At 35.5% G+C, this 72,089-nt stretch overlaps 4 protein-coding genes, 1 non-coding gene and 1 pseudogene across 5 annotated transcripts; 3 read left to right on the top strand and 3 right to left on the bottom strand.

The window, feature by feature from the left end:
- Positions 1–2,287: 2,287 nt before the first annotated feature.
- On the bottom strand, positions 2,288–3,685 carry LOC113780600. The gene has a single exon (XM_027326385.1). It carries the CDS (start codon positions 3,683–3,685, stop codon positions 2,288–2,290), a length of 1,398 nt encoding a protein of 465 aa, XP_027182186.1.
- A 9,811-nt stretch (positions 3,686–13,496) lies between these two features.
- LOC113781139 lies at positions 13,497–16,892 on the bottom strand (annotated as a pseudogene).
- Positions 16,893–23,659: 6,767 nt separating this feature from the next.
- LOC113780599 (viridiflorene synthase-like) lies at positions 23,660–28,477 on the bottom strand. Its single transcript, XM_027326384.1, has 7 exons — positions 28,358–28,477; positions 26,733–27,003; positions 26,258–26,630; positions 25,655–25,873; positions 24,969–25,112; positions 24,374–24,536; positions 23,660–23,950 (listed from the first exon to the last, which is right to left on the bottom strand). The coding sequence occupies exons 1-7, from the start codon at positions 28,475–28,477 to the stop codon at positions 23,660–23,662; spliced, it is 1,581 nt and encodes a 526-aa protein (XP_027182185.1).
- A 13,816-nt stretch (positions 28,478–42,293) lies between these two features.
- LOC113781865 lies at positions 42,294–42,400 on the top strand. The gene has a single exon (XR_003469764.1). It is a non-coding gene; the product is annotated as a small nucleolar RNA R71 (small nucleolar RNA).
- Positions 42,401–57,744: 15,344 nt separating this feature from the next.
- On the top strand, positions 57,745–59,165 carry LOC113780598. The gene is made up of 3 exons (XM_027326383.1): positions 57,745–57,899; positions 58,218–58,761; positions 58,878–59,165. Exons 1-3 carry the CDS (start codon positions 57,745–57,747, stop codon positions 59,163–59,165), a joined length of 987 nt encoding a protein of 328 aa, XP_027182184.1.
- A 309-nt stretch (positions 59,166–59,474) lies between these two features.
- LOC113780597 lies at positions 59,475–61,039 on the top strand. The gene is made up of 3 exons (XM_027326382.1): positions 59,475–59,606; positions 59,703–59,966; positions 60,146–61,039. The coding sequence occupies exons 1-3, from the start codon at positions 59,475–59,477 to the stop codon at positions 61,037–61,039; spliced, it is 1,290 nt and encodes a 429-aa protein (XP_027182183.1).
- The last annotated feature ends 11,050 nt before the right edge of the window (positions 61,040–72,089 follow it).

Raw genomic sequence — 72,089 nt, 5'->3', positions numbered from 1 at the left:
CTGGACCATGGGAGTATCAATGAAAGAAAGGCCTTAAAGAGGCAAATTAATACACTAGTTTTAACTAATAACACCAAGTCTTTTATCACATCTGTCAGAAGGCTTAACATGACAAAAAACTAAGAATGTCGGTCATATTAGTAAAATACAAAAAAAAAATGCAAAACCCATCGACAAAAGGAAATAAAGCCTAGGCCTAGCAATTGAAACAGAGAAGAATAGGGCCAGTAAGCTTCAAAGCTATAAAAGATTCTAAATCAAATTATATTGGGACAAATCAACTTCAATCCCAAGTCCATTCTTACGAACCCAACTAATTTCCTCATTTTCATTCTCAACAACAGGATTGCCAACATCACTTTGCAAATATGTCTCAACATCCATAGTTGTGCCCATGTTATATCCAGCTCTTGCAGTGGTAGAGATAACCACTTGCCAATCCTTATCAGTTGGATCTTCCACATAAAAAATCTGTGATGCATGTGAAGCGAGTATAAATGGCTCAACATGAGGCCTCACGTTTGCAAAATTGACTAAAGTAAACCCATCAGCATCTTGTTTAATTCTCGAACCATTTGATATCCAATCACATTCGAATAACACCACCCGACGACCTCCGTAAATTAATTCAATCATTTTTTTCAAGACGCCGAAGTAAACTAGTTCACTCAAAACTGGATTTTGATCCCTTATACTTGCAAAATTGGATGTTGTTGCATTGACTGTAACACCACTATTCTGCGTTTTTCTTTTCTTCTCAACTTCTTTGGTGTGAAACCGAAATCCATTAACAACAAACCTGTCATGTTGGATTCCAACAACATCTGGACCTTTAGCAAGGAACCTCAACTCTCTCAACACCGAAACATTTTGAGGAAGTTCTAACTTGTCAATCTGTAAAAAAAAAAAGAGTAAATAAATAAATAAAAAAAAGATGAAACTATATTTGAAGTCCTACAATTCAAATTGTACTTAATATTCAGAATTTTACTTACATGTTCAGCAAACCAACATGCAAAATTTTCGCTGTGCAAGCGCTCTTTTAGATGCTGTGGAATTTGAGGATGTCATTCTTCTATCAATATACGATGCTGCCTAGAAGTACATGAGTCAAAATTGTAATCATGCATTGAATTCTACAATAAAATTTTAATGCATCAAGTTGTAGTTGAACTTACTCTATGTAAGGTGTGACAGCATCACAATTAAATAAAATATACTGATGTGCTTTACTCAAGATATGAGCATCAAAGACTGTTGGCTTGCCCCTCCCCAAAGGATGTCCTGATTCAGAGAATATATCTAAACCATCTTCAATTTCCTTATGTACTTCTTCATTTCTGCTTGGACGATTGAATTTTGTCTCAACATAGTCCGCAAGATACAATGAGCAAAAGTTAATGCATTCTTCTGCCAAGTACCCTTGAGCAATCGAACCTTCAGGCCTACTTTTATTTCGAACATAAGATTTTAATGTTCCTAAGTACCTAAAGTATCATCATTCCAACCTCTCTAATTAGTTCCACAAATCAAAGAAAGCAAAAAAGGAATAAACATTTAAGGCATAATGAGAATTACAAGCAGTACCTCTCTATAGGATACATCCAACGATAATACACCGGCCCACCTAATTTCACTTCAGTTGCCAAATGAACAACTAAATGCACCATGACATCGAAGAAGGTTGGTGGGAAGCATTTCTCAAGATCGCAGAGTATGACGGCAATTTCACTTTCCAAACGAACCACATCTTGAGGACAAATAACTTTAGAACAAAGCTGCCTGAAGTATCTACTCAATCGAATCAAAGGATAGCGCACTGATTTTGGCAAAGTCTTTCTCAAAGCTATAGGCATCAATTGCTGCATTAGGATATGATTATCATGACTTTTAAGCCCTGAAATTCTTGGTGGTTTTACTCGAACGCATCTTGAGACATTAGCTGCATAACCATCTGGAACTTTCACTTTTTTTAGCACATTGCAAAACATAGTTTTCTGTTTTTTATCCATTGCAAAGGAAGATGGAGGTAAGTACACCTTTCCAGGTTCTGTCTCAATGGGATGCAGCTCTTTTCTTATTCCCATTTCTCTCAAATCACGGCGGGAATTATAATGGTCCTTTGCTTTATCCTCAATATCCAGCAATATCCCCCAAATATTTTCACAAACATTCTTCTCAATGTGCATGAAGTCAAGATTGTGTCTTAAGACATTATCTTTCCAATATGGCAATTCAAAGAAAATACTCCTCTTTTTCCAATTGAAAGGCAGCTTCGGATTACCTTTCACAAGTTTTCCAAATTAATTTGCAAGTCTCCCAATTCACTCACAATCATATCCCCGGTTTGCAAAGGTGGTCGCTTTCCATGTTCTTCGGTGCCATCAAAGAATTGGGCTTGCTTTCTAAATTTATGCTTACTATCTAAGAATCTCCGATGACCCATATAGCAATATTTGAAACTATGAGTCAACCGTCGTGCATGAGTGAACTTGTGACAAACAGGACAAGCATATTCACCTTTAGTGCTCCAGCCAGATAACATTGCATATCCAGGGAAATCACTAATGGTCCACAACAGAGCTACATGCAATTGAAAATTTTCTTTTTGGGATGCATCATAAGTTTGAATGCCAAAATCCCACAATTCGGTCAATTCTTTAACTAGAGGCTGTAGATAAACATCAATATTATTCCCAGGAGAGAATGGTCCGGGTATTAACAAGGACAACATGAAGTACGGTTGCTTCATACACATCCACGGAGGTAAGTTATATGGTATTAAAACTACAAGCCAAGTACTGTGTGTAGAACTCATGTTGTTGAATGGATTAAACCCGTCAGATGCCAACCCCAATCTAACATTTCGACAATCCTTAGCAAATTCTGGATGTAGATGGTCAAAAGTTTGCCAAGCTGGAGAATCAGCTGGATGTCTCATACAACCATCTTTTGTACGTTTTTCCTCATGCCATCTCATTTGAGATGCAATTTTAGAAGACATAAATAGTCTTTGTAATCTAGGTTTTAAGGGAAAATGCCACAACACTTTTTGAGGAATTTTCCTTTTTTCCCCAGTTGGATCATTTTCTGAAGCAACCCACCTAAGCTCGTTACATGTTTCGCATGAAGTCCTTTTCTCAGCACTACCCCAATAAAGAGAACAATCATTAGGACATGCATCGATCTTTTCATAACCCAACCCCAATGTATTCATCAATTTCTCAGCCTCATAGTAAGAAGACGGCAAATTAGTCATGGCCTCTGGAAATGCTTCTCTCAACAGCTCAACAAGCATATTAAAAATCTTGTTACTCATCTTACCCAGGCATTTTAGGTGAAGCAAACGAATAATGAAAGACAATTTCGAGAAATTTTTGCAACCCCTGTACAAATCCTGTTGAGAATCATCAATCAATTTGTAAAATTTTTCAGCCTCTGAAACAGGAATGTCCCCTTCTCTATTCAATTCATTTGTTCCATGTGGTATCTCAAATACATCATGGACCAAGTCTTGCATGTCATTAGTCCCATTTGAAACCCCAGTTGATGTATTTTCAGAATTAGATGTGGCTTCATTGTAGTTTGAAAGTTCTCTATGTGCTATCCAATTATTATAACCCTTGATAAATCCTACCACTTTCAAATGATCATATGCTTCCATTTTTGTCACACAAACACCCATGTCGCAATCTTTGCAAGGACACAAAATCTTTCCGTCACAACTTGATCTAGAAAATGCAAAGTTTAGAAACATTTGAAGTCCTGTCTCGTACTTTTCACTTGTTCTTGGAAAATCCATCCATCTTTTATCCATACTTTTAATATAAATAAATGTCCTCCAACGAGCTTCCAATAGCCTACTTTTTAAACTCAAGTCGTGGCTTACAAGTCCCTAATTTCAAGTTCAAGAATTTACAGTCTACTAAATCAAGCAGCCAGCAAATAAAGGAAATCAACAAAATGCAAAATTTCTCAACAATCTATAGAAACAGAATTTGCAAGTAAGCGGATAGAAATTTTATTTACCTAATAACAGAAAAAAAACCCTTCGTACCAACTCCTGCGCTCACGTCTTCGCAAAATTCCTAAGTTCAATCTGAAATGTCAATGGTTAAACAAAAACATGAGCATGAAAACTAAAGATGAAATTCAAGAATTTTACTAAATTTCCATCAAAGTATACATACATCTTTGGTGTGTAGTGATTAATTTTATAAGTCATCTCTTAGAAAGGCATGCAATTGACGGCATAGGTAATTGGAAAAAAGAATGACAGAAAAGTCCCCTAGCTTCTAATCATGCCTATGAAGATCCTTATGAACATGTCAAAAAACTTTGACCCAACTGCATGAATGTCTCTGTCTTATTAATCTAAAAGTCCCTTTTTTGGGCTCAAAATTTGCACTATAATAGACTGATCAAGTGCAGAAGACACTTAGTACAAGCGTTATACTATATATTTCAAGCAACTCACGTACTGATTAGACATACAATTTAAAACAGAAAAAAGCTGTAAAGATGCAAGTACTACATAGAATTTAACATAGAAAAAAGCAATAGTGATATAAGTGATACCATTGGGTGAAATATGCACTTAGCCGGAGGACCACCTTTGTGGCAAAAGCCAAAAGGCAGCAAAGGTCACCTCTATAACACTAATATCTTTTTTGTCACTTCTGTATCTATTGACTGATCATTACTGGCAAATTAGCAAATGTATAATGATCAAGATTTTGTACATGTTATTAACCTACCTTGGATTCATTGTGCTAATAATTCCAGATTAGTTCATAGTTTTCTGTTAAACTTCTTAAAATGCTAAAGGCACGAGTCAGATTTTGCTCTGAAATTACTCTTCGCATGAGGAAATGCCAAGTTATCTAATCATCTAACCAAAAACCTAAGCCAGCAATCTTCTGAAATGAAAGTGCAGTGCAGTCATAGAGGTACCATCATTTTTTAATAGAATGCCAGGCCACCCTTAAAAAGATGAAAACTTCGGGGACCAGGGCAAGTGGAAGCAATGGGAGGGCATGCATTCAGCAGTTGATGAGGATATGTTAATAGATTTTATACGACAATGATTACTTTCTGATAAACCAACAAATGCAGCGCACACCCTTTTTTTCTTCTTTAGAATCCACCAATGCACTCTCCACACATCCTCACCGGAAATACCATTCTCTAAATGGAATTGGTCGGTTTTGCTAAGATTAAAAAAATGAGAGGTGCATAGCTGCATATACCGACCTTGAAAAAAGGTAGCTTCCACTAATAGTTTGTTACAGTTGCAATGTAGTATAAATCTGATTTCATTCAACTGATGGATTCTGCAACATTCTTAGCTAACATTAAAGGAGATTCACAGAAAAAAAAAAACAGGGGGGAATTGACATTTCATCGAACAGGATTTGGGCAACAGAGCTTCAATGTGTTTACCACTTCGATTTTGGAACAACATATGCGCGCCTGAGGTATTTTCCAGCTTTCCCAATGTACAGCTCCGATCTTCTAATTTTACTCCCTGCCTGCCCTTCCAGATGTCTTAGCCGAGGGATTTAAAGTTGAGGCCCGTAAAGATGAAGATGGTTATTTGCGGAGATAGCTTGGATTCCTACCAGCATTTTGGATTGGCCGAGATAGACTGTATGCGGAGAGGTGAGAGAGATGAGAGGAAGAAAATTTTCACCAAGTCCTTTTGCCGGCAAAATGAAACTTCAGAGTACTTCACCAAGTGTTTTGGAGCCAAAATAAAACGATGTCGTTTTCTGTGTTTTTTCGATTTTTTTTTTTGGTTCATCTCACATTTTCCCGAGTGTCATGATAGGTAGCGTAAAGGCACATTATTATTTGTATATCATGATAAAATAAAAAAATTATAGTACATATTATTGAGTTTATTAATAAGTGTCATGATATGTTCACTATAATGACACAAACCAGCAAGTGTCCTTATAGGCATGTCAGGAAAAGTCATTTTTGTTGTAGTGCCCGTTAAATGAGTATATATGAGCTGATTAATTTATACTCTTCACCTAATTATTATTTATTCAAACCTACTTAGTCACTCATTTTGACAACTCTAGTCACGTTTATGTGTCTCTTGTCTCTTAACTTGAGCAAAGTTGAATTTGAGAAGCACCTCTACAAACCAAAACAAAATGGATGGCGAAACATCTATATCAGGATAACATGCCAAAGTCTGTGTCAGCCTCTCTAATTAATTCATTATCTGCTAATTATCAAGCTGAAAAGTTCACAAAACCCAACTAGCAAGTCTAAAGCCAATTCTCAGTTGTGTTTTGTCATAGCCGATTTATCTCAAGTCAAGGCAATATTCTGTACTTCATCTACTATATTTGCGAGCACGCCAGATCTTATAGACAGTTATTGCAAACATCAGTCCTCTTAAAACGATTGGGAAAGGAATGAGTTTTCCAACAATAAGCCATCCCTTCCAATTCCTCATCCAACGTATAATCCTCACTCAAAGTTAACCACATAGCTTGCACCTTATGCCAAACTCTGTAAGTGACTCGCTTCTAAAAAACAAGTGATCCATGGTTTCCCCAGCTTCAGAAAAGAAGATACAATTATGTCTAACTAAATCCACTTGTTCTAGGGATAGATGGAATTATTTGTGCTTTCATTATGGTTGAATGTAGTTGATTATTGTTATATCTTGTGTTTGCTAGTTTAGATCTTTTTGTTTTAACTCTTGTGAATGTTTGATCACAATTTGCAAGCCATGATAGTTGTTGTTAATCTATGAAAATAATTGATGATAAAGAAAATGGAATATGTGAAACCTAAGTAGTAGGCATAATAAATTAGTGGTGCACTTACATAGATGTTATTGATATTTCTTGTGCTTGATTAGGTCTTCATTTGTGATTTCACCATGAAAACATGAAAACTATATTGTTTGCTATATTTGATTCATTGGTGAAAGCAATTCCAATTGTTTGAGTGAAATGCATTCTTATCAAGACAAGTGTATAGTGATAACTGATCATTTTATCCAAAATTAGGTTCCATACCATGGAACATTTGTGTTTAGTTAAGTTTCTTCTATTTAGTTCTTCTTTACATAGTTATACTTTCCTATTGCTTTAGTTTAGAGTGAGTGAAAAACCTTGGTAGTTGGCAGTGACTCTCGTGAGATCAATCCTAATTCCTCTTATATTACAGGAGCAACCTGTGTACCTATGGATAACGAGGATTTAGGTATGAAATTTAGAGTGCAGGTTTGAATCTTGTCAAAAACCCTAATACCCAATGCAATTTTGCAAAGTTTTGGGGAGCGACTACTCCTGCCCAACCCCCATATTGAAAATTTTCAAAATTTGTATCTAGTGATTCTAGGATGTACATATATATATATTGTATTATGAATCAAATGATTCTAAAATCTACATACATTATGATAAATGTATATTCATTCATAAATATATTCATGTATGTAGGGATCCTTGAATGTAAGGATAGATTTATATCTTCGATCATAGAATTATGTGATGCATGAATCAAAGTACATGAATTTGTACACAATATCTTGAATCTATTCATACAAGTATTTATTAAATTTATTTATTTATTAAACAATCTCTCCTATAGAAAGAGGTCAAATAAAAAGTGCTTTACTGCAGAAAATCACTTTCCTACTACTTTGAATTCTCTCAAAAAGCACTCCTTAGTTCAAGAGGATTTGTCTTACTTTGTACAAGAGTTTAAGACAAACAACTTCATCTTATCCTAAAGGATATTTGTCCAAGGTTATTGCACGTTATACCGGACAAATAAAGCCTAAAGGAAAGTGATATACAATCACAATTTGAAGCCAATTCTTGTTACTTTGTTTGCCAGTTCATTGTAATACTCCTAACAATCTTTAGGCTTTATTTGTACTCTACAATGGCTAGTACCTTGAAAGAGTTGGCATCGAATATTGTCAAGCTTGAGAGGTTTGATGGAGGATATTTCATTCATTGGCAAAAATGTGTTCATTTCCTTCTCACGACACTCCAAGTGGTCTATGTTTTGACCACCCCAAAGCCATTGATCATCAATCCCGATGAAGAAACTCTTGAAGAAATCTGAAAATGTCAGAAATGGGAGAACGGCGATGAAATATGCCGTGATCACATCCTTAATACTCTGATTGACAGCCTATTTGATGTCTACTATTTAATTACTACCATCAAGGAACTTTGGGATCATTTGGAGTCCAAGTACATGCAAGAAGATGCTACAAGTAAGAAGTTTCTTGTCTCAGCTTTTAATAATTATAAAATAGTAGATAATAGGTCTGTTATGGAGCAATTTAGTGAAATTGAAATGCTTCTTAATCATTTCACACAATACAATTTGCACATGGATGAACCTATTATTATTTGCTTTATAGTAGACAAATCACCACCTTCTTGGAAAGATTTCAAGAGAGATCTCAAATATAAAAAGGATGATATCTCTCTTGAGATTCTTGATAAGTCTCTTTGAGTAGAAGAGAAAATTTGCATGTAAGAAAAAAGGGATACACAAATCCTTGAAGAGAATAAAGATTCTACTTCAAAAGTGCATGTGGTTGAAGAGGGACAAACTAAGAAGTCTCAAGGAAGTAAGAAGGGCCAACAACCCAAGAACCAATCCAAGAAAAGGAAGAAGGGACAATGCTTCTATTGCAAGAAAGAAGGACATTTCAAGTGCGAATGCAAGATTCTTAAAAATAAGAAGGAGATACAAGAGTCTTCCTACAACACAAGCAAAAATCTTGTAGCTATGATCTCTAAGATCAATATGATTGAACATGATTTTACTTGGTGGGTTGATTCTGGTGTTACGCGACACGTATGCAACAATAAAATGTTCTTCAAGTTCATGAAACCAGTGGATGAAAGCACTGTTGTTTACATGAAAAATTCTGCTACAATTCCAGTTCAAGGTATTGGAGAAGTATAATTAAAATTTACTTCCGACAATTTTGTAACATTGACAAATGTGTTTTATGTACCGAAAGTTTGGAAGAACTTGGTGTTGGCTAGTTTATTGAATAAATTTGACTTTAGACTTGTATTTGAGGTTGACAAGTTTATTTTGTCTAAGGGTGGTATGTTTGTAGGTAAGAGTTATCCTTGCAATAGGATGTTTAAATTGAATGTACTTGCTACTAGAAATAATAAGAATGATATGGTTTCTGCATATTTGATTGGGTCTTCTTTTGGATTGTGGCATAATAAATTTGGTCATGTTAACTACAATAGAATGCATGAACTGATGAGACTTGATTTGCTACCATATTGTGACAAAACTAAAGGAAAATGCAAAACATGCATGCTGACAAAAATCACAGGAAATTCATTTTCTAAAGTTGAAAGATCTTCAAAAATCTTAGATCTCATTCAAAGCGATATGTATGATTTGCATGGCACTCCTACTTTGGGTTATAAAAAGTATTTTGTGGCTTTTATTGATGATTATACTAGATATCGTCATGTTTTCTTGTTACACTCAAAAGATGAAACAATGCAAAAATTCAAGACATACAAATCAGAAGTTAAATTTCATTGTGAAACCTTTATCAAATGTCTAAGAACAGATAGAGGTAGAGAGTATTATGATATTACCTGTTTTGAATCTATTAGGATAAAATATGAGGTGATTGCTCCTTATACACCACAACCAAATGGTGTAGTCGAAAGGAAAAATCGTATATTGATAGAAATGATTAATGCACTTTTATCAAATTCTGGACTAAGTGAAGGATTTTAGGATGAAGCCTTGTTAACGGTTTGTCATATCCTAAACAGAGTTCCTAACAAAAGGATTTCTATAACCCCTTATGAACTTTGGAATAAAAAAAAGCCTAATCTAACCTATTTGAGAGTTTGGGACTATAGGGCTATTGTAAAACTCCTAGAATCTAAGAAAAGGAAATTGGGAGAAAGAGGTGTAGAGTGTATATTCTTAGGATATGCACAAAATAGCAAAACATATAGGTTTATGGTAATTGAACATAATGATTCAATTTCGATTCATACTATAATTGAATCTAGGGATGCTATTTTTTAAGAAAATAAATTCACCTCCATAAAAAATGTTAGTCCAAAATCAAGTGAATTGACAAAAATTGGTGAAAATGAAACCATTGAATTGAAAATGGTTTGGACTTCTATATGTATCTAGTCGAAAGAACTAAAGATACATTGAGCAATCAAGTCCTTTATTGCTTCAATATTGAGGCTGATCCCAAAACCTATGAAGAAGCAATGAAATCTCAAGATGCTCCTTTTTGGAAGGATACTATAAATTATGAGATGGACTTAATTATGGATAATAAAACCTAAAAATTAGTAAACTTGCCACCTGGTTCAAAACCAATTAGTTGTAAGTAGATCTTTAAGAAGAAAATGAAGATTGATAGAACTATTGATAAGTTCAAGGGCAGGTTGGTTGCCAAAGGATTAACACAGAACTATGGTACGGATTATTTTGACACAGGATTAACACAGAACTATGGTACGGATTATTTTGACACATACTCTCCAGTAGTCAGAATTGCTACAATTAGAGTATTACTTACTATAGTTTCTATCCAAAATCTAGTCATTCACCAAATGGGTGTTAAAACAACATTCTTGAATGGTGATTTGAATGAAAAATATATATGGAACAACACGAAGGGTTTGTAGTACCTGGTCAAGAGCATAAGGCGTGTAAACTTGTAAAGTCTTTATATGAACTAAAACAAGCACCTAAGTAATGGCATCAGAAATTTGACCAAATTATTCTTGCTAGTGTATTTAAGATAAATGAATCTAATAAATGCATTTATAACAAGTTTAATGATGGCAAAGGTGTCATAATTTGTTTATATGTGGATGACATGTTAATTTTTGGGACTGATTTGGAGCAAGTTGAAGTCACCAAAGCTTTGCTTTCATGCAAATTTGATGTGAAAAACATGGGTGAGGCGGATGTCATTCTTGGCATAAAAATCTTAAGAAACAAGAACAATATAATGTTATCTTAATTGCATTATATTGAAAAGATTCTTAACAAATTCAATCAAAGTTATTGTATTTTAGTCTTAACACCATTGGATTCCAAAATAAATTTTGTAAAAAATGAAGGGAATCCAAAATCTAAATTGGAATATATCAAGGTTATAAGGTGTTTAATGTATGCAATGACTTGTACTAGACCTAATATTGTACATGCTGTTGGTATATTGAGCAAATATACAAGCAACCCTAGTAGGTTACATTTGCAAGGTGTAACCAGAATATTGAAGTATTTAAAAGTCACTAAGGACTATGGTATATGTTATACCTGTTATCTTTCAATTTTAGAAGGATCTTTAAATGCTAGTTGGATCACTAATAAAGATGATCACTCGTCGACAAGTGGTTGAATCTTTATGTTGGTGGAGATGCAGTTTCTTGGGGTTTTAAGAAACAAGCTTATATCACTGATTCAACAATGGCAGCAGAGTTTGTAGCACTTGCTTCGACTTGCAAAGAAGCTGAATGGCTACGAAATTTACTCTGTGATATACCATTGTGGCCAACACCTTTGTCACCTATCTCAGCATTTTGATAGTGCTGCTACACTTGCTAAAGCATATAGTCAAATGTATAATGGTAAGTCAAGGCATAATGGTTTAAAACATAGTTATGTCAAAGATTTGATCATAAATGGAATCATATCAATTGACATTGTGAGATCTAATGAAAATTTAAGTGATCCTTTGACAAAAAGGTTATTAAGGAACTTGGTGTTAAGAACATCAAGGGGGATGGGTTTAAAGTCCCAAATTCTTGATCACTAATGGTGGAACCTCAATTCAACGCTAGATACAATGTCTAGTTTTGAATTCAATGAGTGAAAGTACATTATTCTAGTGGTTGGTGTACTATGTAAATTTACACATCTCAAGGTAGAATAGTGCATATTATTCTCACCAGTGCAAATGCAAGGGTGAGTTATTGAACTCTTAACGAATCTTAAAAGTGCCATCAATGGTAGGGGTTACTAACATGTCGCCTATATAAATGTTGGTTTTCGACAAACCACAAAATTAATGACTTTGCTTTGTAACATTCATGAAAGGATAGTGATACAATACCGTAAAATGTATCATTGAAGAACTTATGGCTGTGCATTGCTCAATGTGTGATGTGTTTATGAGGTTAGTCCAATGAACAAGTGGTTCAAAGCTTGTCTACCATCTTCTAGGATTGATTTTAAAGAACCTTCACTAAGATAGTTGTTCAATCAAAAAACACCATTATTTATGCATATGCGTATGAGATTAATTGGTGACCTTCAGGAAGTCCATTTTCTAAATTTTGGAAATGGCGGCGGATTGTTGAAAATTTTTAAAATTGTATCTAGTGATTCTAGAATGTACATACATGTATTGTATTATGAATCAAATGATTCTAAGATGTACATACATTATGATAACTATATATTCATGTATGTGGGGATCCCTAAATGTAAGAATAGATTCATGTCTTTGATCATAAAATTATGTAATTCATGAATTAAAGTACATGAATTTGTATACAATACCTTGAATCTATTTATACAAGTATTTATTAAGTTCATTTGTTTCTTAAACAATCTCTCACTACAAGAAATTTGGCCTTTTGTGACAATAAAAAGTCATCACTAAAAATCAAAAAGTCGTCATTATATGAATATAGTGACGACTTTTTCCATTGTCACTTGGTTGTCACTAATTCTATGTCACAAATAGGTACGTGTGACAACCCTTTTAAAGTTGTCACTAAATCTTATTATTTAATGACGAGGACTAAGTCGTCACTAACGGTTATCATTCTGTGACGAATTTTCTTGTCACTGTTTCACTTATTTTTTTGTCATAAAACATAGCAAAAGTCGTCACAAATTTGAACTCTACAGTGACGACTTGAACTTGTTACTGTCATTCCTAGTATTCAGTGACAAGAATAGTCGTCACTTAGCAAACTTACAATTTTGTCTAGAAGCGCTACAATTGTTCATTACAAATATAACATTATCACGGCATTTCTGACAATTATAGTAAAAAATTAAATTTGGCTAAGAGTGACAGCTTTGAAGGTTGTCACTGAGTTTTGTCTTAAAGAGTTGAAATTGGCCATTACAAATATAGTATTTTCCTGGCATTTTCAACAATTATAGCAGAACATTCAATTTGACAAAAGACAAAATCAACATAGAATATATGCCGCAAATTCATATATTTGGCCATAACACATCTACAAATTAATCAAAACAAAAGTGAACCACAAATGTTGGCTCCCAAATCCCATAAAATCAGTTCTAGTAATGACCAATACATATCCTTCCTAAAAGATAAACTAGTCAATAATTGAGTACCCGTGAGAAGAGAGAGGTAGAAAAGAACAGATGAATCGAACCTAGTTTGTGATTTGATAAAATTGGACACTAGTATTTGTAGGACATATAGCTAATAGGTTCAGCAAACAGATATGGTCCGGGCAGTCTGGCCAGCTACAATGTACAGACAGTAATCTTCAACACTTCATCGTTTTTCCTCATCTTTTACTGCTCCTCCTGTTTTTGTCACTTCGTGTAGATTGTTTTGTTGGGGTAAGTTTTCTGAACGAAGCATGCAAAACCAAGACTGCAATCATATTAAGGAGGGGATCAGATTTTGGAGTCCCTACAAAGTTCTGTTTCATAAAAGGAAAAAGCAATTTGAGTATAAAAATCACTAAGCAAAAGAACTAATGCCTTACCTACATAACTTACACTAAGAGCGCATAGGAGGGTTACTTGAACATTGGAAAAGAATAGAATAACTGTAGTTGCTGCAAAAGTCAATGGAACGTTAACATTTTGAAGGCACAGTTAAGTTGATAAGCATTCGAGAGAGTTAGTAGTTACATGAATGTAAAATTGCTAAGAATCATCAATTAGAGCAAATGTGACTTGAAATACTTAGAGCCTTGAAACATGACAAACTGGGAAATGATCTATACCATGTACAACAGCGCAAGTCTTTCGTCAAAATTAGTTAATCAACTCAGTAATTCCATGAAACAACTTTCTTAGGAATAGGATAATTATCATCAGCCCACTGACTAATGAGAGATGAAAAGAGTTAAGGTTTGGCATCCACTAAAAAGGCTTTAAAATATTCTGGAAGAAGAAATAATCCAAAGAGCTAGAAAGCTAAAAAAATTAAGAAGGCATACTTTGACTTGGAGTGAGAACCTAAGAATGACATGCTCTAAGGAGGCATCATGAACTCACCGAACTTCATTAGGAAAAGAACGGTTTCCAAACCAATCAATTATGCTTAATTAGTCACGAGCATTTCAATACATATTCCTCAAGTGCCAAACATTAGTCAATTATTCGTTCCAGCATGGATGACATTATTATGAGTTGTCCATCTACATTTATCCAAAACTAAATGCTCAAGCCTACAGCAATTCGAAAATAGCTGCTGATTTGAAGAATTATCTGGAAAAGTTATGCACTCAAGATGTAAGGTCTTCAAACTAGAAAAACAGATATTAGATGGAAGATTGGAACATTATAGCCTAGCTTCAGTTTGAAAGAAATGAGAGATTCAAGAGAACATGCAGAACTTGAAAAGTTGAATGGGCCATCAAATTCCGAAAAACTAAGATTAAGCTCTCTAACATTGCACAGGAATGAATGAAGAAGCAATGGATCATGTAAGTCATGACATGAAATTGACAGTTTATCAGTATATGTTTCTCGATGAATCACTCTGTTCAAAAGGTTCACAAACAGCATCCTGTCTCCTTAAGAATGTTCATCAAACACATAATGAGAAATAGAAAGCCACAGTTATTTCCATCTTTTTGACAGGACACTTGTTCTCATGGCATCTTTTGTAGGAACTAGTGATAGAATGCAACCAAGAACAGCATCAGGCAAGCTGCAAATCATATCACTACTATTAGCAATATGCAGTTGTTTGGGACTGGTGGAGCCTCTACTGCTGGCCAGCTTCAAATTTGGGTCCATCACAACTAACTTCCTATCAAAAAACTGTTACCATTAAATTCTACGTATTGTACGAGAACAGATACTATTCACTATCCAAGAGGAGGGGAAATTCAATGAGAAACAAATCTAATGCAAGAACATAAAAATATCCCATCATTCAATACTAACATTTCTATCCATCAATTACAAAATAATCAGAGTGAGATTACAAATATAAGTTACTTCTTTAGCTCAATACAAGTAATACATGTTCTTTGAAGATTCAAATATTTTATGTTTCTCATTAGTATCAAGAAACGTAGTCTAATAGAAGTGTGTTATATAAAGTAGTATGTTATATAAAGGAGAAACAAAGAAAAGCCTACAATGATTAGCCAAAAAATGAACTTCTAGTTCAGCTTGTCTCAACTATGGATATTGGGTGGTTCTTTTAGTGAAGATCTTAACAGCATTGAAGTGACGATCAAAATACATTCATGTAAGTAAACCAAAGAAAGCAGAATATTCATTAGTCCATGCCAAAAATACCATTCCTATAATTGCATTAACATGACTACAAGCAACTCACCAGGGCAAATTATAATCTAAGTACACAAGAGAAAGCATATTACTAGAAAACTTATCTGATTATTCTCATAATCAAATTGAAGAATTCAAAAAATCACATCTGATATCTAGAAATCAACCACTCAATATTTATAGATTAGCGCTTCAATATACAAATGCAAGGAATTCATAGAGAATCTAGGATGCCAAGAACGAGCAAATTATCTCTGCCTTATGACAAGAATAAAAAATCCTTACTTTGCAATCTCCTGCTTATCCTTTTTTTTTTTATCAGTAACAAGAAGCACCAGCGTATAATCCATTAAACCCAGAAAAAAGGTGCCACCACATGTTTTTAAGAAATTCCTTAGATTGATTTGAATACCTAGAGCAACCAAAACTATAGATAAGTCTCAATCAACTACGTATCTCAATATGCATAACTTTCAACTACAACATCTGAGAGCCTAAATTGCAAAATAACATAATTTAGCAAAACATGAATCTAAGAGAAGCTTGAACTTGGTGGTGCTGAACCATACCTCCAGATCCACGGCCAAAGCCAGGCCTTCCACCAGAACCCCTGAAAGCATGCTGGTAATCCGTAAGAGCTCCACCTTTCTCATCACCAAACTCACCAGGAGGTCCACGGGACCAACATGATACCCCTCCCTGTCACCAAATCTGGGCCTATCCCCATCAAACCTTGGTGGTCCGCGAGGGCGGTCACCAGGAGGTCCACCCATAGGACGACCGAGGGGCTTGGCGGACTTCTTAAGAGTAGCAGGAACAATTTCAGAGGGAAGATTGAGGTAAGTCCTCAGGAACTCGATGCCGTCGTTCGTAAGATACTAGTAGTAATGCATCCAAGCGAAGGTTTCCCGGACGTTCTCCTTGGACTTGAAGCTCTGCATCAGCTTAATCACCTGCAAGTTTGGGACATCGATCTCGGGATGCTTCGCCAAATTAAAATCTTTCTTCGCATAGCAAACTCCCTCTTGGAACAGGTACTTGGAGATCTCTCTCCTGTTCTTCTCTGGAATTATCATGGCTGTTGTTGAGAATTGGGAAGATGGAGGAGAAGGAGCACGACGACGACGGAGAGAGAGGCAGAGAGATAACAAAATGAACACTAGGCGGCCTCCGGTGACCCGATTGTGCAGCAGCTCCTCCTCCTGATTAGGGATTTTTGCCGCACCGATCTAGGGATTTTTGCTATCTGCAACTCCACAAAATCTACACAAATCTTTTGGGTAGCTCAAATTAGGGATGAAAATGGTGGTTCAAAGTGATTTTTTGGATAATTTCAGCAAGATGGCAGTGGAGAGAAGAAGATGATGATAGTGTCCAAAACTGGCAAGAAGAGGGAAAGAAAATTTTGTCTGAAATTTTTGCTAAGTGTTGTGAGTGTTTTTATCAAACAACAAAGCCAAAACTATGTCGTTTCTGCTTCTTTTGTTCACCCGCCTGTACTTCTTCAATTTTCAGCTTCCCGCTTCCATTTTAGCTAAGACCAAAAAATAACACTTTCATCATCTTTTGTACGGCTAATTGATCAAATTATTGTTTGAAAAAAAATTGCAACAATAAGGTTATTATTTTGAGCTTTTTTACTTCACAAGTTGTATCTGGAACTTTATTTGTTACATTAAAACTTTGAAAATTTAGTGTTTTTGGATAATTTTTGGAAAATTTAGTGTTTCTGGGATTAATTTAGTGTTTTTGAAAATTAGTGGTTTTGGAATATTTAGTGTCTTATTATGTTTATGATTCAAAAAAAATCTTTTAATGCAAATATTTTTGGTATTAATTTAATAATTTTATTAATTATGTACGAAATTGTGGTCTGACAAGACCTAACAATCTGTTTAGTTGATCAATTAACCAAAATAGTTTGCTAATACATGCATGAAACACTAAATGTATTTGGTACAAATATCGATTTATAAACCATAAATAATGTGACTATTGTAATTAATAATAAACTCCAACCATGCTATTGTCAAGATTTTACTTAATTTCATGTTGAATTTTATTATTCTTTGCCATTATTTTTGCACTATGCTAGTCAATAATTTTTCATGTGTTGTCAAGACAATTAGATAGGGAATCCAGGATATTTTTTAACCTTAGCTAAGTTCGGTACAAGTTATTAACTATGGTTGGAACAATTTTAAAAATATGTATATATATTTTATTACAATATCTTTCTCATTTTGGTAATGAAAAACATCAACTAAAGTGTAAAGGATAGGGTGCTATAATAGAATTAATGAAATCGGTTTATCACATACGAGGCTAAATTGTAAAAGATAAGGTGTCATGATAGAGTTAATGGAATCAGTTTATTACATATGGGGCTAAAATGTAAAATTTAGGGTGTCATAATAAGATTAATAAAATTTATTTATCACATAAAAGCCACATTGAAAAAATTAGGGTGGCATAGTAGAAATAATGAAAGTGAGTTAGGAACAAGCACTTTAAAAATATGTTTATGATTCTAAAAAAGATATTTTAATGCAAATATTTTTTGTATCAATTTAATAAATTTATCAATTATGCACGAATTGTGGTCTGACAAGACCAAACAATCTGTTTAGTTGATCAAATAACCAAAATAGTTTACTAATACATGCATGAAACACTAAATCTATTTGATACATGTACTGATTCATAAACCATAAATAATTTGATTATTGTAAATTGTAATACATAACAAACTTCAGTCATGGAATTGTCAAGATTTTTACTTAATTTCATATTAAATTTTATTATTCTGTTCCATTATTTTCACACTATGTTAATCAGTAATTTCCCATGTGTTGTCAAGAGACCTAAATAAAGAATTCATGATATTTTTTAACTTTATAACAAGGTATTAGCTATGTTTGGAATAATTGAAAAATAGGTAAACATTGTTTTTACAATATATTCCTCATTTTGCTAATGATAAACACAACTTAAAGTGTAAAAGCATAGGATGGCATAATAAAATTAATAAAAATTTTCTTTATCACATACGAGACTAAATTGCAAAAGATAAGGTGTCATGGTAGAGTTAATGAGATTAGTTTACCAAATACGGGGCTAGAATGTAAAAGTTCGAGTGTCATAATATAATTAATTAAATTTACTTGCAGCGTATGGGCCATATAGAAAATATTAAAGTGGCATATGAGGTTAAAATATAAAAGTTAGGGCGTCATAGTAGAATTAATAAAATTTATTTACAACACATGGGTCATATTGAAAAAATTAAGGTGGTATATGGGGTCAAAATGTAAAAGTTAGGGTGTCATAGTTAAATTAATAAAATTTATTTACAACACATGGGCCATATTCAAAAAATTAAGATGGTATATGGGGTTAAAATGTAAAAGTTAGGGTGTCATGGTAGAATTAATAAAACTTATTTACAACATATGGGCCATATTGAAAATATTAGGGTGACATAGTAGAATTAGCGAAAGTGAGATGGGAATAAATGATTTGGACAGTGACGACTAGTTATTGTCACTAATTTAGAACTGGCAACCATATTGTGACGAAATTTTAAGTTGTCACTGTAGGACGAGTTTCAGTGACAACATGTTTTCTAGTTGTCACAACGGTGATCTCCCGCCACACTGGATAGTTGCGCGTCATCCATATTGTGACGACTTATCTCGTGTTGTCACTGTTGACGGGTGAACCCACGATCAAGTATGACGATATTAAAAGTCGTCACTAAAGTTTTCAATTGTGACAACTTTCTCTCTTGTCACAGAGAATGTTGTCACAAAAGGCCAAATTTCTTGTAGTGTCTCCTATATAAAAAGGTCAAGTGGAAAGTGCTTTGCTGCAGAAAATCACTTTCCTACTACTTTGAATCCTCTCAAAAAGCACTCCTTAGTTCAAGAAGATTTGTCTTACACTACAACAAAAATGGCCTTTCCTGACACGCCTATAAGGACATTTGCTGGTTTCTGTCATTATAACACTTCTATCATGACACTTATTATCAACTCAATAATATATACTTTAATTTTTTTCATTTTATCTGATATAAAAATAATAATGTGTCTTTAGATCCCTTATCATGACACTTAATAAAATGTGAGATACAACAAAAAAATTAAAACATAAAACGATGTCGTTTGATTTTGGCGGAAGATTCCTATGCAAAACACTTAGGTTGTGTTTGGATTGCATTTTCCGTCATTTTTCATGAAAAAATTATTGTAGCGATTTGATATATGTGAGGGAAAAAGGTGATAGGGAAATGTGATAATGGAAAACGATAATATTTTCCGACAGAAACAAGCAATCCAAGCATGGCCTTAGTGAAATCTCAAAACTTTCATTTTGTCGGCCAATGAAATTTTGGTTCCTCTCGTCTCTCTCACAAACTCTCTCTCTGTGCAAGCTATCTCTCAAAACTTTCAGCCAAAATTTTCCTTTCTCCACAAAGTTTTTTCTGCTGAATCTCTCTGCAATCAAACTACCGCTGCTTTCCTATTGAAGGTATGTACGGTCTCTCATGGTTTTTTTTGTTTGTTTTGAAGCTGCGGTGGTCTACAGCCCGGGGCAGCCTCTGGTGATACAAGATGTTTTAGTGGATCCCCCAAAGAAAATGGAGGTCCGTATCCAGATCCTTTGCACTTCAATTTGCCACACCGATCTTGGCGCTTGGCTAGGCACGGTATGAGACAAACCATCCTATAACGACAACTTCGCTTCGCTGAATTGATTCACAGATAGATTTGTGATTGCTTAAATGGTAAATTGAATTGAATTGACTCTTGGGTATTGGCCGCTATCTGATATGACACGTACGTTTCCATCGTCAATCCTGGGAATCAAAAAAGAATGAAGCTCAAAGAGTGTATCCTCGAATTCTGGGACATGAAGCTTCAGGGTAAGGTTAAAATTTTTCCGGTTAAATTACTTTGTTCTTTTTGTCCTTCTTCCTGCTACTGTAAATATTGTTGATATAAGGTCGTCGTCCTCCAAGCCAAGGTAATAATACACACAGCTACACGATTTTTCTCGTCTTTCGTACGTGTTCAGCTTTATGGATTTGTTGTCCATAACCTGTTCGATAAAATGTCAACCTTCTTTCCTTTGGTACTGATATTAATTTACTCAATGATATATGCACTAATAGAAATTTAGTGAAAAGAAACTCATTTTCTAGTATTGATACTACACTAATTTGTAGCTTTGACAATAACACAAGAAGTAAATCCCTATTTAGAAGCCAGTATTCTCATTCTATTGGCTACTTTGGCATGAAAATCATTTTGATTTTGTGCGACAATGAATGTTTTACTGCTATGTTCTACTGTAGCTTGAAATAACTCATATAGTCGTCAATTTAATCAATCTAGGATGGGTAAACGAATTGTGTCAATATATATACTCACATAAGACTCTGTTGCTGATAAGTGTATGGTTCCTTGTTAACTCGAAGGTGATAAGTTGAGCTGAACTTGTAATTTTTTTTAATGTGCAAGTATTATGATCATTGCTTTATAAGTTGGTAGATACACATGTTCTGTTGTTTTTTACTATATTTCAAATTTTGTTATCTTCTGATTAATCTATGAAAAAATGCAGTCTCCTTGTTGGAATATGATTATGGTTATGTTGTTGGTTTAGTGACAGAACAAGTGAAGGACTCAGATTAAGTTGTTCTGTCCTAGAAATATCTCATCTTAGTTTCTTGAACATTTTGGGTTTAACTATTTTGTCTTTACACCAAAACAGAAAGCTGTAATTCTGTTTGGATACCTTAGTTAATGAGACAGAAGAAGTGCACTTTCTCCAGAATGAAATATCTTTTCTAGTGTTTTATTAGTATGAATTCCTTGCAAGTAGTGCCTAATTAGTCTAACCTATATCCAATCTGGGAAAATAAGGAGCTTTAGTTTGGGACGTAAATGCTGAAGTCTTATTATAGTGATGGAAAGTACGAGTAATAGCTTCATATGTGACTGCATTAGTAGCCAGTTTAATAAGACCTTAACACTTGTCAGTTAGGCTTTTATCTTGACGATCAGCTGATTTCAAAAGTAGACTGCCAAAGCAGCAATTTGACCTTCTACTTAGGCAATGGGACAAACTTTTGAACTCTGGACTGACGTGAAAGACTTCCACAAATTCTCAGGTCTCACATTGAAAAGAGAAAGCCATCCACGTGCTTTTCTGAACATAATGAATCTATTATCTTCTTTCTGCATTAACTAAACTCTTCCGTGATAGCTGCAGGAAGATAAAAAAAGAATAGTTGAGAGTTCATTACTGACAACATGGTAAAAAAAATGGCAATGCCACTCTTATTCACTCTTTTTGTGAGCTGTAGATTATTTATCGCTGAAAGCAACCTTAAAATCACCTAATCGCACAAATATTTTGCTTGGATATGGTTCATAGGTTACGTCATAGTATAAGGACATTTCAGAACTGCCTTTTCCGTATTAGAAGTATTTCAGCTGAGAAATAAAAGATGGGTAGAAAATTTCTATTTACCTCCTTGTTTTATGTGATGTATCTCAGTACCAAAGATAGCATAAAGAGGCAAGAATCCTTATCTTACCCTTGAAGGAGGCCCTGCTGAATCTTCACACAGTATCTGCTTGTCAAATCAACCTTCAATTTTTTTAGGTCCCTTCTAATCTAGACAATTCCTAGATCTATCCCTGATGCATGGGATGTTAGGTTCTCTCTATTCATTCCGGGCTGGAAAATTCTGCACTTTTTATCACATTCCTAGCTGACAGACGAGTAGAACTTGTAAGTACTTGATTACTGTAATGAGTCCAAGTGAGCAATTGATTAGACCGTATGATTTGCAACAAATAATTCAAGATGCACTTGGTGCACCAATTGCTTGGCCTTGTCATTTGGTAATATATGCACTTACTTATATTGTGGCTTTTTTGGAATTTTATTGCTAGCTATGATGATCTAATGATCCCAACAAACTTTGTACATAGGTGGAACCAGCTGAAGATTGATGGGGTATTCGTGGTTATGACTGAATGCTCTCATTTCATTGGAAAGTTTGGAAGCTACTGCAAGTTCTTTCTACTTGTTAGGGATGAGAATCTTTTAATTTGTGCACAAGAGAATCTTTCAAGTTTATACTTGTTAGGGATTTGCTATGTTAGTACTTGTTACTGACTTTTAATTTAATAAATTATATTTAACTATTGACTTTTGCTTTTAGATTACTATATGCATTCTGTTCTTTGGGATAATTTTACAAGTCCTTTGGGTTTCTGATTGACGGAATGTATAGCAAGGAGCACAACCTGTAGGTTGCTTCTATATAAAAAAAAAAAAAGAAAAAAAATTCTGGCAGTTAAAAGTGTCAGTATAACTTAGTTAAAAAAACTCCTACTTGTTACTGATTACGGCTATCTTGACACTTTCGATTATCAGAAAAGGAATTTTTGTTGACAAATGGGATGTTATAACAGCATAGTTTTTCTGACACATTTGAATAGTACGAACCTATCCCCACATTGGAAGGGACGACACTTGTCCGAGGTGTGAGGAAAGGTAAAGTGTCGGGTTAGATTATCTATACTGACACCTTTAAATGCCGTTAAAGGTCATTTTTATTGTAGTGTTACTTTGTACAAGAATTTAAGACAAATAAATTTCATCTTATCCTAAAGGATCTTTGTCCAAGGTTATTGCACGTTATACCGGACAAAAATAAATCCTAAAGGAAAGTGATATACAATCCCGATTTGAATCCAATTCTTGTTAATTTGTTTGCCAGTTCATTGTAATACTCCCAACACCCCAGCTCTGTCCGTGATCATGCATGTGTACATATTTCACAAATATGAAAGAAATCCAATAAAAGGTTCCGATCTCAGAACCATTATTTAGCTTATATTTGTTTTGATACACAACCATAGCCAAAGGGAGAAGACGGAAGAAAGGAGAATCGATCTCCCTCTCTGTCAGCATAGGAAGGCCTCTAGGGCCAATTAAAAACAGGAAAAAAAAACCACACACACACACACTTCAGAACTCATAATGAATTGATACATAGGGCCAATTCCAATGGGAACTGATAATGTAACTAGTGTCATCCTCAAATAGACATGGAGTCCATAAGCATTGCCTTTATATGGGCTTCAATTCTACGTTGATCAGTGAATCCATCTCCACGGTGCTTGTAAACAATTTCGCAGGTTCGTGCTAGATTGAGAATCACTTTGAGAATTTCTCTTGGAATTGTAGTGGACCTTAAGCATTCCTCATTCATAACCTTCCAAGTGTCCTCACACATCTCTTCGAACTTCTCCATTGCCTCTTCCTCCGACACATTATAATCTTTCATGTAGCATTCAATTGCTGTACCACTGCCCCTTTCTTTCTCGAACTTGAAATGCAAAGAGTTTAAATAGATCAAAATTTTAATAGACATAAAATATGGGATCTCGAATAAGATGCACAAAAGGGTACTAACTATTGATAAAGCAAAAATTACATAAATAACAGAACTATATTTTGTTAAATTGATGAAAAGCATACGTGTCTGAGTGAATATGCATATTTTACGTGCGACTTTTCTCATAGAAAATTAATAAGATCCAGAAACAACAGTAATCATAAGTTTATACTAGGTTGATTGAGCGAAGCAGATAGAGGTTTGATAACAAAATGTACGATTTCATGATGAAGTTGGCCAAAAAACTAAAACGACGTGAAGAAATGTGATCAGTGAGTTAATCCATTTTGGAAATTCTATTTGTCGGCTTAGTCTTGTTTACCAATTAACTGCCAAAACATAAAAAAATCAAACCTTGTGACTGCTAACATCATTAGTCAACCTGGCATGTGTTGTCAACGCAACAAAGAATTTGGGATTAGTTGACATCCAGTTGATAACATCCTCTGAGGCACTATCCACGCCCAAGAAAGCTGCTGCTGACACTAAATAGTATCCGCTTGTGACCATTCCATTGCTGAAGTAATCAGGAAAAGATGGCAATTCATTCGCAAGAAACCACTTCGACTGAGTGAAACTTGTCCTCGCGTATTGTTTCCACTGATTAAAACCAAAGAATGGATGGAAATATTTGATTAGAAATGCTTAATCAAGGTGTTCAACAATGAGAAGTATAAGGATGATTTCTATGGGTTTACTGCATCAAAGATTTTGAGCGTCTTAATCTAGGCTTAAACACCATGCACTAAACTTTGTAGTCTAAAGTACATGAATTAAAAGTTTGACCGGTAGGTATATCAGTAAAACTTTTCTATGTTTTTCAGCCCAGCAATCGATTTAGCGTTGTAAACAAGAAGCTTTTAATCGATGAATTAGTAGCAGAGACACTTATTAAATATTAACACAGAGCATCAAATTAACATAGTCGAATAAATTAGCAACGTGATACCGTACTTCTTCTATATACTTGTCGAATGCAAAGGTTCTCTTCTTTTTAGCTAAATCTTCCTCAAGCTCTTTATTAAAATTCAGAAGCAAAGTGTAGGCTGCCTTCATGTAGTCTGAGAGTTGATCGATTCCACTGCTGTCCCACCTGCAAGCACAGAAAACTTACTATTTCACGGCAAATTGTTATGCAGCAACAATATAGAAAAATTTGTCTACTGTTTCTGTAATGGTTTGCTGCCACATAATTGGACAGCCAGTTAAATGATCTCTTTCTTCTTCTTGAACTTGCAAGGATGTATGGTTAATTTGGGTTACGATAAGAGGAGGTTCCGATAGAGCTATTTTAAGTTTAGGTCCATCCCTCTCACCTATAACAATAGTAATCTAATGGTTATGGTGGCTTGCTGCTTCTACAGCTACTGTGCTGAAGCCACCTATTCTGAGCATGCAAACCACAATGCATCCATCATGATTTTCACGATTTTGTCAAATGTCAATCTCAATGAATTCACGGACAGCCAATCATGTGATTTTTCCCCCCTTATCTTCTAAACTATGATTATTCTAGACTGGATTACAAATTTTCCCCTTAGCAGTATGCTGGTTTAACAAGACATCAAAGCACAGCAAGCTTGAGCAAAATCCTTAATTAGCATGACTACATAGTAGATGTACATATATGCATACCTTTCTACAGCTTCCGTAAAAATTTTGAGTTCATCTAGGGTGCCATACGCATCATAGGTATCATCAATCAGTCCAGCAAAGACTATTGCTTTTGTCAAAGTCATTCGAGCAAGAGAATATTGAGGTTCATAATAGGCTCCAACAGCCCAAAAGTAGCACTCCACAATTCTGTCCCTTGCGTATTTAACCTTCGATATGATGTCCAATTCCTTCCCCCACCTATTTTATCATGAATATAATCAAAAAAAGAAAACAGAAAGTTGCACGGTCATCAACGAAGCTGTCGAGCAGAAATATGGTAATATACACAAAGGCATTTGATGTGATAGTTAGGAAAAATATTGGAAAAGAGAGTGTTAAATCCACTAACTCTTTCAGTAGTTTGTGTTTCATAAAATTGTGGTAATTCTTAAAATGAAGGTAGTTTTCTTAATTAGGGCTTATGCGATCTACAAAGAAAATAGTTGGTATTGTACTGTCCTACAAAACTCCAAGTGAACCTAAAATTTCACTAAAAAGCATGTATTATATACTTGTGGTGTTATTGTTGATAACAAAATCTTAGACCCGCCCACTGGAGAGCTGGTGCCTCAATGGAAGTACCTGATTATCTCAGAAAGGTCTTCTTTATACAACATGTGCAACAAGTGGTAATCCAATTTGGCAAGCCTTAGCAGCAACCTGTTACTAGACTCATCTTCTTCATACATGGAGATATAACAATAAGCCTCATATCTTGGGATGCCCTTATGCAATGGCTGCTCAAGGGCATGTTTCACTTTTTTTGCAAGAGTAGAACCCACATTGGGAATTTCCCGTGTCAGATGAGTAGTTGTGAAAAAAAGGGCTTCTTCTAAAATTTTATCACCATGTGTTCTGACATGAGCAGCTTCATAAAGACTTAGGAGACCCTTTATGTCATTGCATAAAGATTCCTTAAACTTACCATTAGCATCAAGGAACCCATCAAAGATGCCTGGATGGAATTTATTTAGCCAATAATAGTTAGAAAAATTATTTTTTGTACATAGCCTAGTCACAATTTTGAAGCAGTCAATTTAGCAAGAAAGTAGTGTACCACAAGATATATTGAAACCATGTTGCCTGAACAGTCTGAATTGAAGTGCTGCAATCGATAAATCACACTCTGCATGCTTCTCAAAGTTGGTGTAAGCATCATAATATTCTTGTAGTTGGTCTTCAATCTTGTCGCCAAAGTGATACGAGATGCCAAGTCGTTCTATATTATCTATAAGATTGAATTTCTCCATCATGGGTTTTTCAATTGCCAAAAGCCTGCTCACTTCTTCCTTTAACATTTCAATTTCTTTGGCACACATTTCATATCCCTGAAACAGTCAGTCAAATCTTTCTTCATTGAGATCGTCAAATTGGTCTAGTTAAGTTTCTTCAAAAATTCAGAATTATAGAAACTAAACAGTAGACAGAAACAGCTCAAACCCTGTCATTGTAACATATTTGTTCCCTTCGAAGTTAAGTACATGTGTTGTTTTACGGTTAAATGGACAAAACTGCTATCAACCTTATTTTTTTATTTTTTTTTTCAACTGCTGTCAACCTTATCCCCATTAGCATTCTACCCCTTAGACTTTTCTATTTGGCAGTTAAAACCCTACTTGTTATTTTTTATGGAAGTACCCCTTCTACATTGATTACCTTTCCAGAAATTTTTCTATATTCTTTTACCCTTTGAATAGGTAAAAATATAAAATAATAATATATAGTAGTTGGTTATCTATTTGTTTTCTCTTGTTATATAATGACAAAATATAAGTTTTGGTTTTCTTAATGTATCTAAATTATTAGGTGTCTAGACTAAATTTGAATATTAATTACCGTAACAAGCATATGCTATGTTGCCTACCATGTATTAGTGATAGTAAAAACAAGCAAATACACATATTACAAGAAAAACAATACTATTAAATAAAAGAAAGTTTGATAAAATGTGACACGTTTACAAATAATAACTGGAAAAGGAACAATTAGGTAACATGAGAGAAGGGAGAAAAACAAAAAAAAAAATGCAAAGGAAAAGAGTGAAGGAGACAAGGAAAAAAAAATGATAAATATGGAGAAAATAAATATCAACAAAATTAAGCTAGCGAGTGTATTTTTCTCTAAAAAGAAATCAAGCAAGGTTTAAGTATCTACTTAAAAAGTTGGCGTGTACAATGCAACTATAGTAATGTTGAGGGAGTTTAATGCATGTAGCCCACCATGCTACTCAGAAAAACAAAAACAATGAATCAGTGTCAAGTCGTGGTTTATAGGAAAGGAAATATGACTAATCAAATGTTTAGTGCTCCTAGAAACAATATGTACATATACATGACTAGAGAGTTTATTAAAGTTGGGATCCTCTATATTGCTATCCGCTGCTAAATCCAGTACTAATCTCACTTATCACGTGAGGGTAAAAGAAACTTAAATAAACTACGCATGACAAGTTAAATAAATAGGACATTTGGTATAAATATAAAAGTGGCACTGAGGATCTGATGTGGTTTATTAAAACATAATCACATCAGCATTGATGGCAATAATTACAAAGGATGGGGAATCACATGAGATAATGAGGATGTTTGCCAAACAAATGTGCCACATAAATCATCCTTTGATGTTTGATCTATCACATATGCAACTTAAGTTCCCGAAGGAAAGGATCAAAGGAAGTATAACCTGCTTATCGAGAGTGAAAGAAGCGATGCAATTAGCCCAAATGTTTTCTGGGAAGTCTGCTAATTGGCGGACAATCTCATGCTGATTGTTCAAGGGAACGGCAGTTTCAGTTGAGGCCATTTTGTTGGGTGCTAGTTGGGGCAATATTCAGCTTAACTACGTGGTATCTTGCTATGACTACTTTGTTTGGTGATCAGCTAGAGGAATCCGTTTGCGTATTTATAGATCCAAAAACTCAAGTAGTTACGCATTAAAGGCTGCCCAGGTCTATTGGTTGGACTACATCTATGGGTTTGCCTAACCGGGTACTTGTTTTTTTCTTATTTCTTTCGTCCTACTTTGATAGTTTTATTTTCTGACAGGGTGTCGAGCCTGTTAAATAATAATTACTTACTCAAAAAAAATACAAATTTTGTATATAGCGGTGAGAAGGGTCGAATCCACAGGGACTGGGGATAATTCGTTTCTTCTAGAATTCAGCGCATGGGGGATTTTTGGAAAATATAAAATACTAATTAACTAACTAATGAAACAACTAATAGAAATAAACAAGAATTAATCAATAACCAATACGACTCTAGCCAAAGGTGCAACTTTTCAGACACGGTCCATTCAACTGATTATCGATGCAAAGATAATTCAATCACTCATTATTAGATTGATTATAGTTGTCATACACGCGATGAACAACCAGCCTTTCCTTAATTTCTCGATAGTTAAGGTACGACCGTTAACTATTTCTCTAACCAAGAAATAACCCTAGGTATGACCGTAGGATTTAATTACTCGATTGCATTAATAATTAGAAAAGCCCAACCCTAACCAACAAACACGTTACGAAGGTTTGTTTAAGTTAAATTATACGTTTTCCTAACATGAAACCAATCACACTAGTCGCCACTGGTATTAATCGATTGAACAATTACGGATTCAATCAATTAATTTGGCATTAAATCATTAGATTAATTCGAATATCGGACCCTTGACATTCAAATAACATAACAAGTATAAGCAATTAAATCAGGAAACGTACAAATACCAATGAACAAAAGAAATAAATAAAATTAATTCGATCTCACAGATATTTGGAACCGCGCCTTCAAGTTGGCCTTCGACTAGATGAGAAGTTTAACCACGCCGCATAAGTAAATCTCCACGCAATTCAATTGAATTCAAAGGCATCATTGTTTTCGCTAATAATCAATCACAATCGTCACAAAGCTTTGTTCCAGTGGTCTTAATAGAAGGAAACGGAAGAGAAACATAGAACAAAGAAAACGCAGGAACGGAACAAAGCCCAAAAAACGAAGAACTATCCCTATTCTAAACAAATGACTACCTATTCTCCACTACGTGGTCCCCGCCGGATAAGGAGCAAGCAACAACAAAAAGCTTCTAGCACTACTCGAGGGATTCCTTCCTTTTTGTTTCCTATTACTAGTAGGACTCCAATCTCCTAATCAGCAAAGGAAATGCAATCCGTTTGTAGCACCATGTGGGATCGATTATTTGAAGTCTCAATTGTCTCCAGAAAGTCCCTCATTTTTTGTAGTTTTCTGCTCCATTCCCTGAAATTAAGTCCAGACACCATATATAACCAAATATAAGTAGATATTAACAGTTAAAATAATATTTGGCAGGGACAAAGGGGAAATTAATAATAAAATAATCAACAATTAATACCCTATCATTTTCTCTTTTCATCCGTTTCAAATTATAGTTCACTTTTCAATTGAAAACTATAGTTAGCCTGTAATTTCTTTAAAGTATTCTTATTTAATGTATTTTGTTATCAGTGAATATAACCTACCTTATTCATTAATTGCTTGGATTCATGGCTTGTATGGTGCAACTTTTCATAGTATTGTTATTATAATTAATGTAAAGGTATATTGATTAGTCACACTTGTAATATTAATGTAAGGGTATTTAGGAAAATAATAAACTGGGTTTACTCTTCTAACAAAGTTGACTAATTTTTCTTAAACTATGTCCAAAAAAAAACCAAAACACTCAAAGTGGGACAAAGGAGTGTTACTTTCTGATAAAAGTAAAACTAATTTAGAAAAGTATTTAAATTTGAAGAGTGCATTAAATGGAGGTGTGAAGTTGGGTGCAATTTGACTGTAAAAGTTAGGTGTAATTTAACATAATATATCTATCATGCATAAAATTAATGCATGAACGTGGACCTTCATGGGCTCTTTTTATGCTTTTGAGCTTGGATGTTATTTTGGGTAGGAAGCTCAACAGATGAATAATTTTAACTGGAGGATCAGGGATGAACTTATTAGGTATTCAGAAAAACCAAAAATACCTATAATGCGTTGCCTCGGTTGGTGAGGGGAGATATTTCTTTAGATGCATCTGGGTTTCCAAATTTTCGTAGATGCTGGCGATAGGGGTTAATTAGATGTGGGGCAGGGTGTGTGATCTTGTACTCCTGGGGAAGGATTGGTCCCGAACTTTGTACTTTTTGTGGTTGCATTAACAATAGTTTTGTTTAAAAAAAAAGACAATTACATTTAAAACAACTACAATTAAAAACTAATCTACTACTCTAGAAGATATAAAAGAAAAATTACGATTAAGTTATACAAAAAATCCTCTTAAATTTTGGGATAAAAACCAAGCTTATGCTGAAATAAAACTCATGGATGAAAATAAAATAATTAGAGTTAAACCCATGAGGTATAATCCTACTGATCAAGATGAATTCAAAAAAAAAAATTAAAGAATTATTAGAAATTCCTTTAATAAGAGAAAGTAATTCTCCTCAATCTTCACCTGCATTTATGGTAAGAAACCATGCTGAAATAGTGAGAAATAAACCTAGAATGGTTGTTAGTTATAAACAATTAAATAGTGAAACCATATTTGATGGATACTTTTTACCACATAAAGAAACCCTCATAAATATGAGTAAAAGAAAGAAAATATATTCTAAATTTGATTGTAAAAGCAGATTTTGGCAAATAAAAATGCACCCTGATAGTATTAAATATACAGCATTTAGTACTCTTCAAAAACAATATGAATGGTTAGTTATGCCATTTGGATTAAAAAATGCCCCTCAAATATATCACAGAAAAATGGATAAAATCTTTAAAGATTATCCTTTCTTATATGTATATGTTGACGATATATTAATAGCTTCAAATTCAATAGAAGAACGTTTAGAACATTTAAATATATTCTCTGATTTATGTTTAAAAGATGGAATCAGATTATCAGAAAAGAAAGCAACAATAGGATTAAAATAAATTGAATTTTTAGGATTAGAGATAAATGGCGAAGGAATAAGAATGCAACCGCATATTTTGGAAAAAATACAAGCATTTCCTGATAAATTAGAAGATAAAAAACAATTACAAAGATTTTTAGGAACATTAAATTATGCATCTAATTTTATTTGTAACTTAGCAGATAAAAGAAAGGAATTGCAAAAATTATTGAAGAAAAATAATAAATATGAATTCTCTGAAAATCATATTGCTTTAGTAAAGAAAATAAAAGAGCAATGTAAAAATTTTCTATTTTTAACCCTACCATCTGATGAAGATAATCTTATATTAGAAACTGATGCTTCTGAAGAAGTTTGGAGTGCAATTTTAAAAACAGAAAATAATTTGTTATGTAGATATGCATCTGGAATGTTTTCGGATACAGAAAAGAGATATCACATAAATGAACAAGAATTACTTGCAGTAATAAGAGGTTGTCATAAATTTTACTACTTTTTATTACCCAAGAAATTTAAGTTAAGAATGGATAATTCTCAAGTAAGAGCATTTATTAAAAATAATATTAAACCTCTGCCTCAAAATAAAAGATTAATTAGATGGCAAATGACATTATCTGAATTTATGATTGACATTGAACTAATAAAATCTGACGAGAATTGCCTTGCAGATTTTCTTACTAGAGATGGAAGGCCAAATGAATAAGCAAACTATCCTCTTGGATAAAGTCTCAGAATTATCTGAGAAAATTGCTCAATTGCAGACGTCATTCAATGACGTAATGGATATTGTGAATTACCAAAATATAAATAATGAAGTTTCTGAACTTCTTATCAAGCATGCCCAAAAAGGCCAGAATACAGTCAGCCTTTACGATAAGGTTGAGGAATTATTATATGACCTATTCAAAAGGGATGAAATAGAAAATCTTCCCCCTTCACCGGGACAAGAAGATTGTTAACAGACTGAGAGATCTGGAAAAAATCCTCTCGATGATGGGATATCCTTGAAACCGGATTTTAGTCAGAAATAGACATTTCAAAGGATACCCCTAATGGATAATATAATTAATGAGCACCCGCTCGTCGCTGAATACAATTCTCTTATGAGAGAATTATATGCCTTACAAAATACAGAAACATATTATATGGATTTCATGAGGATCTACCCTGAAATAAATTGTGTGCAGGGATGTGATTGCAATTTTGTTCAAAAATGGTACAATTTTGGAGTAATCAATGCTATCTATATGACTACTCCAACCTTTGCTGAAATTTCCGATGGATTCAAGAAGGAGTTAGGCACATCTACCAAAATAATCCTACTTATGGTCCCAAGGAAATTTTAATGCTTAAAATTATTTTAGTTGGACCAGATTTTGAAGAATCAAATAGATATGATGCCTATCACCATATCAAAGTTATGAAACTTGATGAATTGGAGATAAAGGTTTACCCTCAATGAAAAGAGTATGAATATTTTTTCGAAGAAAAAATACATTATTGAAGAGCTCTTGAAATAAGAATTGTGTTGCAAAATCTAGAAAATACACCCAAGCAAGGATTTCGTACATACGAAGGAAACGGAGCATTTTCTTCTATGATGACTACATATGCGGGGAAGACTCCAGAAACAGCAATAAATTATTTAAATTGGAAAATACGCTTACTATAAAGCAGCAGAATAAAATCCAACAACAAAGTGATCAAGACTTTGTGCAGGATGAGGAAGTATAAAAAAAACACGTGTCCTGCCTGTACTAAAAAAGAAGATAAGGACACAGCATCAAGCATTAAAAGCATGGAATAAGACATAAGCACTTACATCACTCCCGAAATCCAAAATATATTACTCAAGTCTGCGGAATCGAAGAAAGAACGAATCCGTGGAAAAATCAATTCAAATCCGACATTAAAGTCTGCCAAACTCCTATATAAATAGGCAGACGCCATATGAAGAAGGCTGTTGAAGTTGAAATTAGAATTAGGCAAGGAAAGAAAATTAGAGTTGAGAAGAAATTGAGGGAATCAAAAGGTTCTACTTCCTGATTGTCTTAAAAATTTTCTCTCATGTATGGGAAATAAGGAGAGAGAGAGAGAGTAGTTTGCGAGGCCAATATCTTGTACTTATCTTTCTTCATTAATAAAAGAAGCAAGTTTCTTCACAACTTTCCATATTTACATCTGAGTACGCTTAGAGGTAGAAAATGAAACTAAGCTATGCTGCAAAACTCTGAAGCGGCCCTTAAAAGAAATCACTCTGGTGGTTGGAGGCTGCAATGCCCAAGTAAGAAGTCCTTGGGGAGGTAGCCGGAGTTTTGTCGGTCAAAAATCAGATCAAAGGTATGGAAGCGTGTTGGACCCATTTCTTTTGTTAATAAGAAATTGTGAGTCATGATTTGGTTTGCACTCTATTCTCTTGCTAGAAATTTTATGGAAAATATTTCAAATCTGATTAGTACCTTATCAATAAAAATTGTACATCCTGAATACAATTTAGAAATAAAAATATCTTTTGAATCTAGAATAATAAATATAGACATTATGTTAGCCAACCCAAGTTTAAATTTTGTTGAAGTAAATTTGGGCACCGAAATGGTACGTATCTGAGCCCAATGATCTCATGAATAATCCCATAAATGATCCCCTAATCCCCATAAATAATTCAACAATTCCCATAAATTATAGACTAAATAATGACGATGATTATATTTCTGACGAAGACTTTGATGCAAACCCAGTACCTATTAGATTCTTTAATAATGGAATAGAATTTGACGATTCTGATTGGCACTATCCATCTCCATAAAATGGAAGAATGTCAAATATGTGATTCTATGTTATTCCTTATTAAAGAATATGCATATCAGTTGCAACAATTAGATAAAAGAATTTCATATTATCAAGAAGAATGGCTTCATGTCACTTTGTACAATTGTAACCAAGTTACCTGCCATGATAGATACAAGATTTTAAGAGATGCAGAACATGAAAAATATTTAATAACCAATAGATATGCATAACTCAATAAAGAATTTACTGCTCATTATAGAGAAGTTCATTTAAATTCACCATGAATTCTTACGAAAGAATAACAAACTGTTTAGAATGTCAAAAATTTATTAGTCAAGATCTAGCAGCTAAAACTAAAATAAATAAGATAAGGCAACTTATTGTTAGATAACTCTACATGAATTTGGATAATTATAAAATAATAGAACCTGGAAATTTAAAAATAGAAAAGACTTATTTGAAATACAAAAAACAATGTTATACATATATAAAGATCTAAAGAAAGAAATTCAAATAATTAAAGAAAAACTAGAAAAAATAGATTCAGGAGAAAAAATTATAGAAAAAGAAATAAAACCACTATAGAATATTTAAAATAACATATTGCTAAAATAAAATGAGTGAGTCTGAAGATAATTTTACTTGCCTTTCAGATTCTGAAATAGAAAATATAAGTAATAAACTTAATAATCTAATGATAAATATAAAACCAGATATGAAACCAGAAATAAATCCAAACATAAATGATATACCTTCAACCAGTAGACCCGCATCCTCGTATGCTAGGCGTCAACCTGCTACAGGAAACTCATTCATTTCAACACTAATGAATATAGCAAAGCAAAAAGGCTATTTAGATAATGAAGGCTATACACTTTTATATAGAACCACACCTAAAAGTATATTTTCTTTTGGAACACTTTAAGATTTAGACTGTGTAAAAAATACAGAAGAAGCGATAGATAAATGGGAAATCGGTTTCAGATTAGCTGTTTCTATAAATAAATTATCATATGAAGAGTCAAAAGGATTTTTAGAAAGATCACTAGTAAATAGTGTCTCTCAATATTGGAGGACATTACTAGAAGAAACTAAATCAATAATATTCGAAGAAGAAAATGATGTAAATGGTATGATAACCAGAGCACTTGAATTAATTAGACTTGAATTTGTTGGTGAAAGAAGTTATTTTAAAGATGCTAATTCAGTCCAAAAATATACCGACACATTGCTTAAATTGACACTTTGTGAATGTGTGAAATAGATAAATATATCTGTGTTTTTCAAGATTATTATTACAGAACAGATTCAAAGAAAAGAGAAACATATTTAGAAATATTTTTCTCAAAAATACCTGACCCATGGGGTAAGAAATTAAGAGAAGAATATAATCCTGGAATTAAAGACACTCTAGAAAAAAGAATATCCCATACATTAGATAAACTAAGTAAAAAGTGTGAAGAATCTGTACTTTTTAGAAAAATACATAATTTAAAATATCAACTGAGACTATGTTGTAATAATATTAATATGCCTACCCAAATAGAATGTGACACTCCATATTATTATCATAAAATGAAAAATAGATATAAAAAGCGAAAATATTTTAAAAGAAAATATATGAAAAGAAGAAAAGCTAAATATTACAAAAGAAGAGAAAAATTTCCAAAGAAGAAAAAGATGTATAGGAGAAATAAAAGAAAAAGAAATATAACAGAATGTCAATGTTATTTTTGTAAAGAAAAAGGACACTTAGCATATCCATGTCCTAAAAAATTTAATAAAAAGAGATTTGAAGTAGATGATGATGTTGAAGAATTGATTAACAATAATGAATTAATAGAAATAAACAAATTTACAGAAATAGAGGAAGTTTCTTGACGGGTTTTTACTTTAAGTGCAAGTTTAATTCCGAATTTACACCCGTTGTACTGCAAGTATACAGGTCGCAATTGTAGTACGAGATGTGTATCGGGTCGATCCCACGAGGAGCAATCTAAAACAATTATTAGATACTAATTTACTCTATTATTTAGACTCACAATAAAATTAAGCAGAAAATTTAGAATTAAATTCAACTACAAGAGTTCTTAACTAGAAAATTGCAATATCTCAAGGGGAGTAGAATTCACTAAATATTAAGATCTAGGGATGTAGATTCCACATATAACACAAAAGATCTAAAACGAATGAATTTAACACTTGTTACTACTCTTGTTTAACCAAGGATTCATTTCCAACAATACCAAAATCACATTTTCATGATAACAATGGGTTAAAACAGATTAGTTTTTCCTAATCTCTTGGAAAATACTAAATCTGTTTTGTGCATACCTGAAATATAGATTTTATCCACTTGAATGTATTTCTATTCTCATGAATATACTACTCAAGCTCTACTTATGTCATTCCATTATTTTTACCATTTCTCAATGAGTAAAAACAATTATAAACCTGCTATTGGTGATCAAGCAACAACAAGTAATCCAACATACACAAGTAGATAAGTTAATACAAGACATAACAAGCATAAATCACAATCACTTCATATCATTTGGCCATAAGCTTCATCTACTCCCTAGATAAAGGAAATTAGCTACTCATGAATGATGAAACACTCATAACTTCATTAATGTAAATCATCAGGAATTACAAATACAAAAAGAGTAAAGAAAGTCTTAGCCAAGATATGGTAAAGCCTTCCAAAAATCTCCTTTGTCTTGAACTAAGATGATTACAAGATGGAACCTCAATTGCCCCTTGCAATTCCTAGGTAGAGAGAATATGTTTTTTTGTAAGAAGCTAAGCTCGAATGAATGTCCAGACCTCTCCCTATATCCCTGCATAAAAAACACTCAAAGGCTTATTTTTCCAAGTCAAATTCCAACTTTTGATTCCCCAAATCTAACTTTGTTATAATTGTCAATAACCAATGTTTTTGACTTGAAAATAAGCCACCTTTCTTGCCCTTTTGTCTTCTAAAGCATGTGCACCGAATTCCCTTGCATCTTATAGCTGGAAAGTGGTATGAACACAAGAGAATTGACTGAGTCAAATTGCAGAATTTCTGCTATAAAACGCGCCTACACAAAACGCGGCATAAACTCGCGTTTTCACTCTGGCCTTATTTCAACTGCGATTTTCTCCATGATAAAGGCCAAACTAGATTTTGTGCAAAACGCAAAAGTTGTAGCCCTTTGCGTTAGCTTTCCAATGCTTCAAGAATCATCTAAATCGGAGCTTTGTAGCCTGAGATATGATCGAAATACTGTCACCTGTTCAAACCTCTGTTTTAACTTCCGACCACAGAATGCAGCTTCTGTATTCCAACGTTTTGCCCATGAAGATGGCAGAAATGGATTTTGATGTCTTCATACGAATTGTAGGTCACTTTCTTAGCTTTAAAATGGTATAAAAATCACCTCAATCCGATATGTGTAGCTCCAGATATGGTCAAAATACTGAAGAGTGTCAAAACTGACTTGTATTGCATTTTCTCACTTGAACGTTTTTCACTTCATTCTTCTTGTTGCCACTTGAATTCATCACCAAATCTCTATTTTTTACCTCATTTGACATCCTTTGGTAATTGAATCATCATTCCTGCATAAAAATGAAGTTTTTACCATTAAAATCAATAGAAATGCAATATTATCCACTTTTACCAAAAATATATAATTTTACCAAAAACCTCTTTATTTTATTTATAAAACTAAATAATCAACTCAAAATTAACTAATAAAATGTACTTAAAAATACGTAAAATAAACTCTTATCAAATACCCCCACACTTGAATCATTGCTTGTCCTCAAGCAATATAAAATTCTAACCATCAATGATCCAAAAAAAATGAAAATAAACATATGTAGTATTTCAACTCCATTTCCTTGAATCAAGGTAAATAACCCTTATGTGATCTTTCCATTAAGTTCAAGTACTCATAATATCAAGCAAAGAAGAGCCAAGTATACCATAATTTTACCAATTCAACTCAACTTCTTATTTTTATCCAATTTCGCAAGCAAGCAACTCCTATAGTCAATAAAAATGCTAACTAATCTCATGATCAACTTCTTATTTTTCTTAAAAAGGGATTTAATTTACTTTTTATTTATTTATTTATTTATATTTTATTTTTTTAATATATTTTAAGGGTTAAATATTACTTAAGTTGTGAAAAATGCCTTTTGACGCGAAGATCAACATTTTTAGATGCAGATCCCCGGTTACTCAACATTTCACATACTCAAGTTGCTTTGCATACTCTTAATTCAAGTACCTTTTTACGCGAATGTCGACATTTGTAGATGCCAACCCCCGGTTACTCGGTATGAGAATCATTGGAGTAGAATAACCCCTTTTTTTTTCAATATATATATATATATAATAAAATTCCCTCTAAGAGTAATCATGAGAAGAGTATGACACTTATTAACCATATTAATTTCTTATCTTATAAAATTAGATAAAAAGAAGAATTTTCATCAAATATACAAAATGTAGGCATAATTTTCTCCACTTTACTAGATATACTTTCCTATAGATGTAAAAATTATAATCACATAAAAATCATTTCCAAATTTCATGAGAAAAGAAGTATCAAAACCGCATATATTTATTTTAAAAGGATAAGTGACAACATTTTATTTATTTATTATAGTTAATAACATATATGTGTATAAGGTTTTGGAAAAATTTTGACAGAGTCTCCCCTTAAAAGTGGACTAAAACTCCCTGCCAGCAACCACAAGTAACACCATTTAAGCACAAGAATTATATCAAACACAACTAAAACTACAAGTATCATACATATTTCTCCCCCCACACTTAAATTACACATTGTCCTCAATGTGTAGGGAAGAAATGAAACAAAAGAAGAAAAGAAAAGAAAGAAGTACTCCCCAAGTCAATGGCTGAGATCCTTATCAGCCACTAATCACGAACCACTGTCAAAATACAAGTACCTACCACATAGAAAACAGAAAAATAAAATGAAGTTAAACATCTTAAGTTCCACAAGTTAAGATAATTAGGCAAGCAAGTTCATCAACTAAAGATAGCTTCTGCAGTGTGCCAAGTCAGTCATCCCCCTCGGCATCATCGTCATCCTCTGCATCACGATTGGGCGGTGGATGAATGCCCAAATGATCTTCAATTCGGCTTAGACGATTATGGAGTACAAATGAAGATTTGTGAGTTGGGTAGAAGAGAAGAAGAAAAACGCGGCTGGAAAAATGGAAAAGTGAAGAAATGTTCTGGAAATCGCGTTTTTGAAGCAGAAAAATGAACCGAAAACGCGACTAAAAACGCGCCTTCAACGCGCGTTTTTAAAGCCGCGTTTTCTGCACAAATCTCGCAGAATTGAAAACGCGGTTACGTATGAAAACGCGACTTAAAGTCGCGTTTATCTGTGTCGCGTTTTCCAGTTTTGCTCAGGCGAGAAAACGCGACTTCCTCCAAAACGCGACTTCAAGTCGCATTTTAAAGGCTCGTTTTCTGTTCTGCAGGCGCAGAATTGAAAACGCGATTCTGAGAAACGTGACTTGTAGTCGCGTTGTCTTGGAAAACGCGTTTTCTGCTTCGATTTTTAGCAGAATTTCAACTTTTGAAAAATTACAAAAGGTACCCCAATGACTCAAAATGCATCATAGATCATTTGTTTGCCAATTTTAATGACTGGAACAAATGTAAAACATTAAAAACATGCATTTTACCCCTTTATAATGAATCAAAAACACCTTTAACGCAAATCGAGGGGTTGAGTTGTTTGATCAAAGTTCGCCTTTTTTGTACTCAATTGGTCATCCTTGCCTTCAATTGCCAACCCTACATTACAAAAACAACAATGTAGCTAAAACATTGATTCAAACCACAAAATCACACCAAGTTAACAAATATAACCTAAATATTGGGTTGCCTCCCAATTAGCGCTTTTGTTTATAGTCGTTGGCTCGACTGAAAAAGTTGAATCACTTTAGAGCATTAGAGAGCGATTTTCTCCCCATGGGTCGAAACTCCCGAACCAATCCACCATGTGGTGAACCATGCATTGATCTTCATAGTCCAATTTCCTCAAATGCCAAGGAGGAATATTAGACTTGTCATAGAGAGGCTCAACTTCACCTTGGAGTGGATTTTGCTCGTCTTTTCTGAATTGGCTCAACTTTTCACCATTTTCTTCATGGAATGGAGAATTTATTAAGCCAACTTCCATCCTTATCTTCTCCTCCTTTGTTCCTACACCATGAAAGTTAGTACCAAGGACATTTATAAATTTAACTTCTTCGGTCCTTTCTTGGTTAACCTTTTCATCATATGGCATATTAGAAACAAGAGCAGTAGGCTCTATATTCCCTTCTTTATTATCCAAATTGAATTCCAATTCCTCACCATTAACCCGTAATATAAGCTTACCTTTTTCTACATCAATTATAGTTCGTGCAGTGGCTAAAAACGGTCGTCCTAGAATAATTGGCATTCTCACATCTTCTTCAATATCTAAGACAACAAAATCCACAGGTATTATAGATTGTCTTACCTTTATGAGCACATTTTTCAAAATACCCATGGGACGTGTGATTGACCGATCCGCCAATTGCAATGTAATATTGGTAGCTTTTAGCTCTTGAAGTCCCAATCTCCGGGCAACCGATAACGGCATAAGTGACACACTTGCACCTAAATCACATAAAGCATTAGAAAAATGCAATTGACCAATAGTGCAAGGAATAGAAAAACTTCCCGGATCTTTCAATTTAGGAGGGAGTTTATTCTTAATCAATGCACTACACTCTTCCGTTAATGCTATCATCTCATTATCTACAATTTTCCTCTTCTTTGACATGATGTCTTTCAAGAAACGTGCATAAGAGGGAATCTGTGTTATAGCATCAATGAAAGGAATGTTAATGTGCAATTGTTTAAACATTTTGAAGAACTTTTCAAACTCCCGATCCTGTCCATCTTTCTTCAACCTGTGAGGAAAATGTATCACATTAGAATTTAATTTGGGATGAAGTGCATCAATATCAATGATAACATGATCATTTTGACTTTCTTGCTCCCCTTCAATTGCTTGCTTCTTGTCTTTTTCACCACCTGAATTTTCAAAATCGAATCCCTCAACCGTTCTACCGTTTCTAAGAATGATTGCATTGACATGCTCTCTCGGATTCACTTCAGTTTTACTTGGTAATTCACCAGGGTTTCTATTGTTGATCACATTGGCAATTTGACCAATTTGAACCTCCAAGTTTCTGTACATCCCAGCTAATTGGTCCAACCGCCCCTCAACTCGCTCGAATCTATCCGAAGTCACCTTAGCAAGTTTTTCCACCGCGATCTCCCAACTTGGTTTAGTTTCAGCCTGTGGTTGCCTTGGTTGAAATCCCGGCGGATTGGTTGGCCTTTGTTGATTGTCTTGATCTTTCCATCCAAAGTTTGGATGATTTCTCCACCCCGGATTGTAAATATTCGAGTAGGGATTATTTGGAGCATTTCGGTTGTAATTATTGACAAATTGTACCTGCTCAGAATCAACACACTCATTAATATCATGTTCACCTCCACAGAAAGAGCAACAAGCTACGTGTGCATTAGATGAACTTGGACCAACTCCACCTTGTCTACTTAGCAATTTCATCACATTATTCATTTGAGCACTCAGCATATTGAGAGTGTCCATTTCTATCATACCTGCGTGACGTCTCGTATTACCTCTTTCATTGGCCCATTGGTAGTTATTTGCGGTCATTTCTTCTATCAAATTCTGAGCTTCTATCAAATTCTGAGCTTCTTGGGGTGATTTACCCATTAAAGCTCCACCTGCGGCTGCATCAATAATAGTTTTAGTGGAGAAAGATAAACCATTATAAAAGGTTTGTATAATCAGCCATTCGGGTAGTCCATGGTGTGGACATTTCCGTAACAAATCTCTAAACCTTTCCCATGCTTCATATAATGATTCTCCTTCCATTTGACTAAAACCAGTGATATCCATTCTTAGCTTAGCAGTCTTACCAGGTGGAAAATACTTATTCAAAAATGCCCTTGATAAATCATCCCATGTGGTAAAAGTGTTAGGAGCATGAGAGTGTAACCACATTTTTGCCTTATCTCTTAATGAAAATGGGAACAACCGTAACCTTATAGCATCATCACTAACTCCATTCATTTTAATTGTATCACATATTTCTAAGAATGTAGCTAAGTGTGAGTTAGGATCTTCTACAGCATTACCTCCAAATTGAGATTGTTGAACCATTTGGATAAGTGATGGCTTAATCTCAAAGTTGTTAGCATTTACCGTAGGCCTTGCTATGCTCGTTTGAGATCCTTGTGTTCCCGGTAGAGCAAAATCTCGTAGAACTCGCCTATTTGCTTCATTTTCAGCCATTTCTTCTTCAAATGGTAGTTCTATCAAAATTTCCTCTATCGGTTGCCAAATCTCTTGTTCCTCTTGCTGTTGTGTGTGCCTCCTTTGTCTACGTAGTGTCCTCTCAATTTCTGGATTGAAAGGTGCGACTTCTCGAGACTCCCGGTGCATACACTACAAACAGAAATAAGGGATATTATGCAACTTCAATGGTAAAAAAAAACTGATTACAATATAAGATTAAATATAATCTAAAAAATAAAGCTGTCTAAATTAATAAAGATGATTAGGCTCTAATATTGCCGCTCCCCGGCAACGGCGCCAAAAACTTGACGGGTTTTTACTTTAAGTGCAAGTTTAATTCCGAATTTACACCCGTTGGACTGCAAGTATACAGGTCGCAATTGTAGTACGAGATGTGTATCGGGTCGATCCCACGAGGAGCAATTTAAAACAATTATTAGATACTAATTTACTCTATTATTTAGACTCACAATAAAATTAAGCAGAAAATTTAGAATTAAATTCAACTACAAGAGTTCTTAACTAGAAAATTGCAATATCTCAAGGGGAGTAGAATTCACTAAATATTAAGATCTAGGGATGTAGATTCCACATATAACACAAAAGATCTAAAACGAATGAATTTAACACTTGTTACTACTCTTGTTTAACCAAGGATTCATTTCCAACAATACCAAAATCACATTTTCATGATAACAATGGGTTAAAACAGATTAGTTTTTCCTAATCTCTTGGAAAATACTAAATTTGTTTTGTGCATACCTGAAATATAGATTTTATCCACTTGAATGTATTTCTATTCTCATGAATATACTACTCAAGCTCTACTTATGTCATTCCATTATTTTTACCATTTCTCAATGAGTAAAAACAATTATAAACCTGCTATTGGTGATCAAGCAACAACAAGTAATCCAACATACACAAGTAGATAAGTTAATACAAGACATAACAAGCATAAATCACAATCACTTCATATCATTTGGCCATAAGCTTCATCTACTCCCTAGATAAAGGAAATTAGCTACTCATGAATGATGAAACACTCATAACTTCATTAATGTAAATCATCAGGAATTACAAATACAAAAAGAGTAAAGAAAGTCTTAGCCAAGATATGGTAAAGCCTTCCAAAAATCTCCTTTGTCTTGAACTAAGATGATTACAAGATGGAACCTCAATTGCCCCTTGCAATTCCTAGGTAGAGAGAATATGTTTTTTTGTAAGAAGCTAAGCTCGAATGAATGTCCAGACCTCTCCCTATATCCCTGCATAAAAAACACTCAAAGGCTTATTTTTCCAAGTCAAATTCCAACTTTTGATTCCCCAAATCTAACTTTGTTATAATTGTCAATAACCAATGTTTTTGACTTGAAAATAAGCCACCTTTCTTGCCCTTTTGTCTTCTAAAGCATGTGCACCGAATTCCCTTGCATCTTATAGCTGGAAAGTGGTATGAACACAAGAGAATTGACTGAGTCAAATTGCAGAATTTCTGCTATAAAACGCGCCTACACAAAACGCGGCATAAACTCGCGTTTTCACTCTGGCCTTATTTCAACTGCGATTTTCTCCATGATAAAGGCCAAACTAGATTTTGTGCAAAACGCAAAAGTTGTAGCCCTTTGCGTTAGCTTTCCAATGCTTCAAGAATCATCTAAATCGGAGCTTTGTAGCCTGAGATATGATCGAAATACTGTCACCTGTTCAAACCTCTGTTTTAACTTCCGACCACAGAATGCAGCTTCTGTATTCCAACGTTTTGCCCATGAAGATGGCAGAAATGGATTTTGATGTCTTCATACGAATTGTAGGTCTCTTTCTTAGCTTTAAAATGGTATAAAGATCACCTCAATCCGATAAGTGTAGCTCCAGATATGGTCAAAATACTGAAGAGTGTCAAAACTGACTTGTATTGCATTTCCTCACTTGAACATTTTTCACTTCATTCTTCTTGTTGCCACTTGAATTCATCACCAAATCTCTATTTTTTACCTCATTTGACATCCTTTGGTGATTGAATCATCATTCCTGCATAAAAATGAAGTTTTTACCATTAAAATCAATAGAAATGCAATATTATCCACTTTTACCAAAAATATATAATTTTACCAAAAACCTCTTTATTTTATTTATAAAACTAAATAATCAACTCAAAATTAACTAATAAAATGCACTTAAAAATACGTAAAATAAACTCTTATCATTTCTTCCGATAAAAGTATATTTATCGGCACAGATACAGAATACGAAATAAGTAGTGAAGATGAGTAAAATAGAAGAAGAGAAAACTAATTCTTCTGAAATAATAGATATTCATTCAGAAAAATTAGGTGAATATAGCCAAGAAGCACTTATAGATTGAAAAATATTAACAAAAATTCAAAAAAGTAATTTTTCAATAAACTCTTATAGCAGATTTAATGTACCTGCATTAGAAAAAATAAAATTTTATCTAAGAAAACACCATATGTTCTATGGAATAAATCTTAAAGAAAAAGCATTAGAATTTAGCCTTACTACTAATAAAATAATGATCCCATTAATATCTAAAAAAGATATTTATGGCAAATTAGAGAAAATACTAGAAAAAATAATTGAATCAATAGGATGGATTCATATAGGTTCTATCCAAATAATTATTAGATCTACATTCAGAGAAGGATTAAATACACCTGTAGATCTTGCTATAGTCGATAATCGAATAAAAAATAGAGAAGAAGGAACTCTTGGTATCCTTAGAGGAAATCTTAAATATCAAAAGTTAATTTTTAATATATATCCAAAAATTTCTTGTAATATCCAAGATAAAGATTTTGATAAAACACTTTCTTTAATACAAGATTTCAAAAGAAAAGATTTCTTTTTCAATGAAAATAGACCATATTCTATTACATATATGATTTCTTATGCTTTATCAAATACTCATCATACTGAACACTTTTCAAATACTAAATTCATTGATCTCCCTAAATTATTTTCCGAAGTAGGAAAAATATATCCTCCAGAAATCACTAATATAGAATTAGATGAGGAATTCAATTTAGATATAAGTCAAAAACCCCTATTAGATAAACCAAATACATTGCTACCTAGATTATCTTATACAGGAAAAATGGTTAGAAGTAATTCTTACCGCTTACCAAATATGAATACTAATAAAAAAAATAACAACAAATTATAAAATAGAAGGTAGCTACTAGAATGGAAAAAATATGACAAATTGTAATAGTTTAATAGATACCGGAGTTAACGGAAATTATATATCTCATAGATTGGTTGAACATTTACCCATTTTTCAATTAGAAGATCCTTACCAATACACAAATTTTAATGGAGAAACTCATGAAATAAAGGAGACTGTGGAAACAGAAATTGAATTAACTGGTAATTGAATTCCTATTCGACTTCAATTCTAGTTGAAAATGAAGGATCCAATAATACTCTTGAAATAATGTTAGGAACAAGCTTCTTAGATTCAGTATCCCCCTACAATATAACTACTAGTGGGATAATCATTACATATAATGATAAAAAATATATATGTCGAAAGAAAATGACAAGTCAATATAGTATTTATATTCCTATAGGAATAACTTATAAAGATTATAAAGCGGAATATTTTGCAGCATATATTGATAGTGGATCAGGAACATGTTTATATAAACCTACATGTTTTCCACCACAATATCATGAAACCTTTCCTGATCGAACAGGTATTGATATTTCTAGTAATCCTATTACTTTAAATTCTGGAATAACTAAACCTCAAATATCACTTGGTTCATTCCTTGTAAAATGTCCCCCATTTTACTTCTATGATACAGGATTAGATATACTCTTAGGAAATAATTTCTTCAATTATTTCATAAAATTTTATTTGATACTATACAATCTCAAATACATTTTAAAACTCCTTGTGGCCATTAGATAGTAGTTTCCCGACTTAAAAATGCTTACTCCCTTAAAATTCCTATCACTTTTCATCCTCGCGCAAGTCAGCGTGGTGATATTGGGTATTCAGAAAAACCAAAAATACCTAAAGGAAATCCTATGTTGAAGTTTGAAAGACAATTACAGTATAGCACGGTTGACATATGCGGAGATAACAGAAGCTGAATATATTAAACCAGTGTTAATAGCTAAAAACTCTCCAGTCTGCCAGGAGGTCGATCTTAGAAACAAGGGTAATTAATTACTGGCAGTGAAGTAAATATATATATATATATATATACCCCAATTTGTCGTCAAGTTGTTTAGAGTTTAAAGAAGCTTTCAGCCAGACCTAACCTAACCCTTGAAATATACTAACGTTCTTTGGTCATAAACCTAACATTGCCTCATTTGAACATGATTCTAAGTGTAGTGAAGCAGAAGCATGTTCAATCACTGCAAAGTTCAAATTGAACCATGCCATAGATGGCATTGAGCATGTGGCTCTTGTTTGCTGGCAAATTTGGTTCAGCTTGAGAGTGACTAACTCCACCTCTAGTTTCTTTCTGGCATGGGTATCTTGCACATGCCCTCTAGTGTTGGATTTGGTATGGAGCTCTTTTCACTGTCCTATATGTACCACTTTCGTTATCCCCATCAATCATATATATAACTGGTCGACGTCGTCTTTTTTTCTTAAGAAAGACACATATGCACCACCACCACCACCACCAACAACAACAAATTTAAAAATGAAACAACATGCTCAGAGTGGGACAAAGAAATATTACTTTTTGATAAAAGTGAAACTAATTTTAAAAAGTATTTAAATTTGAGGAGTGTATTTAAATTTGAGGAGTGTATTAAATGGAGGTGTAAAAGTTAGGTTTAATTTAACGTAATATATCTATCAAGGTAAGATTTTGAACTCCCTCCCAATCACGTGAGAAGGATCACCTCGAGTGTAAGGCCTAATCAGCTGGACTAACCGACTAGTTGGCTGTAAAAGAAACTTGAACATGCGCCTCCAATGCGTTAACAGATATTGAATGGTTTGCAAAGTAGACAAGTCTGTTGGTTCAAGGTCTAATTAATTTCTCTTTATCTCCCTTTTGTTTTTGTGGTCGACAATCAAGTTTGATTTGTACCTTTATGCCCCATTCAGATGGACATTGAAAGTTCTAGAGATATTAGGGAGAAAGAGGAATAGTATCAATTTATTTTTGTTTGACTGCTGGGCAGGGCATGTGAAGCAACCATGTGGTGACTATTGCTTGACTATAACAACATCGTCTCCATTTTCTCCACTAATTGCAAGTCTGCAAGATGACATTGTGGAAAGCCAAAAGGTGTCAATATTGTCAATAATTTGCCAAAGCAAAATAATGGCCTTCAGCAAAATGCATATACATTAGATGCTCAGCAATCGGTACCGCAGCACAAAAAAAAATAATCGTACATTGCACAGAGTCAGAGACGCCTGTATATGACCTTATCCGAGTGATGTGTGGCTCTTATTGTTTCTGCATAAATTTGAGGGCGGTTTTGAGATTTTTGGTGATTAGCAGCCAGCAGCTTGATGGGTGGAACTAGGGGTGTGCACTGAATTTGAAATCGGTAAGTCAGAGAGTCTAAATTTGAAAAATTCAATAGATTGAGTCTAGTAAATTTCAAACTATTTCAGTTTTGAATTCAAAAGTTTTGAATTCAGTTTCACTCTGAATTCAATTTCGAATTCGGTATTCTACCGAATTCATTGAAATTATATATTAAAAAAACTGGTTTGGAATTTATTTTTTTAAAAAACTAACCTAGATTAGTCGGCTTGAGGTATTATACTATTATTATTATATAATATAAGGATAAATTTTTTATACACTACAGTGTATACACTAGCGAGTCTAGATGCATGTCACATATACAAAATTTGATATTTAAATTCAAATTCAGATGATGTGGCATTTATCCAACAACCCATCAGTGTCTACACTGACAGTGTAGGAAAGATTAATCTATAATATAATGACTTAAATATATTATATATTACTACATATGTGAAATTGAAATCGAATTAGGTAGCTGAATTTTGATTTTGATTTGTGAATTCGAAATCGAAATTTCTGCTTTTAAGAATCATGACCCAGAATTCAAACCAATTTCGCCACTTTCGATTATGAAAACTCTGTATTCCTTTTGGTTTTCCGAATTTCCAATTTTAAATTTCCTAATTCAAATTGAAATTGGTCGAAAAATCAAAATTTTTCGGATTTACACACCCTAGGCTGAACTAGGGGTGGCAGGGAGGGGCCCTGCCTTCTGAAATTTTGAAAAATTAAAATTTTTAATTTTAAAAAATTTTCTGTGTAAATTAAAAATATTTCACGTTATATACTTAAGTTTTAGTTGAATTAGAGTTCGTCCCTCAAACAAAATTTTCTGATTCTGCCTATGAGTGGCTTGGAGCCTTTGACCTTCTTGGCTTGACAATGGGCATAAAGATTATATTGAGCAAAAAACTTAACTAAAACATAAGGGCATTTATGATTTAACGCTCACATTGCAGTAGAACATAGTACAACGTGGAGGGCTAGGGTTACTAGTGACGGCTAGGGTTTTCCATGGTTTCCCTTTAGCCTAAGGTTGGAGGGCAATCCTCTCTTAATCGTTCCTTTGCTGATGTTCTTCTACACCACGACTCCTCACCCATGCAGATCAAGCCTGCTTCTAGTTATCACAGTGAGCCTGCGGTTTGTTTTTCACGGAGGAAATCGAGAAACTAGCAGCCCCTTTCAACTTTACTTTGGTCGGTAAGTTCTCCCATGGCCACCCAAATATGGAGGTCATTCGTAAGTCATTCACTTCCGTTGGTTTTGTCGGCAATTTTTCTCCCGGGTTAATAGATCAAAGGCATGTTCTTATTCGGTTCAAGTTGGAGGAGGATTTCCACCACTGTTGGCTGCGGGGTCTATGGATGATTCAGGAGTTTCCTATGAGGGTCTTCAAGTGGGCTCCTGATTTCAAACTCAATGCAGAATCATCTCATGCTCCGGTGTGGGTTGGCTTGGAGGGGTTACCAGTGCACTTCTGATAGGTTGCAATTTTATCATTTATTTTATTATTAATTTCCCCTATTACCTGACTTGATATGGATTAATTATTAGATTCTACTCACTTTTCGTAATTTGCATTTATTCCAGGGAGTAGAACGAAAATACCACAATCAATGCTAATTTGACAGTCATCAGGAAAGAATTCAAATAGGAGGTTGACAGGGGCATTTTGGGAACACAAAAAAGACGTGAGCCCTTTGTAATTTGGGCTGAAGTCTTTCTTTCTCCTGGGCCGCCGCACATCTGAGGAAGGCAGAGGATAAAAACCAAACAAATAGCAGAGAAAGGGGACGGCTGGCTTCCTTAGCTTTTCGTCCTGTAGCTTGAGCTTTTCACTTTGACTTTTCCATGGCCGTTTTTGAGTAGTGGCTCCCTGCGGATGGCAGGGACCATTAGAATGAAACAATCACTTTTGTAGTTTAGCTTTTCATTTGATGATTCAAACAAATTGGGCCCACTAAATCGGAGACCATGGCCGCAGCTTTTACGTCAATTTTGTATGGGTTTTTCTCATCAACAATGAGCTAAACTCTTTTATCTAGTCAAGGGACAACGAATGCTTTGGGTCATCTAAAATTGTGAGATCGATTTAATTTTATCTTTTTCTTTTATTTATTGGTATCCGCACATTTCTTGATTGCTATGCTTATGGTTATTTAATTAATTGATTGTTTTGGATCCAGATAATTAGTTGATTGGGTAATCTATTGTCAATTAGGGCATTAAATCCGTAATTGTTTAATTGCTCTAAAATAGTGACAACTGGCATGATTAGGTTTGTGTCAGGGGAATACGCGGGTTAATCTAAAATAACCCTGGTAGTGCGTTATTTGGTTAGAATAGGGCTCCTCTAATACGTAAGGCAATTGGGGAATTAAATCTTACGGGCGTACCTAGGATTGTTTTCCAATTAGAGAAGTGATTAACGGGCGTACCTTGATCACCGACACAGTAAGGAGGGGTTGACTGTCATCGCTTGTTTGGCAGTTATAACCTATTTATTAGTAAATAATTGGAATTGCCTTTGCTTATCGATGATCAATTAGGTGAACCATTGCTGAAGTTATTCCTTGGCTAGATCCTTAATTATCACTCATTAGATTTTAGTAAATTGTTATTTAATTTCTAGTTGGCTATTTTATTTTTATTATTTTACTTTTAGTTGGATTGCTTAAATTGTCACCCCTAAGATAAAAACATCCCCCTTTGTCACTGTGAATTTAAAAAGAAACAATTACTCCCAGTCCCTGTGGATTCGACCCTGCTTACCACTATCTACAGAAATTAATTTTAGTTGAGCAAGTTTTTATTATTGCACAGGCTTCGACAACCTGTCAATTTTTGGCGCCGTTGCCGGGGACTGGTGTCAGATTAATTTGTTTCTTTTTGAGTTCACCTTGTTTTCATTTTTAATTTATTTTTCTCTTATTTTTTTATGGCTTCTAACACTTCGTATTTTGGTGATATACTGGATTTTGTTTCCGGGAAAGGCGATGTGACTAGTTTTTTCGCTAAGTCTGCATACTCAGAGGCACTAAACTCTATTAGAAAAAGAATGGCTGCTGCAACCTGTAAAATTTGTTATGCCAGGGATCATTCAACCGGTATGTGCCCCGAATATCAAGATAATCTGAGTGTCCCACTCAACAATTATGGAGATTTTTCACCCTGGTCTCAAACGTGGTATAACCCTAATCCAAACGGGTATGATCAAGGATGGTGGGATAACTCTGATTATAATTATACAACGGGGCCAATGAATTTTCAGCAGTATGAGTCTCAAGAATCGTCATCTATGTCAGGTATGTATCTTGAAGAAATAGTTGAACCAATAGCTACTAATACATACCAATTCCAACAGGAGACACAAATGAGGAATGAGATGATGAAGGATGCAATGAGTTATCTGGCAGATCAACTATGTCTATTGACATCCAGAATAAATCGATTGACTTCTCAAATGGAAGAATTGCCCTCGAAAACCATTGTTGATCTAGAAGAAAATGAGAGTGCAATTTGGTTGACTGGTGATGAGGAGCTGCAAGAGTGTCAAAATGAGAAATCTACAGATGCAGTTGAAAAAGAAGCCGAAAAGAAAGAAATGGAACCCCAACCGCAACCCATTCAAGTGAACGAATCCAGTGAACAATCTCAAAATGCGATGACATCTCCTCCACTCCTTCATCAATATTCTCTTGACTCTTACTCTTCAATTCCTATTAACGAAATTGACTTTATTATACCAGACAATTTTGAATTTCATGACAGGAATAAATTAAGAGTGGCGATGGCGAGATATCTTGAACCAATAAATGCAAGTGAGGGAGGAATGATTGGAGAATGCAAATTATCATCGACTCATTTGGCGCCATTCACTAGTCCATGGAAGCCCGTAGCTCGTGTGGTTAAGGATTATTCTATTTACGAGAGTTATCAGGACTATATAGAGGATGAAGCATTAAGACGAGCTACAAGATTTTATCCTCCATGAACAAAACGTGATAATGTCTAGCCAAAGACATTAAAGAAAGACGCTCATTGGGAGGCAACCCAATTCCTTTTAGTTGTTTGTTTGATTTTATTTGTTAGTTTAAATATATTTTTCCATGGATTTGACTGATTTATGGTTTCAATTTTCATTTTTGATGACTCATAGGTATCTCTCCGACTTGACGCGCCCGCGTCAAGTCGTATGGAAAGCTCATGTCAGAGAGCTCTCTTACCCTCATGACGTGCCCGCGTCAAGTCACCTGGAGAGCTTCAGATTCCGTGCCTTCATGGCGTGCCCACGTCACATTCGCGGGAAAGATAAGTATTCAAAGAAACTCAAGAACGATTATTGATTTCCTGTTAATCTCTACTTTTGAATTCCAAAAATAAATTTTGTCAATGATTAAAAAAAAAGATGATATATGAAAAAAAAAATTTCAAAAAAAAAAAAATTTCAAGTAAGTAACAAGAAAAAAAAGGGGAGTCTTTCCCTGGAAAAAATAAACAAAAAAATTTTCTAAAATGAAAAAAAAAGCAAATATTATTTTCTTTTTCTTTTCCTTTCTCTTTTTTTTTTTCTCCCCTGTTTCTTCTTCTCTTTCGGCCGAGCACACCTCAAGGCCGCCGCCATTTCCTTCGCTTGAGGAGACGCCGCTGCTCGACGCCACTGCCGCTCTCCACCTCCGCACGCGCAGCCTCCAACCCAACAGCAGCTCCTCCTCGCAATCCCAAGATCCACGCGCACACCGACGCAGCGTGCCGCCCGCGACCCCAGCGTGCCGCCAGTGCGCAGCTCCCCTTCGTCCGCCGCTTCCTCTACGCGCCATCAGCTCCGTTTTCCATCACGAGCCGCTGCTGCTGGAGTCTGCACGCTGTCCGCTGCTTTCTCCCTCTGCTCTCTCTAGGTCTGCCCACGCCGCCGCTGCAGGAGCTGTCGCCAGCCGCCGCCGTGCAACGCCGACCTCCACCTCCCTCGCGCGAGCTCGCCCTCATTTTCCCCTGCCCGCCCCATTCTTTCTCTGTCCGCTGCCTCTCACCACTGCCACAAGAGCGCGCGCCGCCGCCCTTTTTCCCTCGCCGCATCTTTACTCCCAATAGTCCTCAAGGTGGAGGTATTCGTCTAACTCCGGCTCTGTTTTGTGTCCAGCAATCGGTGTTGGTAAATTTTGCAATTTTACGTGCATCGGGCTATATTGGATTCAATTGGGATTTATTTTGCCGCTTTACTTATTGCATAAATGAAGTGAATCGTTGGACCATCATGGGAATCCACTGAGTGCTGTTTTGCTTGGATTTTTGTTGAAACTTTCTTAACTGGATTGTGCATTTAATTGCTTTTCCTGGATCCCCTTCTTTACATACTCAGTGACGTTTTGGGCCTCTGCAAAATCTTAGTAAGGATTGGCATTTCCGTGAAAATTTTTGCTGATTCGATTGGCTGTTTGAGACCTTTCATTTACTGGGGTCTACCCCCAGTGGTACTGGTGGGAATATTTTCAATTGAATTGGTTTACCCCTAGTTGTTTGGCGAAGTTCTTATTGACAAATTTCTAGGCTGTTATCATAGGGATTGCTAATTTTTGGGTGAGCTGAAATACTGTGATTGCTCGTTGAATTGGGGGATTTCTATGACACTTGCTTGGCTTATTCATGTTGAGTGTATTTAATTGAAGTTTCTACTGTGATTTCGGTTGATTTATCTCTGAATTGCCTGTTGACTTGGGGAACCTGTGCCACTTGCTTTGCTTGTTGAGGTTGGGTACATCCAGTTGAATTGTTGGGCTGCATTAATTCTACATTTGAGTAAATTAGGACCACTACTGATTATTGATTGCAATCGCTGCTTTGTTGAAAATTTGTATAGACCTTGGGTGCCTCACATGTACACTTTGTTGATTGGGTTTGCCATTTAAGTTGCTTCATTATCTGTGGGGTGAACCAGTAGTACTGGTTGGGGTATTTTGACTAGATTTGGTAATTCTATCTAATTGGCTGTCTACTTGACAGCCAAGAACTTGTGATTGAATTGTTATTGTCAAATCTCTGAACTGCTGCTGTTGGAAGTATCGAATTCTTGGGGCATTTGCTACGGTTTTGGTCAATTGAATTGTGCAGTTAACTGTACCATTGGGGGCATGTATTGAGTATTTGAGTGGACAACTTTTGCATTTGACTATTGAGTTGGGGAACACCAGTGACTACGGATTTGCATTTGTTGGTTGCTATCTTTGTTGGATATTCTGTCTTTTGTTGTTTGAGGTGATAATTGGCGTCAATGGTGAGTGGCGCCACTTACAAGCACAGGTTCACAACGTAGATGAGCGAATGACGAACATCACCCGCCAAGTGACAAGGAATGTCTCAGAACTCGGCTTCCCTCCACTGTTCCCTCCTATCCCTTAGCTGTTCAACAGGGAAGTTTCATTGTTCTCTTCGCTTTCACTACTTTATTACCTCCATTGAGGACAATGTGGGATTTAGGTGTGGGGGGGAGCAGTTATGGTGCTAGTGTCTTTCGTTCATTTTCTTTTTCTTCTTTTTAGTGATTAGCTCGTATGTGATGCCAAGTTTGATATTGGATTGTTGCCTCTATTTCTGCTATTGCCAAATTTTAATAATAAAAGGGTATCAAGTTAATGTGGTTGAGTCCAAAAATATCTCTTTGGTGAATATCAATGATTTTTTTACTCTTATAATTTTTGGTTAACTTTCCTAGGCATAGGGAATGACTGTTGGCATTTTCATGTGAATTGGTCCGGTTATTAACCTTAGTTCTCCATATTTAAAAATGAGGCTAGCAGCTGCAAAGTTCCTTTTGATTTTTGTGTTATTTTGAATTTTTGGTTTTATTTGGCTGTGAATAAGAGTTGACTGTACTCCGCTAGTATTTACTACCGAGTAACCGGGGATCTTCACCGAAAGTGTCGATTCTCGCGTCAAAAAGTAGTAGTTGCTATGAGTACGTGGTCACGTGGCGATAGAAGTTGAGTAACCGGGCTCCTTCATCTGGCCAATGTTGGAGTTCGCGTCAAATGGCTAGTGACTAAGTCTTTTGTTACTATTGAAAAAAAAAGATTCAAAAAAAAAAGAAGAGAGAAAAGTAGAAAAAACATGTGAAAAAAAAGTGAAGGTTGTGTTAGTGTGTAATAAAAGTCAGCTTGCCGAATTATGGATTTAATGTTGAGATTTTGGTCAATAGTTGGACCATTTGCTGATAAATGTTATGCGTCATTCCTTCTTCTTAGATTAGTTAACATGAAATTAAAGGATCTTGTGGTTTAGAAGCTAACCGGAGTGATGCTTCTTGGACTTGACCATTGATGCTTGATTATTATTTTTCTTGGTATCTTGGCAATTTGTTGGATGGAGCAGTAGCCACTATCAAAAATTGGTGTTTGTTTGTTGTTCTCATGCTTGAGGACAAGCATGGTTTAGGTGTGGGGGGAATTGATAGGTTACAATTTTATCATTTATTTTATTATTAATTTCCCCTATTACCTGACTTGATATGGATTAATTATTAGATTCTACTCACTTTTCGTAATTTGCATTTATTCCAGGGAGTAGAACGAAAATACCACAATCAATGCTAATTTGACAGTCATCAGGAAAGAATTCAAATAGGAGGTTGACAGGGGCATTTTGGGAACACAAAAAAGACGTGAGCCCTTTGTAATTTGGGCTGAAGTCTTCCTTTCTCCTGGGCCGCCGCACATCTGAGGAAGGCAGAGGATAAAAACCAAACAAATAGCAGAGAAAGGGGACGGCTGGCTTCCTTAGCTTTTCGTCCTGTAGCTTTAGCTTTTCACTTTGACTTTTCCATGGCCGTTTTTGAGTAGTGGCTCCCTGCGGATGGCAGGGACCATTAGAATGAAACAATCACTTTTGTAGTTTAGCTTTTCATTTGATGATTCAAACGAATTGGGTCCACTAAATCGGAGACCATGGCCGCAGCTTTTGCGTCAGTTTTGTATGGGTTTTTCTCATCAACAATGAGCTAAACTCTTTTATCTAGTCAAGGGACAACGGATGCTTTGGGTCATCTAAAATTGTGAGATCGATTTAATTTTATCTTTTTCTTTTATTTATTGGTATCCGCACATTTCTTGATTGCTATGCTTATGGTTATTTAATTAATTGATTGTCTTGGATCCAGATAATTAGTTGATTGGTTAATCTATTGTCAATTAGGGCATTAAATCCGTAATTGTTTAATTGCTCTAAAATAGTGACAGCTGGCATGATTAGGTTTGTGTCAGGGGAATACGCGGGCTAATCTAAAATAACCCTGGTAGTGCGTTATTTGGTTAGAATAGGGCTCCTCTAATACGTAAGGCAATTGGGGAATTAAATCTTACGGGCGTACCTAGGATTGTTTTCCAATTAGAGAAGTGATTAACGGGCGTACCTTGATCACCGACACAGTAAGGAGGGGTTGACTGTCATCGCTTGTTTGGCAGTTATAACCTATTTATTAGTAAATAATTGGAATTGCCTTTGCTTATCGATGATCAATTAGGTGAACCATTGCTGAAGTTATTCCTTGGCTAGATCCTTAATTATCACTCATTAGATTTTAGTAAATTGTTATTTAATTTCTAGTTGGCTATTTTATTTTTATTATTTTACTTTTAGTTGGATTGCTTAAATTGTCACCCCTAAGATAAAAACATCCCCCTTTGTCACTGTGAATTTAAAAAGAAACAATTACTCCCAGTCCCTGTGGATTCGACCCTGCTTACCACTATCTACAGAAATTAATTTTAGTTGAGCAAGTTTTTATTATTGCACAGGTTTCGACAACCTGTCAACTTCTTCGATAAGGCGGCTTTGTTTTCTATTGCAAGTGTCATTGGAGTTCCGTTAAAAATTGATTCGACGATGGCAACATTGGCTCGTCCAACTGTGGCGAGAGTTTGTGTGGATGTGGATCTGTGCCGCGAGTTGCCTCAGCGAGTGTGGATTGGTGCAGCAGATGAGGGTTTTGGCAGCGTATAGACTATGAGAACTTGCCTTCCTATTGTGCACATTGTTGTAGGCAAGGACATGGGATGGATGTTTGCAAGAGGCTCCATCCGGTTCAATCTTTGAAGGTTCCAAGGGGCAAGGAGGAGGGGGGAAAGCACCAGGTACCAGCGTTTCACGATGGTGAGGGCATTGCAGTGGATGGGGTTGTTCAGGAGGCCTCGGCTGTGAGGGCTGGGGGCGGTGTTTCACACACACAACCATGTCAGAGTGTTGGCTCCTTATGGCAGCAAAAGGTGGCTGGGTCTGGGTTGCTCCCAGCGGTTACGCATGCAGCAGCAATAGTCCCTGCTATGCAGGGTGATCTGGTAGTTGCGGTGAACCAGGTGGAAGACTGTGGTGAGTTGCAGCCTACCGATACTTAGTTTGAGGGTCTTGAAGTTTCTCATCAGCAACATGGAGGCTGCGGGAATAGAAAGTGCCCAGCTCCAGGTGCCGACAGATCTACAGTTGGCGGTGGTGCTGGAGGTTCCAACTACATGCCAACGCCTTGAGAGGGTAGAGCAGGAGGTGGTCCATGGGGGGTTGTCCATGGTAGTGCGGTGGCGCAGGTCAGCTTGGGGGCTGACGAATATGATACCGAAGATCAGGATGAAACCCGAACAGCAACAGGAAATTTATCTCCAAGACAAACAGGTTTGGCGGTTGATGGTCTCCTTACGACCTAGGTAGCAAAGCCTCTCTTTTAGGTAGTGGATGATGCGTTTCGAAAGGCCAAGACTTGAGCTAAAGGGCTGCAGGCAAAATTTCCTTCAGATAGGGAGGTTCGGTCGACGGTGAGAATTTCAGATGATTCGTGTAATTCCCTTTCCGATGATTAATTCGTTATTTTGGAATGTAAGGGGTCTCTCTAAGACCTCTCATTTTAGGAGATTAAAAAATATAGTTGTGTCAAATAAGCTCCAACTGCTTGTGGTATGTGAAACTCATGTTCACGTGTCTCGTGCCGAGGAGTATCGCATTAGATTAGGATTCGATTGTGTTCGAACTCATTCGTCGGGGTTGTCATGGGTGTTCTATAATTTTCCTATTGTTTGTTCTGTGGCGACTGAGGGGGATCAATTTTTATCACTGGAAATTTGTCACCCTCATTTGCTAGCTCCAATTACTTTTGCTGCTGTACATGCTGCCTCTATGGTGGAGGAACGGAAGGTTCTTTGGGATGGGTTGTTGCATTGTCAACCACATCAAAGGCCTTGGATTGTCGTTAGAGATTTCAATGTGGTCCTTCAACCTTGGGAAAAGAGAGGGGGGAGGCCTTTTAGGGTGGCTGAAGCTAGTGACTTTGTTGAATTTATGGGTTCTGCGAGTTTGTTTGATGGGGGTTTCTCAGGATCGAACTTTACTTGGTGTAATAATCGCCACGGTAGAGCGATAATTTGGAAGCAGTTGGATCGTCTCTTGCTCAATGCGGCATGCTTAGAAATACATTTGTCTGTCTCGGTTTTCCATTTGGCGCGACATCCATCGGATCATGCCCCGCTGCTTATGGCGGTGTCTACCCATTTTTTAGGTTTATAAATGCTTAGGCTGACCATGAGGAATTCTTGGGGGTGGTGAAGCAATCTTGGGAGCAGAAGTGTATGGGACCGCCATTGCACGTCCTTTGTTCGAAGCTGCAACGCTTAAGAACGAGTATTCAAGCGTGGAATAAAGAAAGAGTAGGGAATTTCTTTGACAATGTTAGAAAGGTGGAGGCAGAAGTAGCTAGTTTGGAACAATGTATGGCAGGAGGGGGATCTGATAATGATCAACTGCGGTTGCATCAGGCCCAGGCTCGGCTTAGACGTGCGTTAGCCATGGAGGAAGCCCTGTGAAAGCAACGGTTTAGAGTCAAATGGCTGCAGTTGGGGGATAGGAACACAAAATTCTTTCACTCAGTGGTAAAGCAACGGCGCATACAAGCAGTGATTCATGGGGTACAAGATTCCAATCAAGAGTGGGTGACTGAGGATGCGCGTATTGGGGCTAAAGCAGTCAGGTATTTCTCTTCTCTTTTTTCGATGGAGGAGGTTCTAGCCTCTTCAGAGGTGCTTGGGGTCATACCAAAATTACTATCGGAGGAAGACAATGAGTATTTGTAGAATATTCTGTCCTTCAACGAAGTTCGGCAAGTGGTCTTTGCGATGGACGGGGATAGTGCCGCTGGCCCAGATGGGTTCACTGGCAAATTCTTTTCCTCCTCCTGGGATATAATTGGTATGGATATCTATAGAGCTGTGCAAAGTTTTTTCAGTGGAGAAGAGCTGCCACGGCGGGTAACTGTTACCTCCATAGTTTTATTGGCCAAGGTAGCGCGTCCAAAGAGTTTTTCTGAGTTTCGTCCAATCAGCTTGTGTAATTTTCTGAACTAGATTATATCTATAATTCTGGTGGCTAGGCTTGCGCCTATTCTTCCCAAGATAATTTCTGCAAATCAAAGTGGTTTCGTCCGGGGGCGGTTAATCTCGGATAATTATTTGCTAACTCAGGAATTGATTTCGAATATTGGTAGGAAAGCGAGGGGAGGGAATGTGGCACTGAAACTGGACATGATGAAGGCTTATGATCGGGTGGTTTGGCCTTTTTTGATCAATGTGCTTAGGGCTTTTGGGTTTGGAGAGCAGTGGATTGATATGGTTTGGCGGCTCATTTCGAATGTCTGGTTTTTAGTGGTTGTAAATGGGTCTTTGTTTGGCTTCTTTAAGTCAGTTCGGGGGCTTTGCCAAAGGATCCGCTCTCTCCTGCATTGTTTATCATTGGGGCCGAGGTGTTGTCGAGGTTACTAAATAGTTTGTCGTGCTATTGAGGGTTTCAGGGATTTTGCATTCCAAGAGGTTGTCCCCTAGTGACTCACTTGGGGTATGCGGATGATGTGCTTATTTTCTCCAGTGTGTCGGCGAGATCGTTAAAGCTAGTGAAGCGGGTTTTGACAACCTATGAGGCAGTTTTCGGGCAAATGATCAATGCAGGGAAAAGTTGCTTCTTATTGCACCCAAAGGTATGTCCCTCCAAGAAGATGGCAATTCAGAGGTTAACTGGTTTCATGTATAAGTCTTTCCCGATTAAATATCTAGGGTTCCCCCTTTATTGCGGGCGACGGAAGAAAGACTACTTTGGGGGATTGTGTCAAGCTATCCTACTTCGTCTTCAGTCCTGGCAGAATAGGGTGTTGTCACAGGAAGGGAAGATAGTGTTACTAAAACATGTCCTCTCATCTATGCCTACTTACTTGTTAATGGCAGCATCTCCTCCCAAATCTATTTTCCAGGAGCTCAAGGGCATGTTTTCTAATTTTCTTTGGGGAGCTACAGAGGGGGGTTCCAAGTACCATTGGATTCGGTGGAAGGATTTGTGTGTTCCGCATGAAAAAGGGGGGGTTGGATTGCGCCAATTGGAGGATGTCTTCAAACCTTTCTCAATCAAGTTGTGGTGGAATTTTCGCGCTAATACATCCTTGTGGCTTGGTTTTATGCAGGCTAAGTTTTGTCGGGAGGTGCACCCGAATCTAGTCTTTGGTGCTAAGGGCTCAGAGGTGTGGAGAAGGATGATGAAGGTGCAGAATATTGCTGAGAGGCATATCAGATGGATTGTTCGATCCGGGTCCTCGAATTTTTGGTTTGATAATTGGCTTGGTTCGAGAGGATTGTCAGATCGGTTGGATAGTTTGTCCGATCATAAAGTAGTGGACTTTGTGCAACATAGCACCTAGGACGTTTGAAGTATTTCACAATGGGTGCCTCCGGAGATAGTTTCTGAGATTGTTTGAGTTGATCCACCTGCTGGGCAGCTTCGTGACCTGATGATTTGGAGACCAGAGCATTCGATTTGTTTCAAACTTAAGTCAGCTTTCACCTTGGTCCAACATCGTTCTACCCCCTCACCTCTATTTAAACGTATTTGGCATCGAGTTGTGCCATTGAGAATTTCATTTTTTCTGCTGCGCCTGCTGTGGGACCGTCTCCCGTTAGATTGTACCTTATGGAGGTTGGGGATTCATGGATCGTCGCGGTGTGTGTGTTGCTCCTCTCCTGAGGTCGAAATTGCGGAGCATGTATTTGCTGCTGGGGATATGGCATGACAGGTTTGGCATTTCTTTGGGGATGCGTTGGAGTTGCCTGGACTGTGTTAGCTTTTCGCGTCTGTATGGCAGCCTGGTGGCAAGGAAAGCAAGGAAATAAGTATCTGGAGTTTATCCATCAGGTTATCCCCCTGTTGATTTGCTGGCATATATGGAAGGCTCGAAATGGCATGAAATATGACGGAAAGACGGTCAAGGTGGTACAAGTATGTCATTGTATTTTTTTCGATCTTCTGGATTGTTTAGGGTACAGTTCCCGGAATACCGGATTTCATCGTTATCTTGGATACAATTTTATTTGGAGCTTTCGACCTGAAATAGGGCAGTGTCGCACATGCTGGTTAAATGGGTACGGCCCTGACACGGAGGCCTAAAATTTAACATGGACGAGTGCTCTAAAGGTAACCCTGGGGTAAGTGGTGGTGGGGAGTGTTTCGAGAGGCGAGTGGTAGGTTGGTCCTGACGTTTTCATGTAATTTTGGTATAGTTTCGAGTATGCAAGCTGAGGCCCGCGCTCTGCTTTTTGGGGTTAAGTTATGCCTCCAGAGCGGTTTTGATGTATTTGATATAGAACTGGATTCCTTGGTGTTAGTGCAAATTCTAAATCGGACATTTCATTGTCCATGGAGTATTTATAAGGAGGTACAGCAGTTGGTCGGGTTGGTATCTCATTTTCCACGAATTCATCACTGTTATCGTCAGGCTAACTAGGTTGCAGATATATTGGCCAATGAAGGTTGTCGGCACGGCCGGGAAGAGATCTACTTGGTAGCTTCATCTTTACCCCAGTTAGCAAGAGGAGCATTTCACCTTGATAGAATAGGAGTTGCGTCTATTCATCAGATTCGAAGAAACGCTATAAGGGAGTAGTACTTCTCATCCATGGCCTTGTAACCGTTTATTATCTTATGGAATAAAAAGGAAGGTTTGGAAAAAAAAAAAGCAGTATGGTAACCATCAAAATAACATAGACAGAAAGGAAAACTCAAGTCACCTCAAGGTCAAGGAAACATGGACCACTAGGACATCATAATGCTTACGAGTGCAAATATTGTAATGATACTGTGCACTGCTGCTTCTTGGAACATACTCACAATCTCTAACACCCCGAACCAACTAATTAGTGGAATGTTTGGTTTGATAATTTCCAAATCAGCATATGTGAGTATCAAACTTCCATGCACTTGGATACTAGCACAGCTCTTCTTATTAACAGGATTGCCATACCCAAAAAATAAAAATAAAAAGTATAAGTAATATATTACTCCCTCATCTCGTAGTTAATAAAATGATTACATTTTGATATCCCAAAATAAGAGTTACGATTTTAATGTCTACACAAAATATTAGTTGCTTTTCAAATATTTTTAAAAATTACCAATCATGCTGAGGTGTTTGGCAAACCCCTACCTATGTGTTACTTATTTAAATGAAAAAAATAAGAGGGAGACTTTAGGCCTTACCTCAATTACATATATTAGTGATATATGCACAATGCAACAATATCTATCCTAACTAGTCCTCTAATCTTAAAGGGTAGATTTCCAAGTACAAAAAATTGTGAAAAATCCAACTCGCAACCTAAATTTGCTAAGTAGTCTTTTGCCATGTGAGATTCTCTAAAAGACTGAGTAAATGACAAATGCATATTAAAATTGAGCATTTTGACTTGTTGTATCTTTCGATCAATCTTCCAAGGGTTATTGTGATCATTGATAAGATCGCCAAGTACCCTTGAATCCATCTAACGTTCTTGAATTGATGTGGGAAACAAACTGTAAATATTCACTATGACTAAGCCATTGCCTCAGCTTCCGATTTTGATTTGCTATCGAGAACGGATGAAAATGCATGAGGAACATGACCTTGATGAACCACCGACCGTAGGACCAGAATTGCCCCTAGATGTTGATTTGTCAAGCCGTAACTTTTGAATTGTGTGGCAAAAATTTTAGTCCCACATCGGCTGAACCTCAAGGAAAGCCTCCCAAATTCACCTATAAATATAGGGGATTTGTGAAGATTTTAATTGCACCACTCAAGAGAGTATTATATGGGCTATTAGTTTCTTGAGTCATCTAACCCATTTAGTCAAATATTTTAGGCTCTCTCTTATTTTGAGTTTAGGAATATTTTTTAAACCTTTTGTAAGTGCCATTTTGGCCTAGGAACCACTTTCCTACGGCTTTTGTATTTTCTTCTTCATAGTAGAAATATGCTCCTCCCTCGCCTGTGGACGTAGGTCAATTTGACCGAATCACGTAAGTTTTGGTGTCTTTTATTTTGCTTTGTTATTTGTTTTTATTGGGTTGTCACAACCCTTTTATATGGTCGGTTTTACCGCCTAAGTATTATATGGTTGGTGTCTATCGCCTAAGCTTTATATGGTCGGTTATACCGCCTATTTTGTTCTAACTTTAGTTTGTTTATTCTTGGGCCAGTCCTAACAAACTGGTATCAGAGTTGGTTGATATATTTTGTAAAACCAGTTCATCTCGTGGGGCCCGTTCATCTCGTAGGGCCCGTCCATCTCGTTGGACCCGCTAACGAGACTTTCATATTTGTTTAACCAGTTTTTTGAGACAAAGTTCAGGTTATAGATTTTGTGGCAACAATGACGATAACAAAGACGGTTGTCGAGAAATTCGACAGGAATGTCAACTTCGGCAAGTGACAACTCAAGATGGAGGCCATTTTGGTTCAAGATGGAGTTGATCTAGCGATACATGGAATCGAGAAAAAGTCAGAGGATGTGACAGATGCAAATTTTGCTGAGATGGATAAGAAGGCAAGATCCAATATTATCTTAAATCTTTCTGACGAGATTTGCGGAGGTAGCAACGGAGACTTCAGCCAAACCTATGTGGGATAAATTAAAAGCCTTGTATATGAAGAAGACAGTCGAGAATCGACTATATCTAAAACAGAGTTTGTATATGTTTCGGATGTCTGAAGGTATATTTATACTCTCCCATCTTGATAAATTTGATTCCATTATTATGGATTTGAAAAATATAGATTCGAAAATTGATGATGAAGATCAGGCCCTATTACTTTTGTGTTCCCTTCCTCAGTCCTTTAAGCATTTTCGTGATACTATGATTTATGGAAAGAAAAAATTTCGTATCGGAAAATTAAATCTACATTAAAATCTAAAGAGCAGATAGATAAGGATATTATTGGGGAAACTAGTGGGAGTCAATCCGATGGCTTGTTTGTTCGGGATAGATCTGAAAAGAGAAATACAGAAAATAGAAGTAGATCCAAATCTAGACATAAAAATGTGGTGTGCAACTATTGTAAAAAGAAGGGCCATGTTATCTCTAATTGCTTTAAATTGAAAAATAAAGAAAAGCAAAAGGAGAAAAAGAGTGAGACCACCGAAGCCAGTATTGCAGTTGATGAAAATGATGGAACCATTTTCTGTGCAACGAAAAATAATTTTAGGTCTAACAATGAGTGGATTATAGATTCGGATTGTTCATTTCATATGTGTCCTAATAGAGACTGATTTTCAACACATGAATCAACTGAAAGTGGAGTTGTCTTAATGGGTAACAACGCCGTTTGTAAAATTTTTGACAAAGACACAATCCAGATTAAAATATACGATGGTATTGTGAGAACACTCACAAATGTTAGACATGTTCTAGATTTGAAGAAAAATCTCATCTCTTTGGGCACTTTTGAGTCTATTGGGTGCAGGTATTCTGGTGGAGGTGGAGTTCTCAAAATCGCTCGAGGTGCTCTTATTGTTATGAAGACACACAGATATGGTACTTTGTATATTTTGCAGGGATCTACTGTTACAGGTGCTGCTGCTGTTTCAACATCAATTTTGTCTGATTCTGATTTCACCAAATTATGGCACATGAGATTGGGGCATATGAGCGAGAAAGGCTTATTATTTTATGCAAACGAGGTCTTCTTGGTAGTCAAAGTATTAGAAATATGAAATTCTGTGAACATTGCATTTTTGAAAAGTAGAAGAGAGTTAGCTTCCATTTGCCGGCAGTTCACAGGATAAAAGGAACTTTGAACTACATTCATTCAGACCTCTGGGGGCCTTCTCGTGCTCCTTCTAAAGGAGGTGCCAGGTACATGTTGACTTTCATTGATGATTATTCAAGAAAAGTTTGGATCTATTTTCTTAAACATAAAAATGATATTTTCTAACTTTCAAGCAATAGAAAATTTTGATTGAGAAACAAACAGAAAAACATATTAAGCGGTTGAGAACAGATAATGGCATGGAATTTTGTGAAGGTGAATTTGATAGATTCTGCAAAAATGAAGGAATTGTTCGGCATCGCACTATCAGAATAACGCCTCAACAAAATGGTGTGGCCGAACGTATGAACAGAACACTTTTGGAGATAGCAAGATGTATGATCTTCAATGCAGGGTTAACAAACGACTTTTGGGTAGAGGCGATCAATATGATCTGTTATATTGTCAACCGTTCTCCTTCTGCATCTCTTGATTTCAAAACTCCTGAGGAAGTTTGGTCAGGTATTCCTGCTGATTATTCCAATTTAAAAGTTTTTGAGTGTCCAGCATACATGAACGTGAATGATGAAAAATTGGAGTTTAGGGCTAAAAAATGCATTTTTCTTGGGTATGCTTTTGGGGTGAAAGGATACAGATTATGATGTCCTGATCTCAAATCTCCAAAATTTGTAATCAGTAGAGATGTTATTTTTGATGAATTGTCTATGTTATCTTCCAAGAAGAAGTTTTCTAGTTCTTGTACTACTGATAGTACACAGAAGCAGATGGAGCTTGATATTGGCAGTCCTGGTCCTTCTCAGACCAAGTCTTCTATTTAGCAAGTGCCAATAGATGCACATGAATCTACTGTTGAAGATAGTTTTGAAGAAGAGGAGTATTCCATAGCCAGTGATAGATCAAGGAGGAATATTCGACCACCACAAAGATATTCAGATTTTGTTGGATATGCTTTGTCTGTTGCAGAAGAAACTGATGCAATTGGTGAGTCTTCCACCTATTCAGAAGTAGTTTCTTGTGATGATTCTGTAAAGTGATTGATTGCGATAAATGAAGAAATTTAATCTCTTCATCAGAATGGAACTTGGGTTCTTGTAAAGCCGCCGTCAAATAAGAAAATAGTTGGTTGCAAATGGGTTTTCAAGAAAAAGAAAGGTATTCCAAGGGTTGAAGATGCAAGGTATAACGATTAGTTGCAAAGGGTTATAGTCAGGTATAAGGTGTTGATTTTAATGATGTATTCTCACTTGTTGTTAAATATAGCTCTATTCGTATTTTGCTTGTTTTAGTTGCCATGTATAATTTAGAGTTAGAACAGCTCGACGTGAAGACAGTTTTCTTACATGGTGAATTTGAAGAACAAATTTATATGAAACAACTCCAGGATTTTGAGATTGAAGGTAAGAAAGACTATGTTTGCTTGTTGAAGAAATCCTTATATGGATTGAAACAGTTTCCAAAATAATGGTATAAAAGATTTGATTCCTTTATGTTGGGTCATGATTATTCAAAGAGCATGTATGATAATTGTGTTTACTTTCGAAAGTTAGATGATGAATCTTTTATCTATTTGTTGCTGTATGTTGATAACATGCTTATTGCTGCCAAGAATTTGTCAGAAATTCACACTCTGAAACTGCAGTTAAATAGTGAATTTGAAATGAAAGATTTGGGAGCAGGTAAGAAAATTCTTGGCATGGATATTAAGCGAGATTGAGGAGCAGGGAAGTTGTTCTTGGCCCAAGAAAACTATCTGAAGAAAGTCTTGGAGCATTTTGGCATGAAAGATGCAAAACCTGTAAGTACTCCTCTTGCTAACTATTTTAGGTTATCTGCTGCTTAGACACCACAATCAGATGAAGAGAAAGAATATATGGCACAGGTTCCTTATTTCAGTGCAGTCGGCAGTATTATGTATGCAATGGTTTCTAGTCATCCGAATATTTCACAAGCAGTCAGTGTTATTAGTAGATATATGTCTTGTCCAGGTAAAGAACATTGGCAGGCTGTGAAATGGATTCTCAGATACTTGCAAGGGACTTCAAACGCTTATTTTGAGTTTGGCAGAAATAAAACCACTCTGGTTGGTTTTGTAGATTCAAATTACACCGGAGATCTTGATAGTAGAAGATCACTTTCAGGCTACGTATTCTGCATTGGGGGTTGTGCAGTTAGTTGGAAAACTACTCTACAACCCGTTGTGGCTCTATCTAATAAGGAGGCAGAATACATGGCAATGACCGAGGCAATCAAAGAAGTCTTGTGGTTGAAGGGATTATTTGGCGAGTTTAATCTACATCAGGGTGCTACGGTTATTCACTGTGATAGTCAAAGTGCTATGCACTTGACTAAAGACCAGATGTATCATGAGAGAACAAAACACATTGATATAAAATATCACTTTATCGGGGATATCATTGCTGAAGGAAAAGTCCTTGCTCAAAATATCAATATCAAGGAGAATTCTGCTGACATGTTTACGAAACCTCTTCCAGTTTACAAGTTCAAGCAGTGCTTGGACTTGGTTGGTAGTCGTTGTTGGTGATTTAAGCCCATTGGGGTTTATGTGGAGAAGGTGGAGCATTTTTTTAATGGGACTAAAAATTATGCCAAGGTGGAGATTTGTTGATTTGTCAAGCCGTAACTTTTGAATTGTGTGGCAAAAATTTTAGTCCCACATCGGCTGAACCTCAAGGAAAACCTCCCAAATTCACCTATAAATATAGGGGATTTGTGAAGGTTTCAATTGCACCACTCAAGAGAGCATTATATGGGCTATTAGTTTCTTGGGTCATCTAACCCATTTAGTCAAATATTTTAGGCTCTCTCTTATTTTGAGTTTAGGAATATTTTTTAAACCTTTTGTAAGTGCCATTTTGGCCTAGGAACCACTTTCCTACGACTTTTGTATTTTCTTATTCATAGTAGAAATATGCTCCTCCCTCGCCTGTGGACGTAGGTCAATTTGACCGAACCACGTAAATTTTGGTGTCTTTTATTTTGCTTTGTTATTTGTCTTTATTGGGTTGTCACAACCCTTTTATATGGTCGATTTTACCGTCTAAGTATTATATGGCTGGTGTCTACCGCCTAAACTTTATATGGTCGGTTATACCGCCTATTTTGTTCTAATGTTAATTTATTTATTCTTGAGTCAGTCCTTACACTAGAAGCCTTATCAGCATTCATTTTAAGCTTGTCCTTGAGGATTGCTCTTCAAATTACCATAGGATATCATTTTGTAACCAAAAGATATCTTGGTTGTTAGTTCTTGAACATAATCAATTGCTGGCTCTTTTGAGCAAGTTCAATATCATTTTTGGAAACATGATCGTAGGGATGAGCTAAAGACATATCAAAGAAGGTATTTTTGAGATCAAAAGGATAATCTATTGCAAATTCATCTTAATCCCCTCATTAATAATCCTCTTCAGGCACTTCCATAGTTCCCAACAAATCAATGTTGGCAACACCTTGCAAGTGAATCCCAAAGCTAGTTGTTTCCAGTTTTACCATTTGAACAATTGTACCATTTTGAAATTCTAATGTTTATTTATCAAATCCGTGCTTTGATCAAAATGTTACACTGGTGAATTCATTGGATACCACCTCACTTACACACAATAACCAACCAAACATTACCAACCTTCCATTCTAAGAAAAAAAAGGAGATTACTCATTTGCCATTGTGGTGCATGTTAAGTCCATGCTCTAGAATTAAAGTATGTTAATTATTAAGTTAGGAGATCTTTTTTTACCTTCGTCATTTACTCATTTGCAAATAACTTAATAAATACTATTTTTTAAAAGAAAAAGGTTTACAGAAAAATAAAAGACAGATAACCAAGTAAAAAGATTTTCTTAATTACTATCCAAACCTACTAATTTAGTAATTAGGACATATATTCACTCTTGATCTGAACTTTGGCAAAAGAATACGGGACTTAAAACATATCAAAAAGAGGATTTTGACCTTTCAAGTCATATAGGCTTTTTTTTGCCCCATTAATAAGCATTAATATTTTCAATGATATAGGTACATCATAAAAATAGTTATGCAGCAGAAGTGGTGTTTTAAAATATACTTGTGATTAAGTTTTATAGAGGTAACACCAGTCCAAGTCTTCAATGCATAGGATTTGTATGCTTGATTTTAGCACTGCACTAATTTTTTTACCTTAAGTATATTCTTGCAAGTTGGATTCAGCTACCAGTTTGTATCATCACTAGGATCAAGGAACTTGGAGTTTCTCTAGAATTGGCATATTAGCGCCTTCACAACTAAAAAAAAATTGGTGCACTTGTTTGATGGGACCGAGAAGTTAAGGAAAACTGAAAAGTGGCCTTTTAATCATGTCCTTGCACAAGAATTTTTTTTCTTATCCAAAATTTGGTACGTAAGAATACCAAAAGTGGAAAAGTCTTTAATTCTAGAATGGTGACGAAAAAAATTGTCATTGTACCCAAGTCAAAGGGTGTTTTATATAAAGCCATGAAGTACTTAAAATTAATGCAATAAGTGTTGTTTCTTTTAACCTTTTTTTTCAACAAATTTTCCTTATGTTTAAGACATCAGCCACTTTATTATGTACAGAATTTTAAATGAAAGGTTATCATTTGATTTGCTGAATGTTAAAATCGGTGTAGTAAGACTCACTCAAAATTATTTTTTAACATATCCATGCGCCTTCACAAAGACATATACTCTCTTTCTTTCTCACAAATACTCTCATATACGATCATACACGGACAGTACAAAGGATCTTTTATCCCATCTCCATTCTTACTCCTTGTCTCACTTTTCATTACATTGTCATTTTTTTTTTCACAAACATTCAATTTTAATTCTTTTTGCTTATTTCCTTAATATTTATCACTATGATTGTTCACGTAACTTGTAGTCAAATACGGTTTTATTTGGATAAAAGTTTATGTTAGCACTGTAATCAGTGGGAGAGGAATTAGGGCAGGTAAGAGGATGGCTTTTTACCAAAAAAAAAAAATCAGAATTTAGCAGCTGTTCATCCTAGTCCCCGGCTGCGGCCGACTCTGAATCTGATGTATTATTGATACCACATAATTAGCCATTTTTTGTCTGGAAATATATTCTTTCCAGCGAACAAAGAAACGTTCTAGTCTTTAGTGTGAACTCACATGATATCCAAAATTGACTAACAAGATTGCTCAATTAATAGACGCTCCATTATGGTCAGTATAATTGACGACGACTCTCCGAAACTGCAAAGAATGAATAACCATTCACCGGCGGCCAACCACCCTCTATTAGTTTACTCGAAAGGGATAATTTGTTTGCGAAGAATGTGAAAAACTTGTAGTCCCGATCGTCTCGTAGGAATGATAGAATGCCATTTCCTTTAAAAAGTTTATAAGTTGAATCTCTAAACATATGAAAAGAAACTTCATCATGGGAGTGATGAAACAAAAAGTAATAAACACTTAATTCAATTTCTTTTTTTCTTTTTGGCACCTGAGATTTGCTTTGCAAATTGTAGCACAGGGAAAGAATTCAAGTCGTGAATAATCACATAAGTTCCAAGAAGAACATGGAGAAGTGTGAGCAAAATGCATGTTCATTAGATGTTTAACACTGAAGCATATGACAAGAGAATCTTAAATGACTTTTAACACGCGCGTGCACACACACACGCACAGAGAGTATTTTGGTGAGTGTGTTAAAACTTGTAATAATAACAAGAATGCAGCCCTAACATGTCAGCATTCAGCTGTGGAAGAAAGAAACGTTATCATTACCTTCTCTCGATTTATTGCTTAACGCTTCCATAGCCTCCATCAGTTTAACATATCAGCATCAAATTATACATACTATCGTGCTAAGTACAAACGCAGTACCGGCTCGGCAAGTTACTTAATTGATAATGCTCCGCCAGTTGCGTTGACAAATTTTGCATGGTATATACAAAGTATGAATTTTTTGTTTGGTCAAGGTCTAAGTTCTCTTTTTGTTTTTCTTTTCTTTTATTTTTTGATTGGTAATCCAGCATAATTTGTACTGTATTGAAATTTCTAAAGATATGAGAGAGAGACAAGAGGACTTTGTGATGGACGAAGAAGCTGTCAATATGGGAAAAATGTTGCTTTACAATAAACGATTTGTCTATCGGATGCCCATAGGATAGTTAAGATATATTTAAAGTGTTATATTTTTTAAAATATAAAATTAATTAGGTAAAATAAATAAATACAAGGGAAGGTAGACAAAATTAAATAGAAAAAGTATATAAATGTAATAGAGGATAATAATTAGGGTAAAATACACTTTATCCCCCTACGCTTTAGTGATTTTTGATATAACTCCCTTATAGTTTCAAAAACTATATCTAACCCCCTCATAGTTTGGTTAAAATGTCAATGTGACGGAAATGATCTTTTATAACGAAACGTAAGAAAATATCGATAATATCATTATTTAAAAATTAAAATGATTGAAGTGACTAAAAGATATAAACTTAATATGCATGAGAATATTCGTAGCCAGTGGCTTTCAGCCTTTGCCTGCCAAGTTTGACAACGGGGAAAAATAAAATATTGAGCAGAAAAAATAACCAAAATATAAGAGCATTAGACAAAGCAAAATCCTAGATGCAGGTTTGACACTTTTATATCTTAGAACTGAAGGACGAAATAAATGAAG

Source organism: Coffea eugenioides, chromosome 8 (genome assembly GCF_003713205.1).
Source record: "Coffea eugenioides isolate CCC68of chromosome 8, Ceug_1.0, whole genome shotgun sequence".
Taxonomy (NCBI): domain Eukaryota; kingdom Viridiplantae; phylum Streptophyta; class Magnoliopsida; order Gentianales; family Rubiaceae; genus Coffea; species Coffea eugenioides.
Note: the sequence above shows the minus strand (reverse complement) of the source record. Positions and strands in the feature narration are given on the sequence as shown.

Excerpts from the sequence above, each read along its gene's own strand:
- LOC113780600 (XM_027326385.1), bottom strand. The coding sequence starts at position 3,685 with ATGGGTGTTTGTGTGACAAAAATGGAAGCATATGATCATTTGAAAGTG.
- LOC113780599 (XM_027326384.1), bottom strand. The coding sequence starts at position 28,477 with ATGGCCTCAACTGAAACTGCCGTTCCCTTGAACAATCAGCATGAGATT. Across the intron at positions 25,874-26,257 it reads GACCTTTCTGAGATAATCAG|GTGGGGGAAGGAATTGGACA; the intron begins GTACTTCCATTG and ends ATGATAAAATAG. Across the intron at positions 25,113-25,654 it reads TTTACGGAAGCTGTAGAAAG|GTGGGACAGCAGTGGAATCG; the intron begins GTATGCATATAT and ends CTGTGCTTGCAG.
- LOC113780598 (XM_027326383.1), top strand. The coding sequence starts at position 57,745 with ATGGAGGCTGCGGGAATAGAAAGTGCCCAGCTCCAGGTGCCGACAGAT. Across the intron at positions 57,900-58,217 it reads ATGGTAGTGCGGTGGCGCAG|GAGATTAAAAAATATAGTTG; the intron begins GTCAGCTTGGGG and ends CTCTCATTTTAG. Across the intron at positions 58,762-58,877 it reads ATCGTCTCTTGCTCAATGCG|GCTGACCATGAGGAATTCTT; the intron begins GCATGCTTAGAA and ends ATAAATGCTTAG.
- LOC113780597 (XM_027326382.1), top strand. The coding sequence starts at position 59,475 with ATGGACGGGGATAGTGCCGCTGGCCCAGATGGGTTCACTGGCAAATTC. Across the intron at positions 59,607-59,702 it reads GAGAAGAGCTGCCACGGCGG|ATTATATCTATAATTCTGGT; the intron begins GTAACTGTTACC and ends TTTCTGAACTAG. Across the intron at positions 59,967-60,145 it reads GAGAGCAGTGGATTGATATG|GGATTTTGCATTCCAAGAGG; the intron begins GTTTGGCGGCTC and ends TGAGGGTTTCAG.